Source organism: Nannobrachium achirus (genome assembly GCF_963921795.1).
Source record: "Nannobrachium achirus genome assembly, chromosome: 16".
NCBI classification, from domain to species: Eukaryota; Metazoa; Chordata; class Actinopteri; order Myctophiformes; family Myctophidae; genus Nannobrachium; species Nannobrachium achirus.
This window is the reverse complement of record NC_137823.1, coordinates 840,258-906,701: the sequence shown is the minus strand read 5'-3', so window position 1 is coordinate 906,701 and position 66,444 is coordinate 840,258. Positions and strand designations below refer to the sequence as shown.

Below are 66,444 nucleotides of genomic sequence, written 5' to 3'. Positions count from 1 at the left end.
TCGTTTCCACTAGAGGGTGCACTACACTGCACTACTACTGTCTCTGTAATTCATGGAGTAGAAAGAGAGCATTGCATTATGGGTACTTCCTCTTTAGAGATCGTTGACATTGAATGAAGGCCAGAGAGATTCTTCTCTGATAAACTTGGTATGAAATACACCAGAAACACACCACTAAATAATATTTCATGGTTGAATATTTCAGTATGATATGATAGCTAATAAGCACTTCTCTTATTAGAGTCCCTGTGATCCTGGAGGAAAACGAATTCAGGCAAACTTTGTTTGTTGTGAACCCTGGTGAGTGAAAGCTGTGTATTTCACTGGGCCTCAAGCCTGTGTTTATGTAGCTATTTCTCACATGTTTGTATGCATTGAGCCTGAAACCTTTCTTATAAACCAATCAGGGGTTTGATACTATTGTGTCTGATGTTTGAATATACTCTGGTGCACTCTGTATCACTGTATTATTGAGTTAGAAGCTAATAGATGCTAACCGCGAATTAGCATCTATGCTAACTGAAAACACACGGGTCTTAAAACATGCTGTAGCATGCTGAAACACTACTAGTGTATTCTATATATGGTGTTTACATCAAAACCCTATGGGTTGAGTGGATTAAGTCCATTTCATGTTTGTAGTAGCCACAACTACATTGTATTTGTACAAGTTGGAATAATATGAGTACATTTGTCCTTTGTTGAAAAGTTCATTATTAAATTCATGATTAAAGGGCATTACACTAATTTTGGAGTCTTAAAAGGATAAAAAGGTTTAAAAAGAATTACATTTTATGTTTAAAAGGTGAAGATAAGAATTTCATTGTAAATAATTAATGCATTACAGTATGCTGTTTAATTTCATTTAATGTATTTCTGTGGTCAATGGTTATACATGATTTCATTGTACTTGAAGCATATCCTTACTCATTGGTTATGTGTTGAAAGAGATTAAGAAGAAATGAGTTAATGATACCAACTCACAAGAAACTATTCTCATAAGAACATAGATTAATTTGGTATTCTGCACTTTGTGTAGATTGGTTTTTTGACAACCCCAGAAAACTACAAGTCTGAATTCTGTTGATGGATGGCGAGCTACCTAAGTGACATCTGTGGACGGTTGGGAGCGGTGTGGCCAGCCGCATGACCGCTGCAGAGGAACCTGTTGGATTCGACCTACTGAAACAGATAAGATCTGAAGCTGCTACCTCTGCCCGAGGAGCAGTGCCCACACATTTACACTGACGCCTCGCGCCCGAGGTCTCCCTTTTCCCCACTGCACACACATGGGGAACTGAACTTAGAGAACTGAACAAACTGGATAAGGAACTGAACTAGCATATTCTGAATCCCTCTCAAAGGGAACCCTCTCAAAGGGAACACTAAGAGAAACCCTACCAGGGTACTTTAAGGTTAAAGGGTTTTAACACCCTATGGACACTTTATTTTTCTATTTTTATTTCAGAGCTCTCTTTGTTGTTTTCCATACGCAGCGCTGCTACTGTACATATTGCCACTGTTGTGCACAATATCATTTTGTTGTTGATGTTTATTGCTTGACTACTGTTGCTGTTGGAGGCAATAAAACCAAGTCAAGTCTGTTCAACTCAATTCTAACTCTGTGGGTTATTTTAAGGGCAACCACCACCGAACCTAGGTAGATGTCTAGCGCCTCTCGTCCTCTGTCATCGGGGTGGGATAGGGGGCGCTACACAAAAGTGGCGAGCTAGCCAGGAGTGGTTTGAAGCTCCTTTTGACCTTTTCACTTGAAAGTTGAACAGATTGACACTTTTATTGCATTCCTTGGTGAATACTGATACCATAGACATGGATGTGATTCAAACTGAAAACGTTAAAATACCTAATTCCGTCATAGTAAGCCGAGTAATTGGTGATGACACAGAAGTTGTTGAACATTTAGAGCATTTTGGTGCTATTGAAAGGGTATTAGATGTACCCACTGTTTCAGGGAAGCCTAGAACCACAATCATTGTGGAATTCAAAACGGGTGAACCAATTGAGTCGCTAAAAGATCAGTTGCCCTGCAACACATCTAGTCGGCAACCAGATATTGTCTACCACATTCAGCTTTTGTCCGAGTGGTACACTGCTAATAGAAGCTCAAGCTTAACTGACACTTACTTAGCTGATCTTAAGGGCATTGCTATGCTAAGTGGGGCAGACTTTGAGAAGGTTTTACTTGAGGAGTTGGCTAAAATTCAAAAGTCAACTAAAAGTAACACCACTGAACTTGAACCAGATGTATCTGTAAAACAGTCTGCTATTAGCACAGCCCAAACTGAACCATCAGCTAGCGACAAAGACAATCCTATAAAAATAGGCTCTTTGACTGACTCCCATGGACATGACTCACCCCAGTACACTTCCCTAGGTGCAGAAGCATCCTCTCTACATAGGAAGCGCGCCTTGTACTTACCCCCTGAACAACTCACCACACCTGAAGTCCAAAGGGTAGTGGTTGAGCACATCATAAAGAGCAATGACATGCCTTCGCAGTGGCATGGTCCTGCTAAATTTAGACCCTTCTCAGGAAAAACCCCATCTCCAAATTTTGAGTCTGATTATGATACATGGCGCAGTAATGTAGAGTTCCATCTCACCGACGGCGCAATGTCTGACAAACATACAGTCCGAAGAATAGTGGAGAGTCTTCTTCCACCTGCTGCCAATATTGTAAAGCACCTCGGTAATAAGGCTACTCCTCATGACTATCTCCTCCTACTCGACTCAGCGTATGGCACCGTCGATGATGGAGACGAGCTTTTCGCGAAATTCCTGCACATTAATCAGGACTGCCCCGAAAAGCCTTCAGCTTATTTGCAGCGATTACAGACAGCACTCAGTAAAGTTGTTAAAAGAGGCGGCATTGCTGCTAGTGATTCAGAACGCCAGCTGCTTAAACAATTCTGTAGAGGTTGTTGGAGCAACGATTTAATTGCCAACCTTCAGCTCGAGCATAAAATCAAACATGATCCACCCTCATTCTCTGAGTTGCTTCTTATGCTACGTACTGAAGAGGACAAGCAAGCTGCTAAGTCCAGCCGAATGAAACAGCATTTGGGCATCCATAAGACCAAAGCCCAGTCAAACTCACTCAAAGTGGGAGAGTATGGCACTGATGATACTGACACTACGGGAGATGGCACTATTCCCTTAAATGCCCAAAACATTGAAAAACAACTTGCAGAGTTACAATCTCAAATGGTTTCTCTGAAAGCAGCACTTAGTACAGGTTCAAACCAGACATCTGCTAAGCCAAAGAAAAAGTTTACACCCAAGGCCTCCACTGAGGTGAAGAGCTCACCCACCGCCACCGGTGAGTCCACGAACGTTGTCACAAAGAAGCCTCGACCAGGGTATTGTTTCAACTGTGGTGAAAATGGCCATATTAAGCCCTCCTGCCCCAACAAAGAAAACCCAGAACTAGTCGCGGCGAAGAACAAAGAATTCAAACAAAAGCAAATGGCTTGGGAGGAACAAAATCAGCAAAATTTAAACTGACATCAGTTCCTGACGAGGGACAGACAGGAACTGAAACGAACAAATGTCCCAAAACTCAGACTAAGGCATCCATTCAGTCTCATGATGTAAACTGCCAGGTTAAGCTACCTATACCTAAGGGGCTTGTAGGACAGAAGTATACTGCTAATGTCACTGTGGCGGGAGTCAACTGTAATTGTCTCCTTGACACTGGGTCACAAGTGACCACTATCTCTGCTTCGTTCTACAAAAGTAATCTGTCAGAGACACCCATCCAACCCATTGATGCCTTAGAGGTTGAAGGAGCTAATGGTCAAAATGTCCCATACTTAGGCTATGTGCCCCTCAACCTTAAGTTCCCCAAGAACTTTATCGAAACAGAGCCTGAAGTTTCTACTTTAGCGTTAGTAGTCCCTGACTTACGCAGTAGCTTTGACTTACCTGTACTAATTGGAACCAATGCACTTGATGTGCTGTACGATGAACACTGTGATGGTAAAAACCCAAATGACCTGACAGGTCATTTGGGTTTTTACCATGACTATAGACAGATCCTCCGTACGCTTAAGCTCAGGAATGAGGTCAGCTCTACAGGGAAGATGGGCTTAATGACTCTCAAATGCAAATTACAGCAAGTAATACCTGCTAAGGAGAGAGTCATCTTGGAAGGCTATGTTAAAGCCGACACCCCCTGCGGATGTGCAGTTGTTGAACAGCCTGCCGAATCAACTTTGCCTGGTGGAATCCTTGTAGAGAGCTGCCTTGTTACCTTGCCTAAGCAGAGTCCTTTCAAATTACCTGTGTGGGTCAGGAATGAAACTGAGCATGACATAACACTTCCCCCAACCTGTGTCATTGCAGAGCTTCATACTCCCGATAAAATCTATGACAATTTACCTGCTTCAACCAAAAAGGCTGATCCTGTGAAATGTTGCCCTGTTACTGCTCAGTCAGTAGATGAACCAGCCAAGACAAAACTGACATTTGACTTCAGTGATTCCCTTCTTTCAAAAGAATGGCAGGACAGAGTAACACAGAGTTTAACAGCTTATGCTGATGTTTTTGCCCAGCATGATCTGGATTTCGGACATTCGTCCAAAGTGAAACATCACATAAATCTAAAAGATGAAACTCCCTTTAAACAAAGGTCCAGACCAATTCACCCAAACGATTATGAAGCAGTGAGGAAACACCTGCAAACACTCCTAGAGGCGGGAGTGATTCGCGAATCAGAATCTCCTTACTCATCACCAATCGTGGTGGTTAAAAAGAAAAATGGTGACGTACGTCTATGCATCGACTATCGCAAGCTCAATTCCCTGACAATACGCGACGCATATGCACTTCCCAATTTGGAAGAAACTTTCTCAGCCCTTGCAGGATCAAAGTGGTTCTCCGTAATGGACCTAAAGTCTGGTTATTACCAGCTAGAGATGGAGGAACGTGACAAGCCAAAGACCGCCTTCGTATGTCCCTTGGGGTTCTACGAATTCAACCGCATGCCCCAGGGCATTACCAATGCGCCCAGTACTTTCCAGCGGTTAATGGAGCGATGTATGGGAAATCTTAATCTCAAGGAAGTACTGGTCTTCTTGGACGATGTTATTGTCTTCTCGAGTACATTAGAAGAGCACGAAACGAGGCTTCTCCATGTCCTCCAGCAGTTGAGAGAATATGGGTTGAAACTATCCCCAACCAAGTGCCGTTTCTTCCAGAGCTCAGTCCGTTATCTAGGCCACATTGTTTCCAGCAAAGGGGTAGAGACCGACCCTGAGAAGGTCAGTGCCCTCCGCACCTGGCCAAAACCGCAAACACTCAGTGATCTTAAATCTTTCTTAGGCTTCGCCGGGTACTATCGCCGGTACGTGAAAAACTATTCCAAGATAGTAAAGCCTTTGAATGATCTGACCGGAGGCTACCCACCGTACAGGAAAGGTCTTAAAGTAACACCTTGTCCCGGGAAGTACTTTAATCCCAAGGAACCCCTTACCCAACGGTGGACTCCTGCCTGCCAGGAAGCCTTTGAGGCAATCATAGACAAACTCACCACAGCGCCAGTACTTGGATTCGCTAATGCAGCGTTACCGTATATTCTCCACACGGATGCAAGCACATTTGGTCTAGGGGCTGCCCTATATCAAGAACAAGATGGCGAGATGCGAGTTATCGCCTACGCTAGCCGAGGACTCTCATCTAGTGAAAAGAGGTACCCAGCTCATAAGCTAGAGTTTCTAGCCATGAAGTGGTCGATTGTGGAGAAATTTCAAGACTACCTTTACGGGAACACGTTCACGGTAGTAACCGATAATAACCCATTGACATACGTCTTGAAGTCCGCCAAACTGGATGCTGCTAGTTACCGATGGTTGGCTGCTCTTTCCACCTTCGACTTCAACATCAAGTATCGGGCTGGCAAAAGCAACCAGGATGCAGACGGCCTTTCAAGACGGCCTCAAGATACTCTGGTCGATGATGATGCCTCCCTTGAGGAACAGGAGCGAATCAAACAATTTGCTTCTCACCATCTATCTTCATCTCCCGACCAACATGATCTACCTGCTGACCCCATTAATGTCCTGTGCCACCGCCATCTACTAAGTGAAGCAGACGACAACCTACCTTCTATCACCTTGGTAGAGTCCCTTGCTCTTACTGCTGATGCGGTACCAGACATATATGGCGATGAGGAGACACAAGGTTGTTCCACTATACCTACCTACAGCGAGGAAGAACTCCAACAATATCAGCGGTCTGACCCAGACATTGGACATGTCGTTAACCTGCTGGAAGCTGGAGATGAAGCCAACTCCAACCTCAACCCTGACTCCCTAGAGTTGAAGTTGATGCTAAAGGAGTGGAAACGTCTGGAATTGAGAGATGGTCTTCTCTATAGAACTCGCAAATCGGAAGGTGAAACCACCTACCAGTTAGTGGCACCTAAGTCCCTACGATCCACCATTCTCACGTGCCTCCACGATGATATGGGGCATATGGGTTTGGAACGAACTCTCGACCTAGTCCGGTCAAGGTTTTATTGGCCTAAAATGGCTGCAGAAGTGGAGAAAAAGATCAAGTCGTGTGGCCGTTGTGTCCGAAGGAAAACACCACCTGAAAAGTCAGCACCGCTTGTGAACATCAACACAACGCGACCCATGGAACTAGTATGCATGGATTATCTATCCCTGGAGCCTGACAGTCATAATACCAAAGATATATTGGTCATAACTGATCACTTTACCAAGTACGCTGTCGCTATACCAACAAAAGATCAAAAGGCTACGACAGTCGCAAAGAGTCTTTGGGAGCAGTTCTTCGTGCATTACGGTTTTCCGGAACATCTTTTAAGTGACCAAGGCAGGGATTTCGAGTCTCAACTCATCAAAGAGCTCTGCGTCCTTGCCGGTATCACGAAAGTACGCACAAGTCCCTACCACCCAAGAGGAAACCCGGTGGAGAGGTTCAACAGAACTCTTCTCGGCATGTTAGGTACCTTAAGAGAAAAGGATAAAACTCACTGGCGTGATTATGTAAAACCCCTAACCCATGCCTATAATTGCACCAAGAACGATGTGACCGGGTTCAGCCCGTATGAGTTGTTGTTTGGGCGCCAGCCTAGGCTACCAGTGGATATTGTGTTCTGCTTACCTGTCAGAAATGGCTCTCCTAAATCTCACTCCCAGTATGTGAAAAGCCTGAAAGCTCGTCTGCAGGAGAGTTATGAGATTGCCACCAGGAATTCTAAAAAGGTTGCTGACCGAAACAAACGCCGCTTTGACAAGAATGTAAGAGTCAACCTTGGAGGAAGGTGACCAAGTGCTAGTACGGAGCTTGCGCTTGCGAAACAAACACAAACTTGCAGATAAGTGGGAATCTACTATCTACAAAGTTCTTAAGAAATTGGGAGACTTACCTGTGTATACAGTTCAGCCCATGGATGGAAACGGTCCCAACCGAACCCTACATAGGGATCTCTTACTCCCTTGTGGTGACCTAATAGAACCAGAGGAAATTGAACAGGCCAAACCAAAGGTTCCCCGGCCAAGAACCAGGCGTAGTCAACCTCAGCTCCCTGAGGAACAACCCTCTGATTCTGAGGATGACTCTGAAGGTTTCTGTCCTGACCAGTTGTCAGTTATACCTGGGGAAACAGTTGTTGGAACTTACACAATCCCTAGAAGACAGCGACAAACTGTTACTCCAGCAGAGGAGAGTAACCGCTTACCGACCATGCCAGTTAACTCCTCGACCTCCCAGCCTCAGGACGAGCCAGATGTGGGCGGTTCTGCTGAGTTGTCTACTGAAACCGATGAAGCTCCACCTGAGACGGTTGATGGAGAGGAGCCAGAGAATATGGACGAGCAACTTCCTGCTGAAGAGGAGGATAACTTACCGGATGTGACAAATGAAATCCCAGCTCCTGATGAGGACAACGATGATGAATCAGTAGATGAAATCCCAGCTCCTGCTGAGGAAGACAATGACGACTCAGCAAGTGAAACTCCAGCTGATGCTGAGAACGTCAATGATGTATCTTCTATCCCAGAGGATGAAGAAGTTGAAGTTCAACAAAACACTGAGGTGGAAGTTGAACTGACCTCTGAGACAACAAGCACAGAAGATGGAAATCCACCCATTACAGATGGAGAAACTAATGACTCTACACGTAAATCTGACCGACCACGTAAACCCCCTGACCGTTTTCACTACCTTCAGTTGGGTAAACCCTTAGTCTCCTTTGCACAGAGTCTCTTAGAGAGTTTTAATCTAGCTCTAGACACTATGACTGAGTATGATGGTTCCTCCATGGACCATAGAGCAACGCATGAAGGGACTCATGCAGAGTCAAGGGGGGAGGGTGTAACCCATGTGAACTATAGGGTCACTAAGAATGCACCTATTTATGTGGTTTAGAGGTGTAATGGCATTTCGTTTCCACTAGAGGGTGCACTACACTGCACTACTACTGTCTCTGTAATTCATGGAGTAGAAAGAGAGCATTGCATTATGGGTACTTCCTCTTTAGAGATCGTTGACATTGAATGAAGGCCAGAGAGATTCTTCTCTGATAAACTTGGTATGAAATACACCAGAAACACACCACTAAATAATATTTCATGGTTGAATATTTCAGTATGATATGATAGCTAATAAGCACTTCTCTTATTAGAGTCCCTGTGATCCTGGAGGAAAACGAATTCAGGCAAACTTTGTTTGTTGTGAACCCTGGTGAGTGAAAGCTGTGTATTTCACTGGGCCTCAAGCCTGTGTTTATGTAGCTATTTCTCACATGTTTGTATGCATTGAGCCTGAAACCTTTCTTATAAACCAATCAGGGGTTTGATACTATTGTGTCTGATGTTTGAATATACTCTGGTGCACTCTGTATCACTGTATTATTGAGTTAGAAGCTAATAGATGCTAACCGCGAATTAGCATCTATGCTAACTGAAAACACATGGGTCTTAAAACATGCTGTAGCATGCTGAAACACTACTAGTGTATTCTATATATGGTGTTTACATCAAAACCCTATGGGTTGAGTGGATTAAGTCCATTTCATGTTTGTAGTAGCCACAACTACATTGTATTTGTACAAGTTGGAATAATATGAGTACATTTGTCCTTTGTTGAAAAGTTCATTATTAAATTCATGATTAAAGGGCATTACACTAATTTTGGAGTCTTAAAAGGATAAAAAGGTTTAAAAAGAATTACATTTTATGTTTAAAAGGTGAAGATAAGAATTTCATTGTAAATAATTAATGCATTACAGTATGCTGTTTAATTTCATTTAATGTATTTCTGTGGTCAATGGTTATACATGATTTCATTGTACTTGAAGCATATCCTTACTCATTGGTTATGTGTTGAAAGAGATTAAGAAGAAATGAGTTAATGATACCAACTCACAAGAAACTATTCTCATAAGAACATAGATTAATTTGGTATTCTGCACTTTGTGTAGATTGGTTTTTTGACAACCCCAGAAAACTACAAGTCTGAATTCTGTTGATGGATGGCGAGCTACCTAAGTGACATCTGTGGACGGTTGGGAGCGGTGTGGCCAGCCGCATGACCGCTGCAGAGGAACCTGTTGGATTCGACCTACTGAAACAGATAAGATCTGAAGCTGCTACCTCTGCCCGAGGAGCAGTGCCCACACATTTACACTGACGCCTCGCGCCCGAGGTCTCCCTTTTCCCCACTGCACACACATGGGGAACTGAACTTAGAGAACTGAACTGAACTGGATAAGGAACTGAACTAGCATATTCTGAATCCCTCTCAAAGGGAACCCTCTCAAAGGGAACACTAAGAGAAACCCTACCAGGGTACTTTAAGGTTAAAGGGTTTTAACACCCTATGGACACTTTATTTTTCTATTTTTATTTCAGAGCTCTCTTTGTTGTTTTCCATACGCAGCGCTGCTATATTGCCACTGTTGTGCACAATATCATTTTGTTGTTGATGTTTATTGCTTGACTACTGTTGCTGTTGGAGGCAATAAAACCAAGTCAAGTCTGTTCAACTCAATTCTAACTCTGTGGGTTATTTTAAGGGCAACCACCACCGAACCTAGGTAGATGTCTAGCGCCTCTCGTCCTCTGTCATCGGGGTGGGATAGGGGGCGCTACAGTTGCATAAGTGCCTGTACCTCTGGAGCCATTGTTTGCTTTTGAACAATTGCATGACCCTCCCTTGAATTCAAAGTGAAATCAGCAGACCCTCCCTAGGACTGAAATTGAAATAGCATGACCCTCCCCTATTTTCCTCCAGTAACACCCCTCAATAAAAAACGACCCCTCCCTTACTAGAAGCGCGTCTAGTCGGCGACCTGGCCAACTCGGAACAATGTAAATAGGGAATGAATGCCCCGCCCTTTAATGCAAACCCCATTATACCTGTTTTCATAGGACCCGTTTTGACCATCTGTCTGCCTGTGTCCATTTATGCCCATATTTGGAGATATCTGTATCTGTCTGTCTGTCTGTCGGCGTCCATTTTATGTCCATATATGGAGATCACTGCAGTTATAGTTCTGGGTCCATTTTATGCCCATATATGGAGATATATGTCTATCTGCGTCCATTTTATGCCCATATATGGAGTATCTGTCTGTGCCTCCAACTGTGTTGCAGACACAGTGCCGGTTCCCCCTTTAATGCGAACCTCATTATACCTGTTGTCATAGGACCCGTTTTGAACATCTGTTTGCCTGTGTCCATTTATGCCCATATATGGAGATATCTGTATCTGTCTGTCTGCGTCCATTTTATGCCCATATATGGAGATCTTTGACCATCTGTTTGCCTCTGTCCATTTATGTCCATATATGGAGATATCTGTATCTGTCTGTCTGCAATCCATTTTATGCCCATATATGGGGGCATTCATTTTATGCCCATATATGGAGAACGCGCGTGCCCGTGGGACGAACGGTTCTCGAGATACGCGGATTACATACATACATACACACTCACAGAGATTTTTTGTTGACTCATGTGGCGTACGTGATGTCAGAGCCTTTTATGAAGTGATGTCACAATGAGTCAGAGCTTTCGCCGATTTCCTCCGGAACAGCCTGATGTCAACAATCAACCCCGCATAAGGAGATTCCGAACGTTTCGCGCCGGTTCGGGAAAACCGCGCGTCGGGTCGGGTCGAGACCCGGCACTGCACTCCGTGCCGCGGCGGGGAACGCGCGTGCCGAATCTGAAGCCGGTGGGACGAACGGTTCTCGAGATACGCAGATTACAGACACACAGACAGACAGACAGAGAGACAGACACACACGCAGAGACTTCTCGCATTTATAGATAGATTATTACTTATTGTTTTATCTTTAGATGTGTTGTTTTTTGTTGTTCTGTTGTTACCGCTGCATTGTCTGAAAGGAAGCCGAACAAACATACGTTTTACTCTTATGTACCTGTACAAAAGACGTAACGATAAAGTACAACCATGAACCTTGAGATAAGACTCATTTTTAACAAGAAAAAAATGATTGAAAAAAACTAACTTTAGCCATGCAATTGTGTGGGTGTATCTTTCTTTATTTTTCTTTACTCTCTCTCTCTCTCTCTCTCTCTCTCTCTCTCTCTCTCTTCTTTCTTTCTTTCTTTCTTTCTTTCTTTCTTTCTTTCTTTCTTTCTTTCTTTCTTTCTTTCTTATATACAGCCATAGTAGAGAGGCTGACGGCTACAGAGACAAAGAATGCAGGTAAAGTCACAATTGAACATCTTCTGTTTGTAGTTGGGAACTACCTTTAGCCATACATTTCTGTTAAATGTATTTGTTTGTTTGTTTGTTTGTTTGCCCACAGCCATGGAAGCCAGACTGGCAGCTACAGAGATGCAGGTGGCCATTCTACAGACGGGGAATGAAGGTGACGTCACATGTTTGGTGTGACATCTAACTATTAATTTAGCGAATGTCTGTCTGTCTGTCTGTCCGTCCGTCTGACCATATGCATGCTGACATCACTGACACTACACAGTTTAGCCGCCATGGTAACCGTCTGTCTGCATGCTACTCTGACGTCATAGTAATGACATCGCATACTGGCCCTGGACACGGAACACCATGTATGGGCATAAAGATCTTCCCAATTGGGCACTCCAACATTACTTCTGAGACTCCTACAGTACATTCAGTCCCTTAGATACTGTGCACACGTGCACACCCCCCAGGCACAGGACTAGTGTAATCTAGTTCAGGGGTTTTCAAAGTGGGTGACGGGGCACCAAGGGGTGCCGTGACGGCAGTCCACGGGTGCCGCGAGATAATTTGATAATATTTGGACACAAAATATTTAGTATCATTTTAAACTTGAAGTGCAAAGTTATTTTCAGTCAGTTCTAACCAAAATGGCTGTTATCTCAACATTTACCTCGCAACATAATCACTAAAATATCGTCTTTGTCGGGCAGAAACCTTGTATCTCCAAGTTTCAAATGTGTATGTCTTTTGGTAAAGCAAAGCCCTGCCCAGCCGATCCGTGTGCTTGTAGATCGGCTGTTTTCACTAGTTTAGTACAATTTAGATGATAAATACAAAACGAACGGTTTTGGACATACAAGGTTTCCACCGACAACGACGATATGCTATAAATATAAGGTGCTGTGAGTGAAAATTATAATGTAGGGGTTAGGTGCCTCGGATTAAAAAAATATTCATGGGGTGCCCTGAGACAAAAAAAAGTTTGGGAACCCCTGATCTAGTTTACTAACACTACAATACATTTAACCCCTCCTGTTGACTGCTGCAATTTTGTATGTACAGTAATACTGTACATACAAAATTGCAGCAGTATATATATATACTGTAACAGTATATACAGTACATACATTTTCTTCCACAGCCATGGAAGCCACGTTTTCAAAATGTATGAGAATCTTTTGAACATACTGTAGCCGATCTTCAAGCTCACACCGCCAGTACATTCTGATGCAATGTGTAACAAAATCGAGTAAATAAAATATCTGATGTCAACAGAAGCAGCTGCGCCTCATGAGACAGTTTCAGTGGAATTTTCCCACCTTATCAAACTGTTACGTGTCTGTGCTGAGAAGTGACGCCTACTCTGTGAAAAAAGTATTAATACCACAATGTAGGAAATACTGAATAGTTTTTTTCAGATTAATCTGATTTATGACAAATCTTATAATTTAGTTTTGTCTTTTATTAGGCCTATATGCAACCATTCATTTTTTTAAAACACTTTTAACGTGGCATCCCGACTTTGGGAACGTCAATGTAGGCGAAGATTTTCAAACATTTTCTCTTTTCACCCCCAAACATAGCGAAAATAGTTGCTCTCAACTCTCAACACGTCGCTAGGTGATGCGTTTAGAAATGGCGGTGATGTTTTTTTTCCTTCTGCAGGAGGAAGATGCAAGCTGTTTAGAAACCATTGTACAAATATTCTATAAGTAATCCCACCTTTTTATTATTATTTGTTTAGCTATGGAAGACAGGCTGAAGGCTACAGAGCAGCAGGTGGCCATTCTACAGCCAGAGAATGGAGGTAACATCACATAACAATTTACCATTACGATTTAGGCATTTAGCAGACGCTCTTAATCCAGAGTGAAGTAATACATAAGCAAAGTAAAGTAATTAGGGCTGGGATGTGATTACAATTTTTAATCTAATTAACTACAGGCTCTGTGATTAAATATTGTATTAATTTAGTAAGTAGTGTCTATAGCCCCTTCTCCACTACAGGGCCAAACCAGAACTAGAACCAGAACTTTCCAGAACAAAGAACTTTCAATAACCAGACCCAACTGCAGTGTTGGGGAAGTTACTTTGAAAGAGTAACTTGTACAGTTACAAGTAACTCAACATGGCAGTAACTTGATCAAGTTAAAGTTACTTATACCCCTGGAGAAATGTAACTTATAAAGTTTCAAGTTACATAGAAAAAGTAACTTGAGTAACTTGAGTTACTTGATTTACTTTGAGTTACTTTTTTCAGCGTTAAATTCAGAATGTACATGAAACAAAATATAATATCCTACAAGAAAAGTCACACACCAGCTGAAATATGCCTTTCAACTGAGTTTTATGTTTTATTTAAAAAAAGGTTGACGTTAAACATGTGTTCCTAAAATAAAGTTAAAAAAGAAGAAAATCATGATCTGCTGAGGACATTTGATTGTCAATCTTAACAAAACTTACATGTACATTTAAACTTCGCTTGTAACTTCTTGTAACTTGTAACTTGAGCCAAAACTGACCCAAAATGTATTTCAGTTACTTGACGAGTTACAGAAATATGAATGTAACTCAGTTACCAGCAAGTTACAGCAAAATGTAACATAGTTACGTAACTCAGTTACATGCAACTTTAACTTCCCCAATACTGCCCAACTGGGTAGGTCCCAAAAAAAGAGGAGCAGCGCTGCTGGCCCTGCCCATAGGTTCCCAGAACTCAAGTTTAGAACCACATCAAGAGCAGGATCTAAAAAAGGTTTCCAGAACCTTGTATGAAACCGGGCCGTGCGCTATGGAAACAAAACCAGTCCCATCCTAATTTACACTTTAAGACATAATAAAGCCATAATCAGAAATAATGTGTTGGTAATTAGAACTAATATGTTTTATTAGACAAAAACAAAGTCAGAATAGCAGAAAGAGTGAATACATTCTCTGGCACCGCGGCTGGTACCGCCGCACGACTGGCAGTTCGACCGACAGTCCTGGCAGTAGGCCTAGGACCGGCGGCGTCCGGATTGACCGGCAGGTCCCGTTGTGGTAAACTGCCGGTCCATGCGATTGTGGCTACCGTTCCGTGCGGCGGCCGACGGTCCTATCGCCGGCGATGCAGCGCGACTGACGGTTGAACTGCCGGTCGTGCGGCGGTACCAGTCGCGGTGCCAGAGAATGTATTCACTCTTTCTGCTATTCTGTCTTTGTTTTTGTCTAATAAAATAATATTAGTTCTAATTACCAACACATTATTTCTTATTATGGCTTTATTATGTCTTATTCTGTCTTAAAGTGTACTGTAAATTAGGATGGGACCATAAAAAAATGGGTTCAGGTTCTGGACAGTTCTGGTTCCGCCTCATAATGGAATGGGTTAAATTAACTTAAGCCATGCAATCTCTTTTCTTTAGACCTTGACGCCAGACTGAAGGCTACAGAGCAGCAGATGGTCATTGTGCAGACAGAGAATGAAGGTATGAATGTATACGCAGTGATGCATTGTTCTGGTCTCGCCTCTCACGCACACGGACATGCATTGATGCCAAACAGCCCCCAAGTTCACATCCTCAACAACGCTTACAAGCGCTTTTAGTCGGAGGCCTTAGGGATAATTTGTGCTAATCAGTCTAAAAGCGCCAAATTTTGCACAGATGTAGCCGAGGGCATGCTCTAATGATTTAGCTAAGGCGCCCGAGTCGACGACCTTCGGGGTCGCCACAGCGGCCAAATCAAGTTGGGCTCCCATCTACTTTCTATACAGGAGGAAAATACCCAGAAAAACCTTTTTTTTCTGGGTATTTAAGTAGGATGTGAGGGGTCTAACTGTTATGAGGCTGAATCCATTGCAAGCATTTGTTTTGCACAAAAAACATTCCTTGGGCTACAAATGGCCCCTGAAAACCCCCACAAAACTGTGAAAAGTGAGTGAAAAGTGATGACTCATCACTTTTCATCACTAAACCATCGTTTTCTGGTGCCATTTGTAGCCCAAGGAATGTTTTTTTGTGCAAAACAAATGCTTGCAATGGATTCAGCATCATGACAAACCCCACCCAGGAAAAAAAGGTTTTTCTGGGAGCCCAAGTCGAGGGGAGCCCAACTTGATTTGGCCGCTGTGGCGACCCCGAAGGTCGCTGACTGGGGCGCCCTAGCTAAATCATTAGAGCAAGCCCTGGGCTACATCTGTGCAAAATTTGGCGCTTTTAGACTGATTAGCACAAAATTACCATTCTATGTCCCTAAGGCCTCCAACGATTTAGTGCCACAACCGGGTGTTTTAACCAAGGAACGAGCCTGTATGCAAATCAATAGACCTGTAGAGTAGGTGTTGAGTGGCGTGACGTCATTAAATCGAGCGACCACCCAAACATTGAATCACCAACGCAACACTTCTTATGCATTGTCTAGAATATGCAAACATATTAGCACAATTATGACTTTCAGTCGGATGAACATGCAAGCTGTTTGAAGTCCCACTTAATCTAGTTTAGAAACCATTGTGCAAATATTCCACAGGTAACCCCACCTTTTTATTTATGTTTAGCTATGGAAGACAGGCTGAAGGCTGCAGAGCGGCAGGTGGCCATTCTACAGTCAGAGAATGGAGGTAACATAACAATTTACTTTTACAGTTTAGGCATTTAGCAGACACTCTTAATCCAGAGTTATTCATAATAAGCAAAGTAATACATCAATACATCAACATTAATACATCAAATGCATAGAAATAGTAATCTAAGAAAAGAAAAAACGTAGGTAGACCAAGCACCTATTCAGTTAGAAAAATCACACCCGTGTGAACTGAGCGGTGGTTTACCCACCAACCCCCCCCCCCCCCTCCCCCCCCCCTTCCCCCCCTCCCCCCTTCCCCTCCTGTGTGTGTGTGTGTGTGTGTGTGTGTGTGTGTGTGTGTGTGTGTGTGTGTGTGTGTGTGTGTGTGTGTGTGTGTGTGTGCTGTTTGAGAGAGTGTGAGCCATACTTGCTCACTCAGGCCGCCACTGGTATTGCAGGCTATATACACCACAGGCTTGAGGCTACGGACGCACCCACCCACATACATACATACATACACACACACACACACGGATACACACACGGCCACGCTATGGAGACGGTGTGACCACCGCTCAAAAATGCTATCTAGATTACAAGACGGGTGGTCAAGTGCTACATAATGAAAATGCAAGCTGTTTGAGGTCCCACTTAATCTAGTTTAGAAACCACAGCACAAATGTTGTATTGGTAACTAACTAACTAGTGTACAATAAACAGCCATCTAATCTCCTTTTTTTTAAGACATTGACTCCAGACTGAAGGCCACAGAGCAGCGGGTGGTCGCTGTACAGACAGAGAATGAAGGTATGAACTTACATTGTCTGATATATTAACAAAGATATTAATATAAACACATTGTTGTCACACACTGATAAGAGCCAACAACTCCCTACTGTAAATGTTGACATGGTGAATTAATTTATTCACGCAATGTATTCACGCACGCATGAATAATTTACACACTTTTTATCTATTGATTACCAGTGTTGGGTGTAACGGCGTTATAACTAACGGCGTTACGTTACAGCATTAGGTTTAGCGGTAACGTAGTAACCTAACGAGTTACGTTATACAATATAGCAGGATCGTTACCAAAATCGTTTCCCAAAAAATAACTGCGTTAATTAAGTATTTAAGATCTATAATTCCCTGTTCTTTCTGTTGCCACAAAGGCGGTCCGCCCCCTGATGCAACGCAATTCTCCCGTCACTTCATTCACAAAACGTATAGGCCTACTCTCATCCACAAGTTACTCCAGTCAGCCAATCGCTCCGCGTCATCTTGAAACCAAGAAATCACTCACTGTTCTGGACTTCTGGTGCTCCATGTCCCACGAAACAACAACAGAAGCTGCTGCATCCGTCTGTAATATACGTGCTGTTGATCCTTCCTCACAACGGGGAGATATTAGTAGCGTCCGTGCCTTTAGTTGACCGTGTGTAAAATTTTGTGTCGGATCGTGTGGATACCACCCACAGTATCTGGACGGTGGAGGACAACGGTGGATTTGGACCCGGCCATTTAACTCCGGTAAAGCCGCATATTTTAGATTTTGCTAGTTAGTTTTGGAAAGAGCTGACCACCCAAGTTTCTCCAGTAAAAGAGAATGACGTGACATGAAACAGTATTTAAGTCGATGACATTTATTGTCCCAAGTTTGCCATGGTTCTGACAGAGAAAAATAAACAACAAAGGAAATCAATTAATAAACAGTATTTAACTGGTCAAATAAAAGTAATAAAGGTAAATCATCTTGTAGGCCTACAACAAGGAGATGAAATCATAATGAATACAACAACAAGAAACAAAAGCTTACATTTTGCATTGACGCATGGCTGCTTGGACACTGCATGTAGTGGCTGGTGAAGTGAATGTGTATACTGGGAACTGAGTGTTTGTTAAAGGGACCCACCCGGGCAGGCATTGGTTGCAATCATTGATGTCTTGCACCTGTCCATTATTGGGGATCACTGGGGACGCAGTGAGGGGGACCTGGCCACCAGAGGCTGCCATCGGCCAGCATGATGAAAATTCACAACAGCCGCCCCCACAGCAGCTCAGCTGCTGTGACTGACCATGGAGTTTCCAGAGTGTGGTCAAGGTGGCAGCGAAGGTAAATGGATAAGGCGAGCAACAGGTCGGGTATAGGTACGGTCCTTGATCTGGATGTCTGCGGATCTGACCCGTCCGTCCGGGCTGGTGTGGACCTTTACAATCTGTCCAATTGGCCACTGTGCTCTGGGCAGTTGGGGGTCAATAACCAGGACTATCATGTCCTCCTTCAGATTATTAGTTTCCGTGGTCCATTTGTTCCGAGATTGTAACGTCGGGAGATAGTCACGAATGAAATGTGACCAGAACTGATCTGCCAGGACTTGGCTGTGACGCCAACGCCGCCGCCCCATGGACTCAGGAGCATAGGACACTTGAGGTAAGGTGGAATCACGCCGCCCCATGAGGAGCATGTTGGGTGTGACAGGATCCAGGTCAGCCACATCAGACGAGGTATATCCTAAGGGTTTCGAATTGAGGATGCCTTCTACCTCCGTCAGCACGGTATGAAGGACATCCTCTGACACTGACTGGTGTCCGATGGCAACCTGGAGTGCGTTTTTTACAGATCGGATCTCCCGCTCCCAGATACCTCCGAAGTGGGGAGAGTTTGGAGGATTGAACTTGAAGGTCAGTTGATAGGCACAAAGTCCTTTCTGTAGCTCTGGTTCCATGGCCTGAAATGCTTCCTGGAGCTCCCGTTCAGCACCACGGAAATTTGTGCCCCTATCAGAATACAGTTCCGCAGGTCTCCCTCTGCGTGAGATGAACCTCCTGAGAGCAAGGAGGAATGCATCTGAATCCAGAGAATTGAGAAGTTCGAGATGCACTGCCCGGGTTGTCATGCATTTGAATATCACACCCCAGCGTTTCTCTGTACGACGTCCAATTTTAACCATGAAGGGGCCGAAACAGTCAACGCCCGTAGAATGGAAAGGAGGGCTCAAGAGCCTAAGACGAGCAGGTGGTAGGTCAGCCATCAGGGGGACCTTAGGCTTTGCCCGCCAACGGTGGCAGTCTGGGCATAGCGATTGATGGCGTTTGACGGCCTGCCTCCCACGGAGAATCCAGTAGTGCCTACGGATTTCAGCAAAGACACGCTCAGGGCCAGAATGGAGCAGTCGCTCATCGAAGTCCTTAATGAGCAGTTTAGTGACTGGGTGTAAAGGATCCAACACCACAGGGTGCAAAGGAGGATGGCAGGACCCTTGAACATTACGAAGCCTTCCACCAACCCTGATGAGGCCTGTCAGCCCGTCAAGTTCAGGGGCAAGAGTTCTGAGCTTACTGCCGGTAGGGAGAGGCTGGTTGGCCTGAAGAGATTTCAGTTCCATGGGGAAACTCTCAGATTGGCATCGTTTGATAACTTGGAGCTCAGAATCGGTGTAAGTTGGTTTGGGTGAATTCTCAGAAGCTTGACTGTGGAGCTTATCGTAGGTAGCTTGTACCAAGTCCTTCCATGAGGAGTACTGAGTCAGATCGCATGGCAGTTGACCTGGGGTTTGGATGGTGGTCAAACTGCAAAAGGTGAGACCTCTGAGTTCAGTAGGATCGGATTGGACTGAGCTTTTAGGCCGCACAGGCCAGCGGTCATGTGGTTGCTGAAGGAAGGGGGGCCCGTTCCTCCATCGATTTGTCTGTGATAGGTCAGCAAGGGTTTTCCCTCTGGTGATATCATCAGCAGGATTATTGGGGGAATCCACATAACGCCAGGAATTAAGGTCAGTGAGCTCTTGAATTTCCGTCACTCTTACGCCAACAAACACCTTGAAACGGCAAGATTCAGATTGCAGCCATTCAAGAACCGTAGTGGAATCGGTCCACAAAGTTGTATGGCGAAGCGGAATGTTGAGCTCCCTTTGCAAGAGGTGAGCTAATTGGGCCCCAGCCAAGGCACCGCATAGCTCCAGGCGTGGCATGGACAGTTGTCTCTTTGGGGCAACTCTGGACCTAGCCATGATGAAACTTGTATGGGTTTCTCCATCATACTCATTCCTCAGGTAGGCGACTGCTCCGTAGGCCCGTTCCGAAGCATCACAGAAGACATGGAGGTCGTGAGACAGGACAGTGGGTCTATTGGCTGGTGTATAACACCGAGGAATGGAGATAGACTCAAGACGAGGCAGCTCGGCCTCCCAGGCTCCCCAGGCAGCCCGGATGTCCTCGGGCAAGTCGGGGTCATCCCAGTCTCTCTGCTTCGACCATAGCTGCTGGACAAGAACTTTGGCTCGGGTAAGATAGGGTATAAGGAACCCTAATGGGTCATACTGCTGAGCCAGAACTTGATAAATCCTCCTCATAGTTAAAGGGGAAGATTGTGGGGGCTTGTGCTGATAGCTCAAGACATCAGGTATGCATTTCCACTTCAGGCCCAGAGTGGATTCGACTGGTTCAACCCGATTCTGTGAGAGCCATAGTTCTGAGCTCTGCGACCGGGCTTCGGGGGGTAGATGAGCTACCACAGCCTGATGATTGCTGGCCCACTGTCTCACCTCAAAGCCACCTGAGGCTAGAAGTTCACGTGTGCGATCCACCAGGCATTTTGCTTCTGGAATGCTGAGGCAGCTGGTCAGGCAATTGTCAACATAGAAGTTATTTTCCACAGTCGACTTGATCTCCTCATACCCTTCACCATGATCTCTGACATGTTTCTGAAGAGCGAAGGTTGCGCAACAGGGACTGCTTGTGGTACCAAAGGGCAGTACTTGCCATTCATAGACATCAGGGGGCCGCTTCTCTGTCAATGTTTCGCCAGAGAAATCTGAGCAAGGGCCGGTCCTCTGGTAGCAACCGGACTTGGTGGAACATGCCCTTGATATCGCCGCTAACCGCCACTGGATATTGACGGAAGCGAAGGAGGACCCCGATAAGAGTAGGGCTCAGTGTTGGACCAGGGAGTAACTGGTCATTCAAGCACATGCCCTGGTATCTGAATGAGCAGTTGAAAACCAGGCGGTCTTTGTTGTTATGATGGACGAGATGGTGAGGTAGGTACCAGGATTCTGTTGAACGATGGACAGCTTCAGTAGATATCCTCTTGACATAGCCAGCCTCTTCCAGCTTAGATATTTCCGCATTGTAGATGACTGCCTTCTCCCGGTCTTTTAGGAGCCTCCGTTCCGTACTCCGTAGGTGAGACATGATAGCCTCCATTGGGACCTTTAGTTTGGGAGCATCGTGCATCCGTAGAAGGGGAGTTGCATAGCGCTCAATGCCATCCATATTCACTCTCTCTGTTCGGGCTTCCAATATCTCGATTGCTTGTTTGTCCTGTAGGGACCTTGTGACTTGTTTCTCACTGCGGAAGGGTAAGACATCCAGCTTCCATAGCCTTTCAACATGGCCAAATAAGGGATCAGCTACATTAACGGAAGCGGTAGACATTGATGCGCCGAAGGACGGTTTTGAGGGAGACCCTCATGACCTTGGAGGGTCCATCCCAGCTGTGTGTGCACCGCGAGGGGACCTCCCTGAGGGCCTCTCCTCACCGGCTCCGTAGGTGAGATCAGATGAGAGTTGTCGGATCCAATCAAGACCAGAGGTTGGACATTTCGGAAGGATGGAAGGGGAATATCCCTCAGATATGAATAACGACGCTGGAGGGTCTGGACCGGGTAGGTTTGGTCAATGAGATCAATTCCGTTGGCTGTGAATGCTTGCCTGATGGGGTATCTGACTGTGGGTGTCAGTACAGAAGAGATCTCAAACTCTACATTCTTCCCTTCAAGGTGGGTAAGATCAGATCTGATGGTGCGAAGAGCAAGTATCTCCTTCTTCCCCTTCAACTGGAGATGTTTGACTGCAGCCGGAAGAATCATAGACCGGACAGAGCCATCATCCAGGACAGCATATGTACTGAGTGAGACATTATGGTTCCACAGGAGTACTGGGACCACTTTAAGCAGTACACGGTCAGAAGGGTTAGAATGAGAGAAGTACACCTTACTCAGTGAGCGGGAAGGATCCGCTCTTCGTTCCTGGTAGCCGTATAAGGCTCAGGATGGTGCCGGCAGGACTGAGCAATCATCTGAGCTTCAGGCAGCTTCAGATGTTCAAGAAGGACATGGTATTTATATTTCTCACCCAACTGGATGTAAGGATCGAGAAGGTTGTCCAGTGCCAGCTTCAGATTGGCGAAGGCTCTCTCACTATCCTCGGTGAAGTTTGGAATACTGGGCTTCGGAACCCCATACATGGGTGGCTCATGTGTCACTGTATTAGCTGAAGTGATGATGGAGGAATGAGCCAGTTGTTGTGCTGGAGCCCCCTGGTGGGATGGAGGTAGCTGTAGTTGGGAGCCGGGGTAAGAGAGAGACTGAGAATGGAGAGGTGGATTGCTGGGATGAGAAGGAGGATGGCTGGGATGAGAAGGAGGATGGCTGGGATGAGAAGGAGGATGGCTGGGATGAGAAGGAAGGATGTAATGGGTGCGGTTGCCTCCAGGAGGCGCTCTGCCAGGAGGAATGTGGGCACCCTGCTGAATAGGGCCCAGAAGTGGCTGAGAATAAGCAGGATTGGCCTGGAGTGATAAGGACTGAGAGTGGGCCACATGAATAGGGGAGCGTATGACCTGCTGTTGAGGACGAGAGGGACCATCTTGTTTGGAGCTCACACCTTGAGTGTTTGAAGATATGGATGGAAGTGAAGAAGGGACTGCTGGAGTTTTCTTAACTGTGCTCGGAGGAAGAGCATAAAGCTTAAAGGCAGTGAAATGCTCCTCTGCAGAGTCGCTGGAGGGAGTGAATTGCACTTTGACATTTCTTGGCCTGACAGCAGTTTCAGATTCAGGATCTGGGTTATTCTGAGGTGTGGAGGTTCCCACATGATGAGGGTGATGCTGGTTCTGATCTCCTACCGGTGAAAGAGCGCCTCCTTGTGGTTCAAGTTGGATCAGCTCCTCTTCATCATTATCCTCTTCATTTCCACCAACTTCAAGGATGGAGGTGGGTGGAGGTGCTCCCCCTACTGCTCCATGTTGATCGGTGGTATTCTGCTGATCTGTGCTCTGACTCATCAGCAATGTGCTAATGTGCTCCAGGACTGTTTGTCTTTCCCTTCTCCTCCTTTCAAGCTCCTCCATTTTCTCCGCTTCTTCCCTCTCGGCCTTCTTCAGGGCTTCTGCCATGTTAACCAAGGCCTCCCTATCCTTGGCCTGTGATGATATGGCTTTTTGAAGCAATACACTCTGAGACTGTCCGTATCTGTCTGGTTTATGTCTTTCCCTGCTGGGATAAACCTTGGTCTTCTCCTCTTCAGACATAGTTGTTGGTCTCATATACTGTATGTCACACTTGGGCAGTCAGCTTTTCCAGCTCGAAGGACCATATTTTAGATTTTGCTAGTTAGTTTTGGAAAGAGCTGACCACCCAAGTTTCTCCAGTAAAAGAGAATGACGTGACATGAAACAGTATTTAAGTCGATGACATTTATTGTCCCAAGTTTGCCATGGTTCTGACAGAGAAAAATAAACAACAAAGGAAATCAATTAATAAACAGTATTTAACTGGTCAAATAAAAGTAATAAAGGTAAATCATCTTGTAGGCCTACAACAAGGAGATGAAATCATAATGAATACAACAACAAGAAACAAAAGCTTACATTTTGCATTGACGCATGGCTGCTTGGACACTGCATGTAGTGGCTGGTGAAGTGAATGTGTATACTGGGAACTGAGTGTTTGTTAAAGGGACCCACCCGGGCAGGCATTGGTTGCAATCATTGATGTCTTGCACCTGTCCATTATTGGGGATCACTGGGGACGCAGTGAGGGGGACCTGGCCACCAGAGGCTGCCATCGGCCAGCATGATGAAAATTCACAACACCGCAAATAAAAACGCGACGGCACCGAGGTACTCCATATATGGGCATTCCCATATGAAGTCCTGATATAATTGATGACATTAGGGAACTCCATATATGGGCATAAAAGGGATTCTGTTAGTGTGACATCACAGTGAAGCCAGAGCGTGATGTCAGAGCGGCAAACACTTTCTGTTAAGAGTGGTTCCCCTGACATCACAGTGATGTCAGAACATGATGTCACAGTGAGGTGTCAGGGGAACCACAGTGTCAAGCGTTATAGACAGAGATACGGACAAGCTGTTACCATTCACATACTAAACTGTGATCTCAAACTAGTAACTAGTTACTGCTCAACACTGGAGCTACCAGTAGCAGTGTGTGTTGTCTACAGAGAGCTAACAGTAGCAGTGTGTGTTTAAGTTCAAGTTCAAGTTCATTTATTGTTTGTCCCCGAAGGACGATTTGGTTGCAGCAATATACGGTATAAAACCATACATCTGTCACAAAAGACACATAAAAACACATAGGACACATAGAACAATAAAAACAGGATAGCAGTTCATGATCTCAGCTAGAATTAAAGAAAAAAAAAACAATCTATAGGCCATACAGGACCGAATGTACCGGCATTGGAATTCGCATGATTTCATACTTTAGAAACTTAATTAAGTCTCCCAAAGCAACAGATTACCTCCTCCTCATATCAGCATTTAAAGCCTGTATTGAAGCAGGCACAAAGGAAAACTTATGCCTGTTTGTTGTGGCCACTGAAGCTTCCAGGCGAACGCCAGAAGCAAGAAAGCAGCTTGTACACACAGTTGAGAGGATGAGAGCTGTCCATACGAATGAACGAATGAGTTTGGAAGACGTGATCCAGGCTACTGAAGTTTACTCCAGCTATCTTTGTGGCCATTCTCACAATTCTTCCAAGGTGTTTTTAGTCTTTTATGTTCAGGTTTCCATACCAACAAATGATGGAGAAGGAGATTATTGACTCAATAAAAGCGCTGTAAAACAGTCTCATTAAAGATTTGTCAACGTGAAATGTGGCAAGCCTCCTTAAACAATAGAGGCGTTGCTGACCTTTCTTGCACAACATTTCACAGTTCATGACAAATGTAAGCTTACTATCAAACGTAGTGCCCAAATATTTATAGGCGTTAACCAGGTCAACTTGCCGACAGTGTCGTCTACAGAGCTAACAGTAGCAGTGTGTTGTCTACAGAGATAACGGTATCAGTGTGTGTTGTCTAGGGGTTCCGAAACTTTTTTGTCTCAGGGCACCCCATGAATATATTTTTTAATCCAAAGCACCCCTACATTATAATTTTCACTCCCAGTACCTTATATTTATAGCATATCGTCGTTGTCGGGTGTCCAAAACCATTTGTTTTGTATTTATCATCTAATATACTAAACTAGTGAAAACAGCCAATCTACAAGCACACAACGCCTCGCATCGTGAGGTGTTGTGTGCTTGTAGATCGGCGGTTTTCACTAGTTTTGTGACAGTCTTGTATGATGAAGCAGGGTTTACTTTACCAACAAAACGTACACATTTGAAACTTGGAGATACAAGGTTTCTGCCCGACAGTGACGATATTTCAGTGTTTTTATGTTGCGAGGAAAACGTTGAGATAACAGCCATTTTGGTTAGAACTGACTGAAAATAACTTTGTACTTCAAGTTTAAAATGATACCAAATATTTTTTCAAGTGTCCAATTAAATTCCAAATATTATCAAATTATCTCGCGGCACCCCTGGACAGAGCTAACGGTAGCAGTGTGTGTTGTTACAGAGCTAACGGTAGCAGTGTGTGTTGTCTACAGAGCTAACGGTAGCAGTGTGTGTTGTCTACAGAGCTAACGGTAGCAGTGTGTGTTGTCTACAGAGCTAACGGTAGCAGTGTGTGTTGTTACAGAGCTAACGGTAGCAATGTGTTGTTACAGAGCTAACGGTAGCAGTGTGTGTTGTTACAGAGCTAACGGTAGCAGTGTGTGTTGTTACAGAGCTAACGGTAGCAGTGTGTGTTGTCTACAGAGCTAACGGTAGCAGTGTGTGTTGTTACAGAGCTAACGGTAGCAGTGTGTGTTGTCTACAGAGCTAACGGTAGCAGTGTGTGTTGTTACAGAGCTAACGGTAGCAGTGTGTGTTGTTACAGAGCTAACGGTAGCAGTGTGTGTTGTTACAGAGCTAACGGTAGCAGTGTGTGTTGTTACAGAGCTAACGGTAGCAGTGTGTGTTGTTACAGAGCTAACGGTAGCAGTGGACAGCAGCGTGTCCCAGCTGAGAGATGTTCACACCAGACTGAACTCGATTGAAACTCATCTTCATCAGCTGCTGGAGACATCAGGTAGGACAATCTGCTATCTACACTGTACACATGAAGACTGTCGGAGAGGGGGGGGGGGGGCCTGGGTGTCAATATTCATTGTCTCTAAAGAAACCAGGGGCGTCAATTGGGTATGGCAGGGGTATGCAGCTGCCATACCCTGGGTCAAGGGGGGAAAATAAAAGTTACTTTTAAATATAAATCCATGAATGTATCTTTGTCTATCTGTGCTGGTTATTATGGTGTTAAATTACAGTAAAATAACTACAAATGCAAAATGTAACAAAATGGTCACTCTAACAAGGCATTATAATTATATTCTCCACACTTTTATTCTCCTCATCTTGACAAAATTGTATATTCCCAGGTTCTGCAGGTCAGCTGCACAGGTGCAATGCATTATTGTTAATTGTGGCACTAACATGCCAAGTTTAGCAGCACTTGAACAACCGTTCCAGGCTGCCATATCCAGCCCAAGAAACCGTAGAAACGGGGGAAAAGATTTAATGTATCATGCCTGTTGCTAAGACATGGCAACATGACTGGTGTCTTGCACACGCGCAAAGGCGTGCGTGCAAGACACCAGTCATGTTGCCATACTTTAGCTTTTTCTGAACTGACACCACTGAAAGAAACAGTTTTCAGACAGAAATGTTTAGTCTTTAAAGCTAATGGAGTACAAAGTATTTTTCTTCTTGGCATCAAAGAATAGTAGCCACGGTTAAAAATCTAGGTTGATGTCATCAGTAGATAATGTGTCTTTTTTTGAGGAATTAGCCAATAGCCTACAGTAAATACAAACTGAGAGGTTGTTGCTGAAACTGTCCAACAGTCGTGACATTGAAACCGTAATGGTTTGTGTGTTTATAGCTAAATCTAAAGTGGCGTTCTCAGCTGGACTTGGTGGGGAAGGAGACTATGGACCATTCAACACAGACACCACACTGAAATACAGTGATGTGCAAACCAACATTGGCTATGCTTACAGTCCAAACACAGGTATATTTGAACTTTTGCACAACTGAGAAGCGTGTGTGTGTGTGTGTGTGTGTGTGTGTGTGTGTGTTACAGTGACTTAAGCAGATAAAATATTAGGCTACATTACAAATCTTCTTCCTTACAGGAACCTTCACAGCGCCAGTCCATGGAGTCTACCACTTCAGTTTCTACCACCATCATAGCGTTGGAGATGGCGGAGCTGCGTTCCTCTACAAGAACAAAGCACAAGTGCTTGCGGTCACATATGGCTATAATAAGGATGGCCAGTACAATACTGCTAACGGTGTCACAGTGCTGTTGGAGGAGGGAGATGAAGTCAATGTCGTCTTAGAGAAAGGTCAATGGATTTATGACAACGGCAAGAATTTCAGTAACTTCAATGGCATTCTGTTGTTCACCCTGTGATACAGTAGCATATCGTCGTTGTCGGGCAGAAACCTTGTATCTCCTTTTTCGGCAAGTAAAGCCCTGCTTCATCATACAAGGCCGTCGCACAAAAGTAGTGAAAACAGCAGATCTACAAGCACACAACGCCTCGCACCGTTTAAATCACTAGTTTAAATCATTTTTTAAATGATAAATGCAAAACGAACGGTTTTGGACATACAAGGTTTCCACCCGACAATGACGATATAATCGTCTCTGTCGGTTGGAAACCTTGTATGTCCATAATCGTATGTAGCTATGCGTAGTTGTTTAATCACACGCTATTTGTAATCCTTTTCATTAGTTCAACCTTTATGAAACCCACAGACACACTTAGCCAACATTTTGATAATCACTTCAGCCCTAATAGGCCTATACATTTTGTCCATTTGAAAATAGCCCATCTACAAGGTCACAATGTGTCACAATGCGACGCATCGTGAGCTTGTAGATCTGCTATATTTAAGTATATTTTGATACCAATACTTTGGTTGTATTTCATTACAGTATTGATACTCTTAAAGTAAAATGTAGTACTTTCTTTACACCACTGATCTCAACACGTTGTGAGCTTGTAAAGATTGGAGATTTTAGCTACTTTCTGTGCCAAAAGCAAAAATGGCTCCAAGGTAGATGTGCCAAGATTTTGTATGTTTTTCTTTACTGTTGAATGAAAACATATTTTTTTGGGGGGGCCCATTGATCGATCACAGAAACAGACACAGTCGTTGTGATTCAGTGACAAAAAGAATTTTGTCAATCGGACAAAATTAATGGTTCCAGAGATAGAGCTGAATGAATTAAAAAAAAAATCCATCCACTAGCATGAACGCGCATTCTCTCAAGCAGCCACACGAGGGAGCCAACACACAAACAGAGAAAAGCATCTCTCTGATCTCAGGTCATGTTGACATCTTTTCAATAAAAAAAAGAAGAAAAAAATGACGTCATTGGCACAGGGGGCCCTTTGAAAAAAGACGTCAAGAGACATCATTGGCACGGAAGGATTGTTAAAATGACGAAATTGGACATTCATTTACGGCGCAAAAACATTAATTATGGAGATACTGTACAAGGTTTCTGTCCGATAGTACCGGTATTGTCTCAGAAAGCAGCAGTGTGACGTTAACAACACTCGACATTCACATGCATCCATGCTTCCTGGTGTGATGGAGTGCATGTAATGCAAAATAACTGTTTTCAATATTGAGTACACAGGACCCCAGTGGAAACAAGCCATAGGCTTTCTTGGCAAAATCCTTTTAGCAGACCTTGTATTGTACTGTACTTCCCTGTGCATGTCTCTGCAAACTGTTAATAAAGGATTCAATTGTTGTTACACGCAATACCTGAACCATCATTCCGCTGCTACTACCACTATCAGAGGTGGAGGCCATTATTATTTGCTTAAGCAGAGCGTGCAAGTACTGTAATGGGATGGGTATGTATGTAGGGTGTCTGTATGTAGATGTCTCCCTTTTTCTGAAAATGGATGGGATTCTGGGAATGTATGTGTATGTATGTCAGTGTCTCATCATTAACAGCCAATGAGGGACCAGCATTCCTGGTGATGCCACTGGTGATGTCAGCAGAGTTTGGTATAGAGTAGTGAAGTGTGACGTAATTTACACATCCTTTTTTTTTTTTTTTTTTTTTGCGACCGTCAGGGAGCAGTTTACTATGAAAACCTCCACCGGCCGTCCGTCCGTCCGTCCGTCCGTCCGTCCGTCCGTCACACGTCACACGTCACACCTTTGCCCTGCTCATATCTCCGCATCAGTATGACATCACACCACATGTGTACACAAACCTTTGTGTACGTTGCTGTGGCAACAGTCTGTTGTTGCTGGTCTGTTAGTGTACGTTAGCAACCACCTTAGCAACCATGGTTTTACCCTAGCAACCAACTGTTTACCCTAGCAACCAACTGTTTACCATAGCAACCATGTTTTTTTTACCCTAGCAACCAACTGTTTACCATAGCAACCAGATACGCAGAGCAGGGATCTCCATATATGGGCATAAACAGGTGACATCACACTGATGTCAGATACTCAGAGCAGGGATTTCTCCATAATATATGGGCATAAAAGGGATTATGTTAGGGATCTCCATATATGGGCATAAAAGGGATTCTGTTAGGGATCTCCATATATGGGCATACAAGGGATTCTGTTAGGGATCTCCATATATGGGCATAAAAGGGATTCTGTTAGGGATCTCCATATATGGGCATAAAAGGGATTCTGTTAGGGATCTCCATATATGGGCATAAAAGGGATTCTGTTAGGGATCTCCATATATGGGCATAAAAGGGATTCTGTTAGGGATCTCCATATATGGGCATAAAAGGGATTCTGTTAGGGATCCCCATATATGGGCATAAAAGGGATTCTGTTAGCTGTTAGTGATCTCCATATATGGGCATAAAAGGGATGCTGTTAGGGATCTCCATATATGGGCATAAAAGGGATTCTGTTAGGGATCTCCATATATGGGCATGAAAGGGATTCTGTTAGGGATCTCCATATATGGGCATAAAAGGGATTGTATCCCAGATGATGCCCTGTTAGGAGATCCACACTAACAGAATCCATATATGGTCCTACCGACAGCTGCTATAAGCCAACCCTGGCGATAAGGTCTGAGTCGAAGAAATGCTTCTTTCCTGGCAAGAATTGCCCCTTTATACTGTAGGGCTCGTTTGTGTATTGTATGACATCACGCCACATCATCGGCTGAGGACTGTGTGATGTCATCATATCTCCATATATGGAGACATAAGTTGCTCATGCCCAAATATGGGCTGGTGAGGTCAGACTTAGTGTGATGCGTAGGTTATCTCCATATATGGAGATTCAACTTCAATGAGTAACCATGGCAAACTGCCCGTATGTCTTGATAATTGGTAAAACAAACTTTTGGCCTATTTGTGGAGATAAGCGACCAACGGTCGCTTATCTCCCGATTAGGGAGTCTTACTGGTTATCCCACAATTTTGGAACCCATTTTTTCACCCAGTGCCAATTGCCTACGTAATCCTGGGCTCTGCTCTCCCTCTGCCGCGTCTGGGGAGACAACGGACTGACCTCATGCTTCCTTATGCATGAGGAGTCCACGTTGCTTCTTTTCACCTGACAGTGGAGATTTCCCTGGTTTGGCCGTAGCGCGTGGAAGGAACACGATATTCCAACCAGTTCCTTTCCCCTCCATCAGGCGCCCCGGCTGGCCAGGGGGAGGCATTATTGAGACCAGGATTACATGCATGTTTTTGTGAGGGTATCAACCCTAGGAGACACAGGGAGAACATGCAAACTCCACACAGAAAGGCCCTATCGCCAACCCCACCTAGGGTGTGGGCACTGATGACGTGGAGGGAGGAACACGCCGCCAGCGCCCACAGCGTCCCCCGGCGGGAATTGAACCCAGGACCTACTAGCTGTGAGGCGAAGCGCTAACCACTGCGCCACCGTGCCCCCGTAATTTACACATCCTACCTGGTTTGCGGTTGTCTTCCCCCATTCTGAATACCCATAGACCTTTTTCATATTGCATCATATAAGAACTGTGTTCCAATTATAAACAAATTATCTGAGCGGTTTGACTCATATGGATATGAAGAATCAACTGATGGTGAGAAAACGCTAATGTTACTGTCGCCAAATTAGTAATATTTTCGCTAGATACAGGCTTTATCAAATATGAGTGAATGACTATCATAAACCATACAGAGCCACCTCGCCGACAATATCGCAAAGAATGTTTGTTTATTTTTGGACCGCAATGCTTATATGAGACGATTTAAGGTGACTCAATGTTATTCTCCATAGAGAACTTACTTCCGTGGAACCGGGGGATGAGCGAGTCACGTCATGACTTCACTGTTCTATAGAAGAGCATTCCAGGTAATGTCTTCATTAACATCCAATGAGGACAGCAGTGCACACCTCGTGGCGCGCTCTGCTTGTGCAAAAGTAGGCCATGCCTACTTGTGCCTGCTTGTGCGTGAGGAGCAAGTTGGCACCTCGACAGAGTGCAGTTCTGATTTTATTTATTTTCACTTTCAGATTCTTGTTCGATACCAAGCTAGCTCACACTAACACTGAACGTCAAACAGGCAGAAATCATGACACACATGGGAGTATAAATAGACAAGGACTAAATGGACACACGTGAACTCAACTAGGCAATCAACACGCTAAACAACAACGCTAAAATCTCACATGACACAGATGCTTTCCCGGTAATGGGTTAAACAGGCAGAAACAGAAAGAGAGAAAATATGTCTTGTAATTTATGAATGCTGCTTTATTTTCTAGAAGCACAGAGGAGTGATAGTTTTCTTTGGATCTACGGGTTTGCATAACAAGGAACATCCTTGAATGTTTCTTGCGATGCGTATGGAGTCGGCGTGGTGATTCAGAGGGCGGGCGTTTAGAAGATCTCATCGGTGCATTTGCAGGAGGCGGGGCACCAGTCTGCGACGTTTGCGTTGCTGCAGCCCCACTGCTGCTTCAGGTCAGGACAGTTGCTGTACTGGTCAGTGTAAGGACATGGGTTGGCTGAGAGAGACAGAGTGACAGAGAGAGAGAGACACACAGAGACAGAGATGTACTGGTCAGTGTAGGGACATGGGTTGGCTGAGAGACATAGAGTGACAGAGAGACAGAGAGAAGACAGTGAGACGAAGTAGTGAATGCGACGGAGATAGAGAGACAACAGATCAGAGGTCATTGAGTGCCGCGCTGCGAGCTTGTAGATCTGCTATTTTTTTAAAGTCGTGAAAATGTGTGCAAATCTTTGAATATATGTATTTTCAAAGCGAACGTTTGTAACTCAAATTTTGCTTCTGGGTGGTCCCTGGAACTAAATATTTTGAGATGGGGGTCCGTGGCCAAATACATATCATTTTGAAAAGGTTTGAGAACCACTGACATAGTAGTCTCTCAAGAACAGACTAACTGAGCTCCAGTTAAGTGAAAAGGACCTTTTCTTTGACGATGGCTAGCCAGATTGCTGACATAGAAACACAGGGTTTTTTTCTCCAAAAACCTTAGAAGGGTTCAAAAGACACTTATAGAATCGGGTCAAAATTCAAATTTTCTCGATTTTTCAAAAATAGCAGATCTACAAGCTCGCAGCACGGCACTCGGTGCCGCGCTGTGAGCTTGTATATTTGCTATTTTTCAATAGTTAAAGCACATAATAATGATACACACCCGTTCTAAATGGGTTAAAAGAGCCGTTCAAAAGACTGGCTCATTTGGCTCATCTGTATATTTATCATTGTATATTTACCTATTTTTAAGAAGCATTCGTTGAAACATGAACCCACAAGGTGGCAATACATTCCTCTGATGACAATTAAGATAACAATTTTGTATTTACCCATTTTATAAAACGTGTGCGTAAATTAAGCTACCTATGTATTCATGCAACACCTAAAAAAAACAAGCAGGCAACAATGAAATCGCTCCTCCCCTTGTTCTCTGTCTCTCTCACTCACTCACTGTACTCAGTCAGTGCTCAGTGGAGTAGCAAGGAGGAGCTTTTGTGTTAAACCCCTGCTCCGACCCAAATGAACGGCTCCCTACTCCACGAACCGGATCCCATCGTCATCGTTCACTTCAAAGAGCCGTTCAAAAGATTTGATTTGTTCGCGAACGTCGCATCTCTAATTGAATTGATGTAATAGTGAAATATCAATATGTAATTGATTCGATTGACCATATATTTTCCAATTCCAATAAATGATACATCATTTCAAATCTAACATTCTGTGCTTTCGTAACCAAATCTGTAATTAAGCTGAAAAATTACATGGCACTCTTGTGGCTCAAAGCATTGTATTCAGTCACATTTATTTCTCAACTCCTCCTGAAACTTGCTAAAACCTCTAGTTAAAGTACATTTTGAATTACGGACAGAGTATTTCTACATTGCAGTGTTGATTTACAGTAAAAAGAGTACTTCTTTCCACCACTGCTTCACAGTACAATCCACGGTGTGGCAGAAATTCATGCAGAAATATGGTCACTTACTGCACAGCTTGTTATCACAGGCGTTGGGACAGTCACCACAAGATGGTCCAGACTTGTAGGGGTGGGTGTACTGGTAGTTACCACTGTATGTGGGACACAACATGAAATATTAAAGATAGTATATGATCCGAGAGTGTGAGACAGCAAAACTTTCTTTTTTTTTTTTAACGTCCATCTACTCACATTAATGAATACATTTTCAGCAATCATGGGTACTGTAGATGTTTCTACATGTATCTACAGCAGGGGTTTTCAAAGTGGGTGACGGGCACCCTGGGGTGCCGCGACAGCAGTCCTGAGGTGCCGCGAGATCATTTGATAATATTTGGAATTTATTTGGACACTTTAAAAAATATTTAGTATCATTTTAAACTTGAAGTACAAAGTTATTTTCAGTCAGTTCTAACCAAAATGGCTATTATCTCAACGTTTTCCTCGCATCATAATCACTAAAATATCGTCACTGTCGGACAGAAACCTCGTATCTCCAAGTTTCAAATGTGTACGTCTTTTGGTAAAGCAAAGCCCTGCTTCATCATACAAGACTGTCGCACAAAACCGATCTACAAGCACACAACGCCTTGCGATGCGAGGCGGTGTGTTCTTTGTAAATTGTAACCTTAAACTGCTATGCTGCCCATGGGCAACTGACTTCCCCCTTGGGATAATAAAGGTATCTATCCCATCCAATGCAATCCTTTTGTAAACTCTCAAGACCTGTAAAGGCACATTTGGAACCTGCTCTGCACAACACATTTTGAGATCCTGCCAAAACACCTTTTTCATTTTAAAATGCGGATCGCACGTTTCTCAACTTCATAACAGGTCACTCATATGGAATGTTTTTGTGTGTAATAAGGCTGAGAGTGCTCCTGGCACAAGCATTTCATTGTATGTCTGTACCTGTATGGATATGCATGTGACTAATAAACCTAAACCTAAACCTAAACCTAAATACTCTACCCTTACTGTCGTCAGTTATAAAACACAAAAATCCAAATCTTTGTGTGATAAAATAATAATTATGTTATATCACATTAAGCACTTGAACCCGATAGCATCCCTATTCTGGTGGGAAGATTTGCTGAATCTCACAATGCATTGCAGCTTGTATACCAGTTGTGACACATAGCAGTAGAAGTATGTGTACTTATGGGGGACAGTACACATAGAAGTATGTGTACTTATGGGGGACAGTACACATAGAAGTATGTGTACTTATGGGGGGGCAGTAGTGACACACATAGAAGTATTTGTTCTTACGGGGGACAGTAGTGACACACATAGAAGTATGTGTACTTACGGGGGACAGTGACACACATAGAAGCATGTGTACTTACGGGGGACAGTGACACACATAGAAGTATGTGTACTTACGGGGGACAGTAAACATAGAAGTATTTGTACTTACGGGGGGCAGTAGTGACACACATAGAAGTATGCGTACTTACGGGGGACAGTAGTGACACACATAGAAGTATTTGTAGGCGGCGTTGGGACAGTGGGCCATGGCACATCCGATCTGGTTGGAGCGGTACCACACCAACTGTACACACACAACACACAATAAAACATCAACTCAGTGTTTAAACAGTTTAAACAGTAACATGATACGCCTGAGGAGTCGATGAAATCTGTCGGGGCCATAGAATGTCCGCGTTAGGTTAGACTACTGCATGTGTACCTGGGTGTAGTGTCCGATAACTCCTCCGTTGATAGACCCCACACCGTAACGATAGTCCTTCACCTCGTCATACCAGGACTGGATGGCGCCGTCCCATGTTTCCTTATAACTGGCCATGTACAGGTTCTCACCACATCCACTGGCTGGAGAGAGAGACAGAGAGAGAGAGACAGAGAGAGAGAGACAGACAGAGACAGAGACAGGGAGAGAGAGACACACAGAGAGAGAGAGAGAAGGACTTAAAGGACAACCCTAAATCACTTCTAGGCTCATTTTCCTACTTATATTGATCCAAAATTACTGTCCATGGGGTCTATTAGGCAGAAATGCTTCTGTTTTCCAGTTTGCCCAGCAGAACGCAGCAGCTCTCATAGCATAGAGTTGAGCCTATAAGCCTATCGCTATGACACGAATTGTTGTGGTCAAAAGTGATTTTCTTTTTCATGAATGTGTTACTATTTGTCATTACAAACACATCCATGCCTTGGTTGTCCCACACAAGCCACCACAATCTCATAAATAATGTTTTGGGGTGAGCATTCGGCACAACTGCCAATCAAAGTGACAGTACTGGCCAATCACAGGGCTTCTTGTCCGGGACTTGGCAAAACACATAAAAGCCAAACATCTGTTTAGCAGAGTGTGATGGCTTGTGTGGGACAACGATGACATGGATGTGTTTGTTATGACAACTACTAACACATTCTTGAAAATAAAAACTCTTTTGACCACAACAATTTGTGTCATAGTGATAGGCTTAATAGGCTCAACTCTATGCTATGAGAGCTGCTGGGTTCTGCTGGGGAGACTGGACAACAGGAGCATTTCTGCCTAATAGACCCCATGGACAGTCTTTTGGGATCAATATAAGTAGGAAAATGAGCCTAGAAGTGATTTAGGGCGGAGTTGTCCTTTAAGCTGCGTCCAAACCTGAAGCTATTTCTTCTATTCTAGTCGTTTCTATCGCTTCAACCTTTTTTCTGCATGGGCACACTTTTCATGTCCCAATAATCCATTGAGCACACCAACATAATACGGGGGTGTAAATATCATCACTGTCGGGCTTTCAAGCATTTTCAAGGGGCACACTTGACCCTTCTCAGGGGCACACCAAAGGTCCCCTGGCACAGTGGTTGAGAAACACTGTTGTATGGTACAGGAAACAAGACTATCTATCTATCTGTCTGTCTGTCTGTCTGTCTGTCTGTCTGTCTCAGTATGCCCAAATATGGAGATGACTGATGTCACGTCATGTGGCCTTTCCTCTAAGTCGTCTAAGCGCTATACTCTAGTTGTTATATGAATTCAAGTTCAATGCTCTCCTATCCCAACTAGAATTGAGGTTGATAAAGTGTCACCAGTGTGTGACCTGTGATCTGTGATGCCAGTATTTGCTCTTCCACTCCAGATGTTTTGTTTATGCTATGAAAGCCACAGGCCAGCTTATCTGAGAGCACTGGAAGCAGGGGCGTCAATTGGGTATGGCAGGGGTATGCAGCTGCCATACCCTGGGTCCAGGGGAGAAAATAAAAGTTACTTTTAAATATAAATCCATGAATGTCTCTTTGTTAAAATACAGTAAAATAAAGTGCAAATTTTAACTAAATGGTCACTTTAACAAGGTATTATAATTATATTCTCCACACTTTTATTCTCCCCATCTTGACAAGATGGTATATGCCCAGGTTCCGCAGGTCAGCTGCACAGTGCAATGCATTATTGTTAATTGTGGCACGTTTACTAAAATGCCAAGTTTAGCTGCACTTGAACAACTGTTCCAGGCTGCCATATCCAGACCAAGAAACCACAGAAACCTGTGTAAAAAACTGTAAAAACTCATTTTTTCGAGGCGTTTTGCGAGGCGTTTTGAGCATGTAGATCGGCTATTTTCACAATAGAACCGTGTTATACAAAATGTAATGCCTCTTTTCCATGAGGACTCCCATCTTTGCCATACCCTAGCTTTTGCTGAACTGACGCCACTGACTGGAAGCAGTGGCAGTGCGTCCCACTAATTTTGGCAAGCAACGGTGCTGCTTGCCAAAAACAACAGACATGCTTATCAACTCATTAGTTGAAAAGGAGGTTGCCCTCATATCACACATTAAATAGCATTTGATAAATCTTTGATGCCAGTATTTGCTCTCCCAGAAACGGAAGGCAGCTTATCGGATGTAGTGGCAGTGTGTCTGACTCGTGAATTTATTATACACTAGGAACGACAGTGTGTCGCTTGCCAAAAAAGAACAGATCTATCTTATCAACGCACCATTGATAAGCTTGCAAGTCTAGTGGAGCATAAGTATGCTATCCGCACAAACGACGAGAGAAACATTTTGGATCCACTCTCTAGACGCACTGTGTCCTCCAGGTCTGAATGAGGATATAGACTTCATGTGTTTTCTTTAGTACATTTTTGCAGTTATACTTTTCATTGACTTAAGTTTGCTGCTTTATTTGTTAAATGTATATATATTGTTTTGTTATATATATAAAAAGAAATCTCTTTATTTAGTTGGTAAATTGATTGATTGCTCCAGTGTCTGTTCCTATGTAATTACCTTTTGTGTTGCTCACACACACATGTGTGCAATTTTGGGTGTGTGTCCTAAGTGCTGATTGACTAGGTCTCTGCAACCCTTTGTATATAAGGACTTCTGTTTGTCTGTTTGCCTCATATATGCCCTGATGAAGACCCTGAGTGGGTTGAAACATGTTGGCATTTATTATTCTGTTATGAAATAAAGTACACAGCTTTTACGTCTGTTCCCCTCCTTTTTAACTTTTTGAGTGCTCGGATCCTTCCTCTCTTTTTCAAGTTTTATCCCACTGGTCCTAGAAGCACCCACCACACGTTTTTAACTTTGCTGCTACCTCCTGAGCACCTAGTTTCTCTTGTTCTTTGCTAGGCTTGCAAGTCTGTTCGTTTTGATCAAACTAGCCCTTACCCGTTCAAAGATATGAGCTCTAAAATGATGTGCAGTGTGTGGGTTATGGGATGTGCACTGTGCACACAGTATATGAGGGATGGAAAGTAACTTTAACTGGTGCTTGCATGATGTACTGTAGGAGCATCAATGTAAGAAACCCGTTTCGTTTAATGGCTACAGAGATACTGTCCCCCCCCCCCCCAGCCCGCCCGCCCGCCCACCCGCCTGCACACACACCCGCCTGCCTGCACACACACACACACACACACACACACACACACACACACACACACACACACACACACACACACACACACACACACACACACACAGAGCTGGTTAAACATTTTGCCTCATGCTAGATGCAGAATAGATGTGCCTCAAGCTAGATGCAGAATAGATAGTAGATACACCATAAAAATGCTAATATACAGCATATGATTTGTGAAAGTGACAAACGGGCTTCACAGTTATGTCAGGTGTGTTCATATGCTTATGGTGATGCGATTTCAGATCAATTGCTCCAGCCACTGAGGAGAAACGCTGTGACAGACACTCAGACACTCACTCAGACACTCACTCAGACATTCGCAAAATTATAGTATAGATAACACGCATGCAGGGGTTCAGAGTCTCACTCAAGGTCAGGAGGAGCCGGGATTTGAACCACCGACCCACGGCTCACGGCTAAAATAACGTATTTTAAACCTGGAACCAGGCCATCCTGGCTCCTGGTGAATTATGGCCAACTTAGATTCTGTGTCAAACACTGCGCGGTCATTATGGCGTATATGGACACGACAGGCTGATAATTCACTGAGGCGGAATTATGTATATGTATTTTGGATTCATGTCAATTTGTGTTTTCAGATATTTAACCACTTGAACTGTCATCACCTAATAAACCTGACCTTTTACTCTGTACTTAGTCTGCTCTTTTTCCCCTCCACACCAAACCTCTTTGCGAAAATAGCCGATCTACAAGCTCACAACGCCTCACAGCGCGAGCCGTAGATCTGCTATTTTTGGCTACAGTTGGACACTAGGCAATTGGCACTGGGTGAAAATGGGTTACAAAATCGTGGGATAAAAATTATAGAAAGAAATAATAATAATATGGACACTAAGGTTCAAGTTGTTAATTGGAAGATTTGGAGGAGCAGGAATATGCTCCATAATGACCAAGCAGCAAGACCTTATAGCACTTATTACCCAGCTAATAAATACAATTAATAATTTGACTCAAGACTAAAAACAAAATGAAGTATGTCCGTGTTTACAGACTGCTGAAAGTGTTCCACAAGTGTTGCGCTGGGTGTCCCCCCACGGGTCGCCTTGGAAAACAAGTAAGTGCTGATCAAATAAATCCATTTTCTGTTACTACGTCGTCTATTTCTCGCCTCAAATGTTTTTAAAAACATTCTTGAGAGCAACGTTTTGTTGTAAATGACGCTGTGTGTTTGTTTACATGGCTGACATGTTGGATACGGTACTAAATTCACACAGTGCATCCTGACTGCAGCAGGTGCTCTGAGCCGTTGATGAGCAGCGGTGAATTACAGAGCAGAGCGGTCATTATGCGCCTATAATTCACCGCTGATTTCAGCGCTCGACCAATCAGAATCAAGCATTCAACCAAGCCGGGTAATAAAATGAAATATTCAAACATCTTTGGACACAGAATCACCAGGAGCCTGGATGGCTTGGATCCAGGCTTAAAGGGATATTCCACTTTCAACAGGGAAACACCTTATTGGCTTTACTCCTCATACACACCCATTGTAATTTCAAACTTCATTAAAAACACCCATTATTTTTTCTGGTGACTCATATTACCCACTTAATACGTGAGCAGGCTGTGTTTTATCCATAACTGTTTTCATTTATTTGTAATAATTATTTGGGAAGATAGAAAACATGAAATACAAAGAATATTTATTAAAAATAAATGAAAAAAGTTATCGAAAAAACACGGCCTGCTCACGTATTAGGAGGGTATTATGAGTCTCCAGAAAAAAAATAATGGGTGTTTTTAATGAATCTATCATGGTTAAAATGAAGTTTGAAGTTACAATGGGTGTGTGTGTGTGGGGAGAGGCCCTGGGCCTGGAGGGCCTATTAACATTTACATCAAATATCTAAATATTGATTCAAGCCAATTAAAAACTGTTCAGGGTTTTCATAAAAGCCTGATTAGACGATAAAATTAAGTTTTTTTGAAAGTGAAACAGTGAAAGTGAAAGTGAAATCCCCCCATTCCAGTGCCATTGTCTGCATCCCACATTATGAGACGTAGAGTCAGTGGTCAGTATAATGAGCATTAGTGAGGACCCAGTCTATGAAGATAAGGTCTCATTTTAAGGGGGTCTTACTGCTGATTTTCCTCTGGCTTTCGGGGCTGTGGTTCATGGAGCAGCCGTTGGCCCATCTCTGAGCGTTGGCTGCAGCTTCGTTGTTCCAACTCTGTGGGAACAGAGGACACAGGATGTTAGGCACCCCTACATTATAATTTTCACTCCCAGCACCTTATATTTATAGCATATCGGCGTTGTCGGGTGGAAACCTTGTATGTCCAAAACAGTTTGTTTATATTTATCATCTATAAAATGTACTAAACTAGTGAAAACAGCAGATCTACAGTACAAGCACACAACGCATTTTTGGTACTTTTACTTCTACTCCACTACATCTCAGAGGCAAATATTATGCTTTTACTCCACTACATTTATTTCAAAACTTTACAGTTACTTTGTAGATTTAGATTATCATTACAGAACATACATTAACCACTTCAGCACTATACAGTATACATTTCGTCCGTTTGAAAATAGCCGATCTACAAGCTCACTGAGTCATGATGCGATCTGCTGTTTTCAAAAAATATTTTTTGTTATATATGTACATTTTGAACTTGTGAAACAAAATGAGAGTACTTTCTATTTACATTGCAAGTACTTTTCCCACCACTGCCCTTGTCTGAAAATATTGTGTGCCTCCATAAACTAAAATTTGTGTTGTTAAAATGTTTCAAAAAATATTCAATTCACAGCACTGACAGTGTATGGATTGGCTGGTGAGACACTGGATTGTATTTTATATTGTGTACCGGTATGTATGTTGTACTCTATGGACCTTCTGGATAGTGTGAAATAAAGACTGAACTGAATGGAACGCTGTATAAAGGAGTATCTTACCATCTTCAGCATGTTGCTGGCACTAGGCCTCACACCTCTCCTCAGAGTGTTGTGTTTGTTCACAATGTCACTCTGGTCTGACCGAGAGACCAGCATAACATCTAGAAGACAAACAAACAGAACAAAAAGACAGGAATGAATGAGTGAAATTCTGACAAACAACATTATGTGAAATGTTGTACAATGTGAAACATTGCAATGACTTTTAAACAATGGTACACAACTCACCCTCCTGCAGGTTCCGCAGAGAGATGAGATAGAGAGATGAGATAGAGAGATAGATAGAGAGATAGAGAGGAAAGGTTCATTAAAAGTACACTATATTGTGTATCATTATTTTATGCTTTAACTATTGAAAAATAGTAGATATACAAGCTCACAGTGTGGCACCGAGTGCCGCGCTGCGAGCTTGTAGATCTGCTATTTTTTTTAAATCGCGAAAATTTGAATTTCTACCCGATTCTATAAAGTGTCTTTTGAATCCTTCTAAAATTTTTTGAAAATCCCTACGTTTCTATGTCAGCAATCTGGCCAGCCATCGTCAAAGAAAAGGTCCTTTTCACTTAACTGGAGCTCAGTTAGTCTGTTCTTGAGAGACTACTATGTCAGTGGTTCTCAAACAGCTCGCAGCGCTGCACTCTGTGCCGCGCTGTGAGCTTGTATATCTGCTATTTTTCAATAGTTAAAGCATTCAATAATTCTAGGCCTAAATGCGTTAATACCTTGCAGAGAGCATGAATTCAAAACACATTTTTGACATAATTATGTTCATTAGAAATGCAAGCATCGTCATATGGAAACACTACATGAATAAGCCTATCTTTTATACCGTAAAAACAATTTCATAAAGCTTTCTATTTGACAGTGTTATTCATAAGCAATATAAATAAAAGCAACACTTTTAGATAGATATGAATTAACACGTCAACATTCTATTTATTATCCTAATCCCTAAATCCCTTCAAAAGTATTTTGGAAGCTTTTGAGAACATTTGTACCAACTGAAATGAAAGGTTTAAGGTGGTTAAATATAGTATAATAGTATAGTATAATACATTTTACAACTGAAATGAAAGGTTTAAGCTGGTTAAATATAGGCTGCATAATTGCAGAGAATGCAGACGCCAATTGTCGCAAATCCAAGTAATTGCATGACGCTGCAGTAGATTAGAGTTTATCATGATTGATTATGTATGACGTTATAGAGTAGATCATGTATTCATTGATTATATTAATATCTAGGTCTGTACAGTATGATGATACTAACACTTGATAGTTAGGAGTCGAGAGGTCTTCAGAAGGCCTCAGTAACTATTGTTTTGATAAGGCCTATCTTGTTATGGTACAGCTTGTTCCAGAGGCCTTGAAGCCACAGTATAACTCTAGTGTTTGACCATTCTTCTGGGCAGAACTCTTTTACCACTGCCCAGAGTGTTAATTGTACTTCTGTCCATGATATCATTTTATATATAAACTTGACCACACACCACCTAATATAATTGTCTTGTCTCCTCATTTTCTCATGATTATTGATTGATCTGAATTCCACCACAGTTGGCGTCACGAAACAGGATTCCAAACCCGTTGACAGATCCATGGACACAGAGAAGGAGTCGCAGCTGCAGTTAAGGTAAGGCATTGGCCTTCCCTCCTTTCTCTGTGTGGTTGGACTGTACAACGGTACGTAATATTTATTTAAGTTAGAACTGTCTTGAAAGGGGAATTCTAAACCTTGCCAAATTGTATTGATGAGAGGAGTCAGACAAATAGAAGATTGTTGAAATAATAGGTTGAACAGGTTGTTTTATAGAAGTTGTTTTACAATAGTCCACTATTATTGTTGATAATTGAGATCCGTATCCGATCGTTGTAGGCTCATGTGGTGAAAATGAGTTGATTGTTGAGATCCCTATAAGTTTATGATAGTCAGTGAGCTAATCGTTGCTCCTTATAGGAAGTTTGAGCTAATTGTTGCTCCTTATAGGAAGTTTGAGCTAATTGTTGCTCCTTATAGTCACTGAGCTAATTGTTGCTCCTGGTCAGTGAGCTAATTGTTGCTCCTTATAGGCCAGATTGAGATCATTGTTGTTCGGTATATTATAGGCCTGGTTTGAGATAATTGTGTCTCTTCATTAGGTCAGATTTGAGCCGGTTGTCATTCCATATAGGTCAATTTTGGTCCATTCTATTTGAAGTAAGAGTTATTTGAATCTGTGGTAGGAAACAATAGCATATTTCATTATGCCTACAGATAGCCCCATTGATGTAATGAAGAACAAACATGGCAATGCAGCTGTGAGATACCAGGATGCCTGGGTTAAATGGTCAAAGGGCCAGTGGCCTGCCACAGGTAGCTTTAATGAGCAAGATCTGAAAAATGTGAGGCTTATGGGAGAAGAACACATTAAGAAATTGAGCACGAAGGATAGAGATAAGTGTCATGTGGCACTGTCCATTTGGGAACTTGAAATTCAATTCAGAGATGAGAAAAGCAAAGGAGAAAAACTTGAGGAAGACAAAAGGGAGGATGCAGAAATGCTTAAATTACAGGATTTAAAACTTAAACAAATTGAAGCTGAAAAACTTGAGAAAGACAAAAGGGAGGAAGCAGAAAAGCTTAAACTACATGCAATTATAAACAAACAAAATGTATTGTTAAAATTCCATAAACAAAGCAATAAAGGAAGGCAAGATAGCAGCAGCAGCACAGATTCTAACCCTGAATATGATGAAGAGCAGGAAGGAATAGACAAAGAACTAACAAAAACAAAGAATACAGTAAAACCAAAGCCCCTGAAGAAGTCACATAAACGGCCTTCCCACAACAAAAGTACTGACCCCTCAAATTTAGAGGCAGGAGCAGCGTCTCAAATGCCCATGAGAGTTGTTGCTTTTGGAGCAGACGAAGGGCATAGAGCTAAAATATTTAGACCATGGGGACCAAACGAACTGAACTCACTGCTTTTCCAGAATAGCTTTCCTGACCCTAAGATGTGTCCAAGTTCATTTATGGATAAATTAGAAACAATGACAAAAGTTTATGACATAGTCCCATGTGACCTAACACAGATTATGGAATGTGCATTGGAACCTGGTGCATTTAGGGATTTGGAACATGAAATGGCAATACCAGATGGCACGAAATGAGAGGGAGGTCAAACAATTGATACATGTATGAGAACCATTAAAAATGCATTAAAGGTGTATACAAGAAAGTTTGCTAACATTAACAACATCACAACGGCCTATCAGAAGGTCAATGAGGATGTTAGTGACTGGGCCACAAGATTCAAATCATTATGGGAAACCAATAGTGGAATGGAAGGGAATGAAGCAGAGCCGTTTCAAGTACAGTATTTTGTCAATGGTCTTAAACCAGATATTAAGAATCGTTTACAGACTGTAGTATTGGGGTGGGAATCACAAACAATGCTGGCTATAGTGAATATTGCAATTCAGGCAGAGAGGCAGGTTAATAGACCACAAAACGAAGCACAGGAGGTCAGCATGCTTTATCAAGGTGTCAGAGGGAAACCTATAAACGGGTCCAGAGGTAAGAAAAAGAATAGGCGTAAGAAATTACATGTTTGCTTTGCATGTAATAAGATAGGACACCATGCCCGAGCACATAAGTAAGCGACCTTTGTGTATATCGATACGATATAGTAAATAGTTATCATTGAATAAGTATTTGAAACACAGACATTAAAGATTAAGGAAGGAGAGTGAGTGACTCACACATACCGGTATACAGTACTCGCACACTCACTCATCCACACTCAGTGAGTGACACGCACATATACGGTACATGCACGCTCACACACAAAGACACACTCAGAGATTGTCTAGAGCAGAGCAAGATAGATTCTCTTGTAGTATACAGTATATTTTCAAAACGAAGGCATTTTAAATAACAACAGTGTTCAGCTCAACGGCCAGTTCAGGGCCTTATGCCCGACAGGGAGAATCCACCCGACCTAGAGGAAGTTAGACAAAGGGATATGTTGTCCAGATTGAACCAATACATTCAGAAGACATATCGCCACTTGACCGCGTTAGCTGAGCAACATTTTAGAACGGTGGGGGATAATATTCATTGGTCTGCAGTGGAAATGCTTAAATGGTGGGAACACCAGATGTACTGTAACCACCACCACTACATCGGACTGGGGACGTGTAACCACGGTCAATATGCCAGTCGTGATGAATGCCCCATTTTGAGAATTAATGGACATATGTAAACCACTTTTGGTTGTAGAAAATTGAAGCAGAAAAGCTTAAACTACTGGAAATGATCCATCCTTCTAAAACTACTGGAAATGATAAATAAACAAAATGAAGTAAAAGAGAATCCCATAAACAAAGTGATGAAAGAAAGTGTCACTGACTCTTCAAATTTAGATGAGCTACTTATATTCTAAATAATTGTATGATGTGATTAGACTACACTATGATCTGTAACTAACATGTAGGTTGTTGACTGGCTCATTGAAATGATTATGATTGTCAGAAATTACAAAATGAAAAGCATCCTATAAATTGTTTAACGCCTAACCATGGTCAACATGCCAGTTGTGTGAATGCCTCACCTTAAGAATTAATGGACATACAGTAAGTCAGCCACTGTTTGGTTGTAACAAATTGTAAATCTCTACAGTATTATGTGTGTTTATCCGACCATAATTATAGATAAACTGACATTTTCAGCCATACTAAAAGACAATGAAATTGATTCTGATTGTTCCACCGAAGTAACATTTATTACAATAAATATCAAAGGAAACTGTATAATACGAGACATACGGGGTTTCTTTAGGGGACACGGGCCTGCCTGGAGAAGTAAGTGCAGAGAAAATGATAAGAAATAGATTGAGGCTACTCAAGGCCATCTGTTCTGTTGTGAGTTGGATTATTTTGAAAATATTCTCGACAAAGTGGTGAAGTGTTCTTTTAAATTGATGTGCTGTCTTTATTATAGTGAATCAATAATGTATAATAGTATAGTTCACTGGCAATAATATCTACCAAGATTTAAGATGAATTGGAGATCGAATGTGTCTCGAACTGTGTCTGTAAACAAGAGATAATGGAGCTGCTCTAGTTGTTATGGAACTTTGTTCTTTTATGATATGTAAACAAGGTACAGGCTGCCTGTGTGATTCAGTGATGACAGTAATTGAGTACATTTACTTCAGTGTAGTAATCAAGTATGTTCGAGATATATATTATTTTCCTTGCTGGAGTGTTTCAGTATAGTTATTTGAAATTGACTAGAGCTTAGAGAGAAATATTGGACTTTCATTTCCTTTAGAATTATGAAGAAACATTAATTATTAGTTAATTTAGAGACATTGAGTGTCATTATAAAACATGTGTGCTATTTGACTAATGAGACGAAGCTAATTGTAGGTCAAATGTTTTTAATGGTTATGATCTTTAGTACAGTTACTGTATGTTAAAGAGAGAAATTCAACATTTATACACATTTTGTTGTCTGTAAGTGCCAGTTGTTATGTTAATACTAAGTATATAATCGGTGTTTTTCAGTAACTGATGGCAAAAGTGGTATTCTAAGTCAGTAAGGACCGATTACAACCACAAAATAGCTCAATTGAGAACTAACATAGCAGGGAATACTGTAGTGGGAAAATTATCATGATTTTCATAAATGATCAAATGTGTGATAATAATAAAACGAAGGACTTAAGTGGAATATGTTGTGCTAAGAAGTAACATATGTAGTTAACAGGCCCATCCAAGACATTCACTATTGAGACAAATAGTTTGTGCAGAAAAGATAAGCATAGGCACAGTGAATTCTGTAGTTAGTAGGCCAAAGTCAAGGACGTACAGTAAGTGACAGTAGTGAATAGAAATATGCCATGATCTGTATTTAATTACTCAAGTGTAAATTCTACTTTAGAAGTGTCAATTATATTGTGATTTTTTTTCCATTGAATAATATGCATTGCATTGACTAATCTTTTAATTGTTAGTATAGGAAACTAACTAAATATTTGCGAGGTTATGCTTAACAGGAGTACCAACCGAGGCCGCACAAAACAAAAACAGAACATCACACGGGATCGGAAAAATAAGATAAGTATAATTCTAGTTGTCAACAAAATATGTTTCAGATAAAATAGAGCTCAATGGCTCCAAATGGTTGATTCACCCAAAACATGTTTTGAATAGCAAGGCCTATTATGTATAGGGCACAATAATATACATTTTGCATCCACATTATCACATACACTGCAGTTGTAAGTCATTTACACAGTCACGCCCAGACTTTAGAGTTATATTTTTCTTTCACATTCGAAAGTTTGGCAGATTGTGTAGGTGGAAGTCTATCCTGACCAGACACTCATGACAAAGAGTCAATTATGCCACTGGAAGTGCTGAATTTTATGAAATTACGAACTGTGACTATGGAGTGAGCACATTTTGCTACAGAAGGCACAACATTTCAACAGTCAAGGACCTATGCCTGGAGTGTGTTTTGAGAGACATTTCATTTTCTGCGCAAGCTTTTTGGGGAGAGCTTGTTTTGACAACCTTCTAATCTGTTACAGACACACTGGAACTGTTCGTTTTCGTGCCACGGTCAAGGACACATGACCAGCTCTTGCCTTTTAACCTCAATTTTTTACAGAGAAAGCTGAATTAGGTAAATTGTCCTGTGAAAGGCACAGGAAGTTATTTTGTGTTTCCAATTACATCTTGTGTGTGCTAATTGAATAATGCAAATGAATTAACCAGCTTACTAACCTAACTAAACAAACCCAATCATATTCATTCTGAAAAATGATTATATACAGTATGCATGCAAAAGTGGCTTTGTGTGCCATGTTCATCGGTTTGTTTCACAGCGAGGGCCCAGCAGAGCAAAACAACACTCTGCATGTTAAAGTGTGCAGTAAATGGCTGGAAAATAAGGATCAGTCCTGATTAGAGCTTCAAATTAAATAAGGCTGTCATTGTGAATCTTCTACCAATCCAATGGAAATACATGTTTTCCACATGACGTGGGAAGTTTGAAATGGCACATCAGTCACCAGAGATATGAATCGTCTGGGCTGGATGCAGTTGAATGTGCCTTGCAGTCTCGAGCGTTGTTTTCGTGTGGAATATATCGTTGGGTACCTGTTATTCCTCTTGCTGGCTTGTTTGAAGACAAAGGAGAAACAACCGTTGTTTAACCGGGCCGTGAGATTTTGAGGAAAAGGGGGGCTGCAGGTTATTAAACCTCGCCCCGGTTTTCCGGTCTCTTTCCTGAGAAGTGCAAGGAAGGGTGATGTCACCCTTGCCTCTGTTTCCAAACGCGCATGGAGATATCGTTGGAATATATCGGTCAAAATGGAGATACCTTCTTGTTCTTTTCCGCCCGAAACGGAATATGTTGTGACGGACAGTCATAACATGCATGGACTCTGATCTTGTTCAAAAACTCTTCTATACACACACACACACACACACACACACACACACACACACACACACACACACACACACACACACACACACACACACACACACACACACACACAAAAAAAAAAACAGAAAGGTGGTGTCCCTTTTCCCCCCCTTCCCTTCCCTTCCCACTTACACACACACACACACACACACACACACACACACACACACACCCCGGCCCCACCCCCTTTCCCAAGTCCCATTATGTTTTCTTTATTTTGAAACATTCACAGATACACATACATGTTTTGTTTGATGGGTTATGTCTGTCAATTGATGGCGATCAATTATAATGGAACAACTTGTGTACCTGATTAGGTTAGCAGGCCGCTGCCTTAATGATGGTGGTAATGAGGAGTGATGAGTGACTTTGCCCTGCAAGATAAAGCAGGTTTAGATCTCATCCACAATTGGGTCGATCATTATTGAACCACGATCAATTGACATTCATTTTATTAATTTGTTATGTTGTGATTAGTGTTTTGTGCTTTTGTTTAAATAGTTCATGTACCAATTTTTCCCAATGATGACTTTGATGAGGTATTTTTTTTCCATTAGATGACATTCATTTATTATGTTTCATTAGATGTTTTAGAAAGATTGTATTTAATTATCCAAAGAAAAAAAAATACAAGTGAAAAAAGGGAGGAATTGCAGTAGATTAGAGTTTATCATGATTGATTATGTATGACGTTATAGAGTAGATCATGTATTCATTGATTATATTAATATCTAGGTCTGTACAGTATGATGATACTAACACTTGATAGTTAGGAGTCGAGAGGTCTTCAGAAGGCCTCAGTAACTATTGTTTTGATAAGGCCTATCTTGTTATGGTACAGCTTGTTCCAGAGGCCTTGAAGCCACAGTATAACTCTAGTGTTTGACCATTCTTCTGGGCAGAACTCTTTTACCACTGCCCAGAGTGTTAATTGTACTTCTGTCCATGATATCATGTTATATATAAACTTGACCACACACCACCTAATATAATTGTCTTGTCTCCTCATTTTCTCATGATTATTGATTGATCTGAATTCCACCACAACGCAAATAGCAACGTAGTTGTCATCTGGCATGCGATGATTTTTGTGGAAAAAATAATCAAGATTAGTGATATTTTCACACTGGTCAAAATATGCTTTCAACTCATTAACCTCCTGAAACCCAGAATCCATATTCTGGGCTATTTTGGGGCTAAGCGATCTGGTATAATGTTTAAAAAAAATAGCATAGTGTAACACCCAGGACCCATTTTGATGGGTGCCTTAATTTTTGATTTCCAACATTTTGTTTTTAATTATTATTATTTCAAAACATTTTCAAAAAACAGTCCCCAGAAAGCTAAGATTTTCATAGAAAAAGAAAATGCTATGGAAGCGACGCGTTTTCACTAGTTTGGGTCCCGGGCAAACACCTAATCTCTCTTTTGGGCCTCTACTTGAAAGGTTTGTGAACCACTGGCATCGAGGGTTTAAGACATACATGGGCAACTGGCGGCCCGGAGGCCACATGCGGCCCCCACCTTCACTTATTGCGGCCCGCAGGTTGATATCGGAGTACTGATTATTGATTTCAGCTGTTACAATTCCAAACATGGAAAAATGGCCCACTTTAATTAGGCTACTAGTCTATATTAGTAGCTAAATGACTAGTATTAAAATGTTATTGTATTTTTTATGTCCAATGTATTTGAATTTAAGTTCATAAAGTTAACATAAGAACATATAAATGTACCGGTATTTGAAATGTAAAAACGAAAGAAGAAAAAAAAGTTACTTTCAGGATTCCAATAAAAAAATAGCAAAAATAGCAGATCTACAAGCTCAAAATGTGTTGCACTGCGACGCGTTTTGAGCTTGTAGATCGGCTATTTTTGCTATGTAGGCCTACTGTATATGCATCGTGGCCCTCTGGAGGGCCACGATGCATTCCAGAGCGATTTACAATAAGCTTGCCTTACTGTTACATTATTTGTACCTTTTCTGTTTCTAACCCTAACCCTGTATCCTTGCTCTGTAAAGCACTTCCAGCTGCATTTCATGTTGTGAAAGGTGTTATACAAATAAGGTTGATTAGAACGGGTATACATTGTTGTGTATCATTATGTTATGCTTTAACTATTGAAAAATAGCAGATATTAAGCTCACAGTGCGGCACAGAGTGCCGCGCTGTGAGCTTGTAGATCTGCTATTTTTGAAAAATCTTGAAAATTAGAATTTTGACCCTATAAGGTTTTTTGAAAAACCTAATATGTTTCTGTGTCAGCAATCTGGCTAGCCATCGTCAAAGAAAAGGTCCTTTTCACTTAAAGTGGAGCTCAGTTAGTCTGTTCTTGAGAGACTACTATGCAGTGGTTCTCAAACTTTTTCATGTGAAGGACCCCCAAAATTATATGTATTTGGCCACGGAGCCCCATCTCAAAATATTTAGTTCCAGGGACCACCCAGAAGCAAAATTTGAGTTACAAACGTTTGCTTTAAAAATACATATATTCAAAGATTTGCATACATTTTCATGATTTTTCAAAAATAGCAGATCTACAAGCTTGCAGCGCGGCACCGCTGTGAGCTTATATGCTATTTTTCAATAGCTAAAGCATTCAATATTTCTAGGCCTAAATGGGTTAATAGTTGTCATTACTTACGTTGTCCTCAGCCACGGGGGTGGCAGGCACCCTCACAGCCAGCAGAGCGCAGGCCAACAGCAAGGTAAGCGTGTACATGGTGCTATCCAAGTATGGCTACTGTGTCTGTGTCCTGACAGCTCTTATATATATATATACACTGTGCTGTACGGTACTTGTGGCTGACACGTGAACTCCTACTCACAGGTACAGTACAGTACAGTATGTGTCAAAGTGAAGGACACGGTGTAGATAGGGCTCAGTCAACACTCCACCTGTCAGAGATGTCCTTGACACATTTTTTTTTAATGGAAAGGTTCGTTCACGGTTAGAGACGGGTCGTTTTGACCGTGCACCATAACCACTTCAAACCTGCACGTGTCGTCGAGCGGAGTCCCTCAGAGCCCTGTGTCAATTTTATTTTCTTTACATTAGGTTGACCTTGTTTTACTTGTTGTTAATGTTTTTATTGTTTGGAAAGGTGCTATATAAATAAAATTTACTTACTTACTACTTACTTTGAGACGCGAGTTAAACAACAAGACTGCAACACCACCCCGACATAGAACGTGGCTTTATTTGTTTGCAAGAAAGGCCACAATAGAGTGAGTGTGCAAAGTCGGTCCAATAGTGCTGGTTAGAGACACACACACACACACAAACACACACACACACACACACACACACACACACACACACACACACACACACACACACACACACACACACACACACACACACACACACACACACACACACACACACGCATGCACACAAACTGATATTCAGTAGAATCATCTTTCAGATCATATCATATCTTGCAGTGGCAACACCGGCCTACAGCTACTGTGTATTTTCAATATCTGAATTCGAAAATAGGGTTGAAGTAGTTAAATTGCTCCTGACTTTTCTAGGGACTCCTTGGAACTCCCTCAAGGATGCCTTTGGGTCCTTGTATACCCCACTTTGAGAACCGGCACTACCCTATTATTTTATTGATTTATTGATATGACTACATCACAGTTAGTTGTGTGCAGGGATCATCAATATGTCCACACACAGACAAATGTGTCCCTGACAAAGACTTTGTCTTGTCCGTGGAAAACCTAAGATTTATTTTTTATACAACATTATAATGTTCTTATTTTGATCACAATACCCAATTACTGAATGTCAGCTCTATCAGAATATGTATGAAACGGGTACCACGCTGTGAGCTTGTATATCTGCTATTTTTCAATAGTTAACATTCATGGGGGGCCCGCAGTGAATCCTTGTACCCAGGGCCCAGAATTTGGTGTGACACGACACTATGGCATATTATGAGTCCACACTAGCGCTTGTGGTTTTCAAATGTTTAATTTGCAAGGACGAACTTAACTCTGAGAGTGTACAAAATTAATACTTTGATTATTTAATGTGACACTAATGTACACACACACACACACACACACTGGTCTGAACAGGGAAACGTAAAAAGAGAAAATTAAGTGTCATGATTTAAAATGTTGCTTTATTTTCTGAAAGCACAGAGGAGTGATATTTCCATAGGATATACATAGATGTATATACAGTATTACCATTAAGACTCCCTAATCGGGAGATAAGCGACCGTCAGGTCGCATACACAAACTTTAGAAGGCAATTGGTAGCCAATCAGGAGGGACTATGGGAAATGGGACAGATCCATGTTGATGACTTGACTTTAGAAATAGTGTGTACCGCTTTGCGTGATTTTAGGGCAAAATCTGTAGGAGCAGTGTCCAAAAATGTATTTTGCAAGAATCGGCCTCATGGTGGCACTAGAAAAGGGCCATGTGAGAAATGAGGGGTGGAGGTTGTGGTTTGACTGACTGACAGACTGACAGACTGACAGCCGGTGGAGGTTTTGATAGTAACTGCGAACTGACGGTCGCAAAAACCATGGGTTTGCACAAGGAACAGCGTTCAATGTGGATTCAATCATGTTCCTTGAGATGCGTTTTCTTGCAGTCGGCTGGTCAATCAGTGGACGGATGTTCATTCGATCTCATTGGTGCATTTGCAGGAGGCGGGACGTGTGGGCGGGCGTTTAGATGATCTTATTGGTGCAATGGCAGGAGGCGGGGCACCAGCCTGCGACTATGGGGTTGCCGCAGCCCCACTGATTGGTCAGGTCAGGACAGTTACTGAAGGTGTCATGAAAGGGACATGGGTTGGCTGAGAGAGAGAGAGAGAGAGAGAGAGAGAGAGAGAGAGAGAGAGAGAGAGAGAGAGAGTTAATTCATAATTGCGACCGTCAGGTTGCAGTTACTTTCAAAACCTCCACCAGCTGTCAGTCTGTCAGTCTGTCAGTCAGTCACACGTCACACATCACACTTTTCCCCTGCTCATATCTCCGCAACCGTTGCCCCGATCCATGCCAAATTTTGCACACACACTCCTTGCCTGCCAAACCACAACCTCCATCAATTCTCACATGGCCCTCTTCTAGCGCCACCATGAGGCCGGTTCTTGCAAAACACATTTAATTATGGACACTGCTCCTACACATTTTGCCCTAAAATCACGCAAATCGGTACACAGTGTGTCTACACTCATCTCATCAACATGGATCTGTCCCATACAGCGCCACCATCAGGCTTATTTTTTATCCCACGATTCTTTTGTAACCCAATTTTTTAACCCAGTGTCAATTGCTAAGCTGTAATCGTGGGCGCTGCTCTCCCTCTGCCAACCTGAGGAGAGCCCCGAACTGAGCTCATGCTTCCTGCGATGCACGAGGAGTCCAAGCTGCTTCTTATCACCTGACAGGGTTTCCCCGGTGGGACATAACACGTGAAAGAAACACGTTATTCCCACCCGTTCCTTTCCCCTCCATCAGGTGCCCCGGCTGGCCATGGGGAGGCAGTATAGAGACTAGGATTACTGCATGTTTTATTTTTTTATTTTTTGTGAGGGTACCTACCCTAGGGCAGGGGTTCCCAATTTTTTTTTGTCTCAGGGCACCCCATAAATATTTTTTTAATCCGAGGCACCCCTACATTATAATTTTCACTCCCAGCACCTTATATTTATAGCATATCGTCGTTGTCGGGTGGAAACCTTGTACGTCCAAAACCGTTCGTTTTGTATTTATCATCTATAAAATGTACTAAACTAGTGAAAACAGCAGATCTACACGCACTGTGTGTGTGTAGATCGGCTGTTTTCACTAGTTTTGTGCGACGGTCTTGTATGATGAAGCAGGGCAAAAGACGTACACATTTGAAACTTGGAGATACAAGGTTTCTGCAGACAGTGACGATATTTTAGTGATTATGTTGCGAGGAAAACGTTGAGATAATAGCCATTTTAGTTAGAACTGACTGAAAATAACTTTGTACTTCAAGTTTAAAATGATACTAAATATTTTTTCAAGTGTGCAAATAAATTCCAAATATTATCAAATTATCTGGACTGCTGTCACGGCACCCCAGGGTGCCCCGTCACCCACTTTGAAAACCCCTGCCCTAGGGGACACAGGGAGAACATGCAAACTCCACACTGTGTAGGCTACTTGGTTTCTTAACCACTGCACATCACATCATTAAAGTCCTTCACAGTAAAATTGGTAGAAATATATGGTCACTTACTGCACAGCCCGTCATCACAGGCGTTGGGACAGTCACCACAAGATTGCCCAGACTTGTAGGGGCGTCTGAACTGGTAGTTACCTCTGCAATGTAGGACACATCATCAAATATTAACATTATGATCACTGCAATGTAGGACACATCATCAAATATTAAAGGGATCCCTGGCTAATACGACAAATATTATTAATACATTATAATTATCCTCTATAACTACAATGTAAAATTAAAAACACCTTAAATATTTTATTTCTTCTAGAAATGCCTGTTGCAAGTTGATGATGTCATAAAACCATATGTGGTCTATCCCTATGGAATTTATGGCATGCATGTGAAAATAAAAACAAACGTAACTTGCGACAGGCATCTCCCCTATTGAGTGAAAGATTAGCTATTTCTAGGAGAAATAAAATATTTAAGGTGTTTTTAATTTTACATTGTAGTTATAGAGGACAATTATAATGTATTAAGGCATATTTGTCGTATTAGCCAGGGATCCTTTTAAACATTATAATCACTGCAATGTAGGACACATCATCAAATATTACACATTATGATCACTGCAATGTAGGATACATCATCAAATATTACACATTATGATCACTGCAATGTAGGACACATCATCAAATATTAAACATTATGATCAATGTAGGACTCATCATCAAATATTAAACATTATGATCAATGTAGGACACATTATCAAATATTAAACATTATGATCAATGTAGGACACATCATCAAATATTAAACATTATGATCACTGCAGGACACATCATCAAATATTAAACATTATGATCAATGTAGGACAGGGGTCTTCAACAGGGGGTCCGGGACCCCTTGGGGGTCCTCAGAGTTACTACAGGGGGTCCTCCAAATCTTTGTGTGATAGAAAGAAAAAATGAAAATCTCCTTTTTAGCCAGATTCTTAACCAGATTCTGAGAACTTTAGCCAAAAATAGCAGATCTACAAGCTCACAACGCCTCGTGCTGTGAGGCGTTGTGAGCTTGTAGATCGGCTATTTTTTGCTAATGAGGGGAAAAAGAGCAGACTAAGTACATAGTGAAAGGTCAAGTTTATTAAGTATTGATGGTTCAAGAGGTTAAATATCTGAAAACACAAATTGACATGAATCCAAAATACACGGATGATTGTGCTGTCAAACAATGAAACTATATGGAATCTATGAAAATGTTGTGGGGGTCCCTGCTTCATCTCTCTCTCAACTAAGGGGTCCTTGGCCTGAAAACGTTGAAGACCTCTGATGTAGGACACATCATCAAATATTAACATTATGATCACTGCAATGTAGGATACATCATATTAAACACTATGATCACTGCAATGTAGGATACATCATATTAAACACTATGATCACTGCAATGTAGGATACATCATATTAAACATTATGATCACTGCAATGTAGGATACATCATATTAAACATTTTGATCACTTCAATGTAGGATACATCATATTAAACACTATGATCACTGCAATGTAGGATACATCATATTAAACACTATGATCACTGCAATGTAGGATACATCATATTAAACACTATGATCACTGCAATGTAGGATACATCATATTAAACATTATGATCACTGCAATGTAGGATACATCATATTAAACACTATGATCACTGCAATGTAGGATACATCATATTAAACATTATGATCACTGCAATGTAGGATACCACTATGATCACTGCAATGTAGGATACATCATATTAAACACTATGATCACTGCAATGTAGGATACATCATATTAAACACTATGATCACTGCAATGTAGGATACATCATATTAAACATTATGATCACTGCAATGTAGGATACATCATATTAAACATTATGATCGCTGCAATGTAGGATACATCATCAAATATTAAACATTATGATCAATGTAGGACACATCATCAAATATTTTGCTGGGTTACCATGGCGACGCACCACACCGCACCGCCTACTTGTGCCGTCGTTTCCATTGTCCAAAGTGGGCTCGGTAGGGCCGAAAGGCCACCCGTTATAGTTTTATACCACTGGTTCCCAAGCACTGGGTCGGGACCCATTTGTGGCGGATCTACAAGCTTCCAACGCGGCGCGAAGCAACGCGTTATGAGCTTGTAGATCTGCTATTTTCACTAGTTTGGGTCCCAGGCAAACATCTCATTTCTCTTTTGGGTCACAAGCTAAAAAGTTTGGGAAACACTGTTTTATACGGCATGTGTTTTGGACCTTCTCAGTGAGATGTCTCCGATGTGCTGGTGTAGAATGGGTGAAAGACTCCACTTGTGTTTGTATGTTTGCACTGGCAGTGTACAGATATATCTCTTTAAAGCGTGGGATAGGAGGTTAATGTTGACTTTTGTGCTATGTGCAGAGAATGATGTAGTGTCGCAGGGGTGGGTGCACCCCTCTCATCTCTGCAGATGTTTGAGTGTTTGCAGGGATGGGAGGGGCGTACTCACTTCTGTAAGGTACTGTATTCTTTGTATTTAGCTGTTGGCGGAATTTGCACTGCAATGTCTGTTTTTGTTTACATGTACAGTATGTATTTGATGTGTCCGATAATCCCATATGGGATGGGTCAAATATTGTCCAGACACGGAAATAAAATATTCATTCATTCATTCATTCATTCATTCATTCATTCGATATACAGATCCAACTAAAACATAAAAATAGAATATTGTGTGAAAAAGCAGCAGATGCCATAGCATCCGAAATCATCTGCAGAAACGTCACACTGGAATTCAAGCAACTCTGACTTCAGAAGGTTGACGTTTCCGTATTATAAATACTTTTTTTAAAGTGTCTAATGTTGTCATATTTTTAAGATATGTATTTTTGTTCATTAAATTACAGAAAAGAATTAACTTAATATTAACAATTTTAACAATATTAAAATGTTCTTTTTTTTTTTTTTACAGACAGAACCAAAGGGAACCAGCAGTGTAGATGGACAGTAGACGGATTTATACAAGTGGGCAGTACTGTCACACATATAAGTATTTATACTTACGCTGGGCATTACTGTCACACACATAAGTATTTATACAGTGGGCAGTACTGTCACACATAGAAGTCAGTGGCATCAGTTCAGAAAAAGCTATGGTATGGTAACATGACTGGTGTCTTCGCGCGCGTGCAAGATACCAGTCATGTTGCCATACCATAGCAACAGGCATGATAGGCTACATTTATTTATTTTCTATGGTTTCTTGGGCTGGATATGGCAGCCTGGAACGGTTGTTCAAGTGCAGCTAAAGTTGGCATGTTAGTAAACGTGCCACCTGTGCAGCTGAGCTGCGGAACCTGGGATTATACCATTCTGTCAAGATGGGGAGAAGTGTGGAGAATATAATTATAATACCTTGTTAAAGTGACCATTTTGTTAAATTTTGGATTTGTAGTTATTTATTTTAACAACATAAAAAGCAGCACAGATAGAGAAAGAGACATTCATGGATTCATATTTAACAATTCTACTGCCAGATGTATTATTTATTTATTGGGGCTGGTGACAGCAAAAAGCAGCTTACCTTTGCGATGTTATAAAAAAATATGTATTCATTATTTTCAAAAGATTTTCTTTATTTTCTTTATTTTTTATGTGTGTACTTTAGCCAAGCTGGCGGCAGAGGGCAGCCTTATGCCCTCACCCAAATAGGTGTGAATTGGGCCGCTCCGCTTGCCGTCGGTCAGAGCATAGAAATGCATAATCTAGATCAGGTCCACAGAGAACAGCCAGGAAGTGAATTGGACATCATTGATGTTTATGTGTGGTGGAGATTTGAAAGCAGCATTACGGGAGATGTTTTTACTGTACACACCTGCGCGACCCCTCATCAGCTTACAGTCATCAAACAAGGTAAAAAAGAACGAGCCGCGGTATTGGCAGCGAGCTGGGTTCAAAATTGGGGCGAACGCGAACGTCCGAAGCGGTAAAAGAGTTAAAAGTAACTTTTATTTTCCCCCCTGGACCCAGGGTATGGCAGCTGCATACCCCGGCCATACCCAATTGACGCCCCTGACTGTCACACGTAGAAATATTTATACTTACGCTGGGCAGTACTGACACACATAGAAGTATTTGGCCTTGGCGTTGGGACAGTAGGCCAGGCCACATCCCACCTGGTTGGAGCTGTACCACACCTCCTGTACACGCATGCACACACAACACAACTCAGCTCCTAGTGCAGCATCACCTCAGCAACTGAAACATTTTGACATGTTAGCAACACGTGCAAACATGACTGCAGGGACATGCGGGAAAAAGAGTTGTAAGCCCTCATTGCGCGCTATAGAGATCTCTCTCTATAGCGCTGCTGCTACTCAAAGATTTGCCATTTCAGATAAGCCAGTGGGCCAATTACATGAGTTATATTTTGTCGTTGTTGGGTGGAAACCTTGTATGTCCAAAACCGTTTGTTTTGTATTTATCATTTAAAAAATGATTTAAACTAGTGAAAACAGCCGATTGTAGATCGGTTGTTTTCACTACTTTTGTGCAACGGCCTTGTATGATGAAGCAGGGCTTTGCTTTGCGAAAAAAATGTACACATTTGAAACTTGGAGATACGAGGTTTCTGCCCGACAGTGACGATTTACTTTGTTGGCCGCCCAGCCCCCGGAATGGAACGAAGGCCGACATCTTATTTGTATTTTTTTCCTAATGGCCGGGAATGAACCAGCCGTTCGGGAGTTGTCCCGCTTTTCCCAATGGCCAGCACGTCCCTGCATGACTGTACCTGTGTGAAGTGTCCGACCACTTCATCGTTTATGGATCCCTCGCCATAGCGGAAGTTCTTCACCTCACTATGCCAGGACTGGACCGCGGACTCCCATGGCAACTTCGAATCAGCCATGAAAATGTTCTCCCCACATCCACTGGCTAGAGAGAGAGAGAGAGAGAGAGAGAGAGAGAGAGAGAGAGAGAGAGAGAGAGAGAGAGAGAGAGAGAGAGAGAAAGAGAGAGAGAGAGACCTTTACATCCACTGGCTGTAGAGAGAGAGAGAGAGACCTTTAGGCCGGATTTAGACTGCAGTCAAATCCAGCCCAAATCCGATTTGGTTGTCAAATCCGATCTTTTGGCCCGAGTATTCACACAGCATTTACAAGTGACACAGATCTGATCTGTGCGTTCAGACAGCGTCAGCCCAAAGCTGCCCTGCGGCGTCATGTATGCTTTGGTTACCGTGGTAACGACGTAAGCGTCATGACGTTACGTCACTACGTCGATGCTAGTTGATTACGTTCAGGAAATGCGACATAATAGACCATTGTAAACACACGTCACAATATCGTTTTTCTCTCTTCTTTTCTTTACTCTTGTGTTTCGCTCTCTCTCTGGTTTTATCTATTTAGCTCACGTGTTTTCTCTCTTCTCTCTTGTTTTTCTCATGTGCTCAGTGCGGTGTAATCAAATAGTAAATACTCGCGCTCTGTATGGATCGCGCAGCAAGTGACGCTTGGCCAGTTTGATGTGACTTGCATGTGATGTGACTTCCATATAACTCTATGGGGTGGATGTGGTTGCTGCTTTCAGACTGAGTCAGATGTCCTCAGATTTGAAACCACCTCTGGATGTGGTTTTTCAAAATAGTATTTCATGTGACATGAATGTGTCTGTCTGGATTTAGACTATTTTAAAAAAATCGGATTCCACTTTTGATGTGACTCAGGCCACATTCTCATAATATATTCAGTTTAGTCGTGCAAATGGGAGGGGTGAAGTTGCCACATTCTTGCATATTTAATTGATACGTTTGCGCTCACACTGCACACTGAGTCATCCGAAACAAGGAATCGCTGAGTACACGTCTGTCCACGGGACATGAATGTATCCAAGCTGCATAATAATGCCTCCCCCATCTCCCTATATGTTCATTAACTCTTCAAGTTCAACTCAAAATGTAACCGCAGGACCCCCGCAAAATTGCGGCACAGGCGTTATCTGCTGTCGGAAACGGGCGATCAAAAAATAAAACCAGCGGCGGCCGGAGGGACTTACCAGCAATAAACGTCTCTCTCTCTCTCTCTCTCTCTCTCTCTCTCTCTCTCTCTTGCTCTCTCTCCCCCTCTCTCTATCTCTCTGCCCCTCGTCTTGCCCTCCCTGGCTCCCTCTCTCCCTGCACTCTGTGCGTAAAGCGTCTCCATTTGGACATGATTTGGCACAGAGAACGAGAGAGAGAGAAAGCCCGCGAGCAAGGGCGAGAGACCCACACATCGGCCTATATTACTGTATATTAGGCCTGACTGTGAGCAACTCCTCACAAATAATACACTATGCGCGATCGAGAAATTAAATCAATGAGGGGAGGGGGCGGCCAGCATGGACCTTAGGCTAATGGTCATACATCTAATGAGAGTGGACGGTCTGGAGGGGGATTTAACCTTTTATATATAACTATGGATTTAACCCGCACATGGCTCTATATACCACAATGCTTCATTGCCTGTATTTGAGACAGATGGATTCACACCAACAGTGAAGCGTTTGCTGTAGCGAATCGAAACCACTGTTTTTTTGTGGATTTGCATTTGTTTCTTTGATTCGAAAAATAATACGGATGCGTCTTCACACATGCCCAAACGTTGTGTATTTTCCGACAATAAGAAGTTACATGATTCGTTTTAATCGCAAAAAAACGTGCCTGTGTGAATGCCGCCTGATCTGATTCAGGCTAGATTTTAGTGGCAGTGTAAAGCCGGCCTTACATCCACTGGCTGTACAGAGAGAGAGAGAGAGAGATCTTTAAACCAGGGGTTTTCAAAGTGGGTGACGGGGCACCCTGGGGTGCCGTGACGGCAGTCCAGGGGTGCCGCGAGATAATTTGATAATATTTGGGATTTATTTGGACACTTGAAAAAATATTTAGTATCATTTTAAACTTGAAGTACAAAGTTATTTTCAGTCAGTTCTAACCAAAATGGCTGTTATCTCAACGTTTTCCTCGCAACATAATCACTAAAATATCGTCACTGTCGGGCAGAAACCTTGTATCTCCAAGTTTCAAATGTGTAGGTCTTTTGGTAAAGCAAAGCCCTGCTACATCATAAAAGACTGTCGCACAAAACTAGTAGTACATTTTATAGATGATAATACAAAACGAACGGTTTTACAAGGTTTCCACCCGACAACGACAACAATATGCTATAAATATAAGTTGATGGGAGTGAACATTTTAATGTAGGGGTGCCTCGGATCAAAAGAATATTTATGGGGTGCCCTGAGACAAAAAAGTTTGGGAACCCCTGCTTTAAACAACTGCTATGTGTGCACAACCTTTCCTATGTGGACATACAGGCCAACTATTCCTGACACCACATGCACAATTCTTATGTTTCTATAAGTTAGACTTGCCTCAGTTGCAATGGTAACAGCTCTGAGAACAGATCATCATTTCTATTCCCTTCAATTGAACATACTTTACATTATTATGTTTTGGTTGTATTGTTCCACTTTTGCTTTGGCAATGTTAACGTATGTTTTCTCATGCCAATAAAGCCTTTTGAATTGAATTGAATTGAATTGAATTGAATTGAGAGTATTCGTGTGATCAGCCATGCAGTGAATCTTTCAAAGCGTGCAAAACATACGTGTGTAAAAAAACTGTGTAGGGTTATTCAACGACGATGTGCTATAAATATAAGGTGATGGGAGCGAAAATTATAATGTAGGGGTGCCTCCGATTAAGTATGTATGGGGTGCCCTGAGACAAAAAAGTTTGGGGAAACCCTGCTTTAAACAACTGCTATGTGTGCACAACCTTTCCTATATAGGCCAACTATTCCTGACACCACATGCACAATTCTTATGTTTTGTAAGTTAGACTTTCCTCAGTTGCAATGGTAACAGCTCTGAGAACACATCATTTCTATTCCTTTCAATTGAACATACTTTACATTATTATGTTTTGGTTGTATTGTTCCACTCTTGCTTTGGCAATGTTAACGTACCGTATGTTTTCTCATGCCAATAAAGCCCTTTGAATTGAATTGAAAATGAATTGAATTGAATTGAGAGCAGGGCCGGATCTAGGCATAGGCAAGGGGGGGCAATGCCCCCCTAAATGCCCTGTCTGCCCCACCAAACATGATGGCATGCAAAAATCAAAAAGTTCAAAAATATTAAACATTTTTTAAATGTTATGCTACAACAAGGTAGATAGATAAACTGATAAGATATTAGAGAGAGAGAGAGAGATAGATAGGTATTGCGTGTTAGGTATAAGTGTATAGGTATAAGTGTGCCAAAATGCTTAGTTTTCTATGCATTTCGGGTGTTTTAGGGGGTTTGTCACCCCATTTTTTTCCCCGCGCACGTCGCTTCGCGGCATGGGCTGGAGGTGACCCCCCTATCATTTCTTCCTGCCCCACCTAGTGCTAAAGGCTAGATCTGGCCCTGATTGAGAGTATTTGTGTGATCAGCCATGCAGTGAATCTTTCAAAGCGTGTAAAACATGCGTGTGTAAAAAACTGTGGAGGGTTATTCTACTGGCACTAATTTGTCCATCGGTTTGCGAGATCCACATAGAATGTGTGTGTCTGTCTGTCTGTCTGTCTGTCTGTCTGTCTGTCTGTGTGTGTGTGTGTGTGTGTGTGTGTGTGTGTGTCTGTCTGTCTGTCTGTCTGTCTGTCTGTCTGTCTGTCTGTCTGTCTGTCTGTCTGTCTGTCTGTCTGTCTGTCTGTCTGTCTGTCTGTCTGTCCCTTGATATGCCCACATAATATGGAGGTGACTGCATGTCACAGTGTCATAGCCTCGCCTCCAAGTCGTCTGCCAAGCGCTAAACTGTTGGCCTATTATCTAAAGCAGGGCTGCCCAAAAGGTAGATCGTGATCTACCAGTAGATCACAAAGGCTGTGCAGGTAGACCGCATGACTTGCCTCCAAAACATTTAAATATAAACTGAAATCACAACCCCCCCTTTTTTTGTGTATCTCTCACTTGAATTAAGTTCAAGAAGGGCCTCTCAGCTCCCTTCGTGGCTTTAAAGTAGGCAAATCCCAATTGCAATGATTTGTTTTCAAGAGTCTGTAGCATTAAAAAGAACCTTTTCCCCTTACTATTTCCCCTTTCTACTATGTTTTCCCAACTATTAAAGTGTGTTTCTTCTGCGTCTTACATGTAACGCAGCTATTCCAAAGCACCCTTAAGATAAATTATTTTTGGGAAGGTAGATCATGTTGAGCTGGTCATTTTAAAATTAGCTCTCAAGTCACAAAAGTGTGGGCACCCCTGATCTAAAGGGAAGTTGTGTTCAGTGCCTTTGTTTAATGTGTTTTTAATTTGTTTTAAAGTGCCTTGTGTTTAATGCCGTCCTATTCCAACTAGAACTGAGGCTGATAAAGCTGTGTGTACAATGTGATCTGTGATGCCAATATTTGCTCTTCCACTCCAGACGTTTTCCAACGGAAGTCACAGGCCAGCTTATCTGAGATCACTTGAAGTAGTGGCAGTGGACCAATCACAGGCCAGTTTATCTTAGAGTGTTGATTTCGTTGACTAAAACTATGACGAAAAATGTGTGTCGACAGTGTTTTTTTTTTCAATGACGAAAGATAAATAAAAACTAAGCTGTGATGACTAAAACTAAGACTAAATATATTGACAATTGACCGGTCGCTATGCCCCTCCTAAAGCCGTCCTTGTCCAATGCCAAGTTAGCAACAGGTTACTAACGCAGCTGACTTGGCAAGCTGCCATGGCGGCGCGCATCGGTGTACCGCGAGTCTGGCTGCTAGATAGAGATGGGATTTATGGTTCTTTGAAGTGAGCCGGAACTCTGAGATCCGTTCCTTTCAAAGAGCCGTTCAAAAGACTGTCTCATTTTAGTTACGGTTACTTTGTAGATTTTGATTATGATTGCAAATCACTTCCACCCAAATAGGCCTATACATTTTGGCCATTGGATAGGCCTACATTTCTGGCATTTGAAAATAGGTGATCTACAAGCTCACAATGTGCCACGTTGCGATGAATTGTGAGCTTGTAGATCGGCTATTTGCAAATGATTTTTCTACATTTTACTCATTGGAAAACCTGTGAAACAGGACATTCTGCATAATGAGTACGTTCTACTTTAAGTACATTTTGATACCAATACTATTTTACTTTTACGTAGGGGCCTACGTAGGGGCCTACATAGGGGCCTACATTAATAACATTCCAAACTTGATTGCAGTATTGATATGTTTACCTAAGAAAAGAAATTTAGCACTTTTCCCACCACTGTTCATTAGAAAGGAACAGCTCCCCCGCTCCCTACTGTGAACCGAATCATATCGTTCATTTCAAAGAGCCGTTCAAAAGACTTGATTCGTTCGCGAACGTCCCACCCACTCGCTTCCGTGTCACAAACACTGAAACAAAAACAGAACGGATTGCACGCAACCAAGTGTAAAATCAGCCATTACAATGTCATCAAGGCCTGCCAAAATACATTTCAGTTGACTACTGTAAATCAACCGTAGATTTAGTCACCTAAAATCTTATGATATTTAGTCGACTAAAACTAGACTAAAACAAAATCTTTTCAGGTGACTAAATTATGACTGAAACTAAATGACATTTTTATTAACTTTACTATGACTAAAAGTAAATCAAAATTTGCTGTCAAAAACAACACTGCAGAGCACACACCAAAGGGATATATCACTATGGACTGGGGGAGATACTAGACTTTTATAAGGACCTCAAGCTGAGCCATTGCCGCACCATCACTACCAGCCCCCACCTATTGCCTACAGACAGGGGGTGTAGACCACTGGTTCCCAAACTCTTTTACCCGTGACCCAATAGAGAAATCAGATGTTTGCTTGGGACGCAAACTAGTGAAAATAGCTGACTTACGAGCTGACAACACGGCACATTGAGAGCTACACTGATTCACTGTGCTCCACTCATCTAAAGGGGTCTTTCTTACTGCTGATGGTTCTCTGGTGGTCTTTGCTGTGGTCCATGGAGCAGCCGCTGGCCCATTTCTGAGCG

At 42.4% G+C, this 66,444-nt stretch overlaps 2 protein-coding genes across 2 annotated transcripts; one reads left to right on the top strand and one right to left on the bottom strand.

Moving 5' to 3' along the window:
• Positions 1-8,531: 8,531 nt before the first annotated feature.
• On the top strand, positions 8,532-29,101 carry LOC308300753 (uncharacterized protein). The gene is made up of 11 exons (XM_080744656.1): positions 8,532-8,578; positions 8,672-8,730; positions 11,683-11,724; positions 11,828-11,890; positions 13,469-13,531; positions 15,129-15,191; positions 16,262-16,324; positions 17,014-17,076; positions 26,381-26,482; positions 27,332-27,460; positions 27,585-29,101. Exons 4-11 carry the CDS (start codon positions 11,830-11,832, stop codon positions 27,863-27,865), a joined length of 825 nt encoding a protein of 274 aa, XP_080600782.1. The 5' UTR covers positions 8,532-8,578; positions 8,672-8,730; positions 11,683-11,724; positions 11,828-11,829; the 3' UTR covers positions 27,866-29,101.
• Positions 29,102-32,320: 3,219 nt separating this feature from the next.
• Positions 32,321-51,936, bottom strand: LOC308300332 (serotriflin-like; the record flags this gene model as incomplete). Its single annotated transcript, XM_080744148.1, has 8 exons — positions 32,321-32,448; positions 33,928-34,010; positions 35,379-35,473; positions 35,612-35,754; positions 40,914-41,004; positions 41,736-41,836; positions 41,964-41,967; positions 51,859-51,936. The coding sequence occupies 8 exons, from the start codon at positions 51,934-51,936 to the stop codon at positions 32,321-32,323; spliced, it is 723 nt and encodes a 240-aa protein (XP_080600274.1).
• Positions 51,937-66,444: the final 14,508 nt, after the last annotated feature.

Bases quoted from the DNA above. Each gene is read 5' to 3' on its own strand.
- LOC308300753 (XM_080744656.1), top strand. From the start codon at position 11,830: ATGGAAGCCAGACTGGCAGCTACAGAGATGCAGGTGGCCATTCTACAG. The intron at 17,077-26,380 runs GTATGAACTTAC...GTGTTGTTACAG, and splicing joins TGTACAGACAGAGAATGAAG to AGCTAACGGTAGCAGTGGAC. The intron at 26,483-27,331 runs GTAGGACAATCT...GTGTGTTTATAG, and splicing joins TCAGCTGCTGGAGACATCAG to CTAAATCTAAAGTGGCGTTC.